At 40.4% G+C, this 72,089-nt stretch overlaps 2 protein-coding genes across 4 annotated transcripts in view; one reads left to right on the plus strand and one right to left on the minus strand.

Annotated features, from left to right (window-relative positions):
• Window positions 1-18,014: 18,014 nt before the first annotated feature.
• On the plus strand, window positions 18,015-50,107 carry tpra1 (transmembrane protein, adipocyte asscociated 1). Of its 2 annotated transcripts, none has more exons than XM_062056152.1 (11): window positions 18,015-18,220; window positions 25,603-25,774; window positions 25,845-25,977; window positions 28,139-28,225; window positions 33,167-33,239; window positions 33,332-33,411; window positions 39,048-39,158; window positions 39,232-39,292; window positions 40,212-40,314; window positions 48,786-48,866; window positions 48,957-50,107. In XM_062056152.1, exons 1-11 carry the CDS (start codon window positions 18,121-18,123, stop codon window positions 49,216-49,218), a joined length of 1,263 nt encoding a protein of 420 aa, XP_061912136.1. In that variant the 5' UTR covers window positions 18,015-18,120; the 3' UTR covers window positions 49,219-50,107. The 2 variants fall into 2 exon arrangements, with proteins under 2 accessions (XP_061912136.1, XP_061912144.1); XM_062056160.1 differs by having other exon boundaries at window positions 18,074-18,210.
• Window positions 50,108-66,674: 16,567 nt separating this feature from the next.
• Window positions 66,675-72,089, minus strand: part of trim107 (tripartite motif containing 107) — a 13,813-nt gene continuing 8,398 nt past the window's right edge. For both annotated transcript variants that reach the window (XM_062028973.1, XM_062028912.1), the window contains exon 2: window positions 66,675-69,040. In XM_062028973.1, the coding sequence (XP_061884957.1) occupies window positions 67,663-69,027 (1,365 nt within the window). In that variant the 5' untranslated portion in view covers window positions 69,028-69,040 and the 3' untranslated portion in view covers window positions 66,675-67,662. The remainder of the gene's footprint in view (window positions 69,041-72,089) is intronic.

Here is a 72,089-nt window from a genome sequence, read left to right on the forward strand (position 1 = left end):
TATAGTAACAATAGGTTAAAGGCCTACTGAAATGAATTTTTTTTATTTAAACGGGAATAGCAGATCCATTCTATGTGTCATACTTGATCATTTCGCGATATTGCCATATTTTTGCTGAAAGGATTTAGTAGAGAAAATCGACGATAAAGTTCGCAACTTTTGCTCGCTAATAAAAAAAAAGCCTTGCCTGTACCGGAAGTAGCGTGACGTCACAGGAGGTAATATTCCTCACAATTTTCCTTTGTTTACAATGGAGCGAGAGAGATTCGGAGCGACAAAGCGACGATTACCCCATTAATTTGAGCGAGGATGAAAGATTCGTAGATGAGGAACGTTACAGTGAAGGACTAGAGAGGCAGTGATGGACGTATCTTTTTTCGCTTTGACCGTAACTTAGGTACAAGCTGGCTCATTGGATTCCACACTCTCTCCTTTTTCTATTGTGGATCACGGATTTCTATTTTAAACCACCTCGGATACTATATCCTCTTGAAAATGAGAGTCGAGCACGCGAAATGGACATATAAAGTGACTTTTATCTCCTCGACAATACATCGGTGACACACTTAGCTACTGAGCTAACATAATAGCATCGTTCTCAAATGAAGATAGAAACAAAAGAAATAAACCCCTGACTGGAAGGATAGACAGAAGACCAACAATACTATTAAACCATGTACATGTAACTACACGGTTAAAAATTCTCAGCCTGGTAAGGCTTAACAATACTGTTGCTAACGACGCTAAGGCTAATTTAGCAACTTAGCAACCGGACCTCCCAGACTATGATAAAAACATTAGCGCTCCACCTACGCCAGCCAGCCCTCATCTTCCCATCAACAGCCGTGCTCACCTGCGTTCCAGCGATCGACGGCGCGACGAAGGACTTCATCCGTGGGTTTGGCGGCAAGCATCGGCGAGGCGTCTGCTAAGTAAGTAGTCCTTGTTGTGTTGCTGTAAGTATTGTACTTAGCCACTAATACACCGATTGATCCCACCTACAGCGTTCTTCTTTGCAGCCTCCATTGTTCATTAAACAAATTGCAAAAGATTCACCAACACAGATGTCCAGAATACTGTGGAATTTTGTCAAAGAAAACAAGAGGTTTTTGTATCGGGTCGATGGAGTCCAACCACTTCCGTGGATTTTGTGACGTCACGCGCATAAATCATATCCAAAGGAGTTTTTCAACCGGAAGTGTGGCGGGAATTTTAAAATTGCACTTTATAAGTTAACCCGGCCGTATTGGCATGTGTTGCAATGTTAAGATTTCATCATTGATATATAAACTATCAGACTGCGTGGTCGGTAGTAGTGGGTTTCAGTAGGCCTTTAAGGTTGGTCAGTGTGCCATGTGTTACCAGTTTACCCTAGGGTTGATTTATGTTTCAAAATTTTACACACAATACCACATGACAGTGTAAAAGTTTTACACTAAACTGTCATGGGGTATTTTTACACTAGCAAATTAATAAAAATTAAATAATTTTCTGGACTATAGATGAGCGGGTCTTTTTTCATACAAACGGTGCACCGGATTATAAGGCGCATTAAAGGGGTCATATGTTTTTTTCCAAATGCAAAAGACTTCCTTGTGGATTATGTAATGGTGGTTCTTTGCTCAAAATGTTGCATAGATGATGTTTTACAGACCATCTTCAAGTCGCTTTATGAGGCGGTATGGCTCGGTTGGTAGAGTGGCTGTGCCTGCAACTTGAGGGTTCCAGGTTCGATTCCCGCTTTCGCCATCCCTGGGCAAGACACTTTACCCACCTGCTCCCAGTGCCACCCACACTGGTTTAAATGTAACTTAGATATTGGGTTTCACTATGTAAAAGCACTTTGAGTCACTAGAGAAAAGCACTATATAAATATACTTCACTTCACAGTTGCTTAAGGATGCGCTGTTTTGTGGGCGGTCTTATTTACGTGCCTCCACTTCGACAGCAGCACTCCGGCTTCCTCCCACCTCCAAAGACATGCACCCGGGGATAAGTTGATTTGCAACACTAAATTGTCAATGTGAGTGTGAATGTTGTCTACCTGTGATGAGGTGGCGACTTGTCCAGGGTGTACCCCGCCTACCGCCCGAACGCAGCTGGGATAGGCCCCAGCACCCCTCACCCCCCCTACCGCGACCCCGAAAGGGACAAGCGGTAGAAAATAGATGAATGGACGTTTTGAAATAAAAAATGTGTATTGTTCAAATGACTTGTAATTATGTTCTTTCCTACCCTCAGAATCTTCTGGTAGTCTTTCATGACAGGAAACATGAAGCTTATCCTTCTTCCATCCTGGCCTCTCTGGTGACGTCATTGAACCATGGCTCACATTCAGCCTTCAGGCGCATGGATTTAAAACGAGCAATGGAAATACGAGGTTTGAAAGCGGGACGCCATATCTTCTGTGTTAGAAGAGAGAGGGCAAGGTGTCCTGGGCGGAGTTCAACTCAGCAGCAGTGGATGTTTTCACAGTCATGTCGTCTGCAAACAAAACCAACTTTGATTCTTTGTAACTTTACAAATGTCGTTTGTGTAAAGATTGAACAATTTTGGTCCCAGTATAGATCCCTGGGGTACGCCAGAAGAGATATACAGCTCTGTAGACGCGTGTTCTCCTATCTTCACGTATTGCTTCCTGTTGGTTAAGTAGCTTCTAACCAGTTCTAGACAAAGCCTCCATATTGTTGTCATGATGTCTAAAAGTGTTAAGTAGCTTCTAACCCAGTTCTAGACCAAGCCTTCATATTGTTGTCATGATTGTCTAAAAGTGTTAAATAGCTTGTCACCCAGTTCTAGACCAAGCCTCCATATTGTTGTCATGATTGTCTAAAAGTGTTAAGTAGCTTCTAACCAGTTCTAGACCAAGCGTCCATATTGTTGTCATGATTGTCTAAAAGTGTTAAGTAGCTTCTAACCAGTTCTAGACAAAGCCTCCACATTGTTTGTCATGATTGTGTAAAAGTGTTAAGTACCTTCTAACCAGTTGTAGACCAAGCCTCCATAATGTTGTCATAATTGTCTGAAAGTGTTAAGTAGCTTCTAACCCAGTTCTAGACCAAGCCTCCATATTGTCATCATAAGTGTCTAAAAGAGTTAAGTAGCTTCTAACCAGTTCTAGACCAAGCCTCCATATTGTTGTCATGATTGTCTAATGGTGTTAAGTAGCTTCTAACCAGTTCTAGACCAAGCCTCCATATTGTCGTCATAATTGTCTAAAAGTGTTAAGTAGCTTCTAACCAGTTCTAGACCAAGCCTCCATATTGTTTTAATGATTGTCTAAAAGTAAGTGGCTTCTGAACCAGTTCTAGACCAAGCCTCCATATTGTCATCATGATTGTGTAAAAGTGTTAAAGGCCTACTGAAATTATTTTTTTAAATTTAAACGGGGATAGCAGATCCATTCTATGTGTCATACATCATATTTCGCGATATTGCCATATTTTTGCTAAGAGGATTTAGTAGAGAACATCGACGATAGTTTGCAACTTTTGGTCGCTGATAACAAAAAGCCTTGCCTGTACCGGAAGTAGTGTGACGTCGCAGGTTGAAGGGCTCCTCACATTTCCCCATTGTTTACACCAGCAGCGAGAGCGATTCGGACCGAGAAAACGACGATTACCCCATTAATTGGAGCGAGGATGAAAGATTTGTGGATGATGAACGTGAGAGTGAAGGACTAGAGTGCAGTGCAGGACGTATCTTTTTTCGCTCTGACCGTAACTTAGGTACAAGGGCTCATTGGATTCCACACTTTCTCCTTTTTCTATTGTGGATCACGGATTTGTATTTTAAACCACCTCGGATATTATATCCTCTTGAAAATTAGAGTCGAGAAGGCGAAATGGACATTCACAGTGACTTTTATCTCCACGACAATACGTCGGTGAAGCACTTTAGCTACGGAGCTAACGTGATAGCATCGTGCTTAAATGCAGATAGAAACAAAATAAATAAGCCCCTGACTGGAAGGATAGACAGCAGATAAACAATACTACTATCAGGAGACACCAAACCAAACACTAGACCTGTAACCACACGGTTAATGCTGTGCCGCCTGTCGAAGCCTAGCAAGGCTGTTGCTAACGACACCATTGAAGCTAACTTAGCTACGGGACCTAGTCAGAGCTATGATAAAAACATTAGCGCTCCACCTACGCCAGCTCTCATCTGCTCATCAACACCCGTGCTCACCTGCGTTCCAGCGATCGACGACGCGACGAAGGACTTCACTCGATCATTGATGCGGTCGGCCGCTAGCGTCGGATAGCGCGTCTGCTATCCAAGTCAAAGTCCTCCTGGTTGTGTTGCTGCAGCCAGCCGCTAATACACCGATCCCACCTACAGCTTTCTTCTTTGCAGTCTCCATTGTTCATTAAACAAATTGCAAAAGATTCACCAACACAGATGTCCAGAATACTGTGGAATTTTGCGATGAAAACAGAGCTGTTTGTATTGTGATACAATGTGTCCTAATACTTCCGTTTCAACCATTGACGTCACGCGCAAACGTCATCATACATAGACGTTTTCAACCGGAAGTTCCCCAGGAAATTTAAAATTGCACTTTATAAGTTAACCCGGCCGTATTGGCATGTATTGCAATGTTAAGATTTCATCATTGATATATAAACTATCAGACTGCGTGGTCGGTAGTAGTGGGTTTCAGTAGGCCTTTAAAGACTTTATAACTGACTTTTCTAAATTTCTGGCTGAAATCCTGCCTAAATATGATCGTGTCCTTATTGTTGGTGATTTTAATATTCACACCTGCTGCCCAGACGAGCCGCTCTCCAGGAGCTTCCTGAATGTCATTGACTCATTTAACTTTGTACAGTCTGTGTCTGGTTCTACACATGAACGCGGGCATACACTAGACCTTGTACTGTCTTATGGTTTTAATGTTGACAATGTCGTTGTTGGTGATGCTGTGTTTTCTGATCACAGTCCTGTTATGTTTAATTTAAGTTTTGAACCTGATGTAAAATTACTTGCCGTGCGTCATGGGCGTGTTATTAGGTCTGACACTGCAGCCGCCTTTTCTCCTTTATTCACTGTGTCCATGCAGAGTAAGTATGTCACACTCTGCAGACACTGAACAATTGATGTGCTCTTTTATTTCCACATGTTCTGAGATTCTGGACAGTATAGCGCCCTTCAGAGCTATATGTCCAAAGTCAAAACAGGAGCCTTGGCTCAATGAAACCACACGCACACCTCGGTGTGAGTGGCGAAGGGCGGAGCGCAAGTGGAAAGGGGATCACTTGGAGGTCTCTTATCAAATTTTAAAAGAAAGCTGACGGAATTATCAAAGTGTGGTTAAAGCTGAGAAAACAAAATATCTGTCAGACTTAATTTCAAATAGTATCAGCAAGCCATGTGTTCTTTTTAAAACTATTAGTTCTGTTCTTAATCTGAATCCAGCCACTTCACTAGAGATGACAAGTGAAACTTGTGAAAAATGTCTCTCCTTTTTTAATGACAAGGTTGCTTCTATTCGGGCAAATCTTTCTCGTTCTCCATTGAGTTTTAATGTGGCCACTCAGTGCTCGGCTGTGTTTTGTCAGGTTGAGCCTGTGTCCATGCCAGAGCTTACAGGAATAGTTGACAAACTAAAACCCTAGTCCTGTCCCACAGACCGAGTCCCCCCTCGCTTTTTTAAAGAAGTCTGGTATTCTATTGACTTGTCTGTTAGGGACATCATCAACAGCAGCTTGATTTCTGGCAGTGTGCCCTCTTTTTGTAAAAGAGCTGTTGTTCAGCCTTTGATAAAAAAAAAAACAGGTCTTAATCCTACAAGTTTGTCAAATTATCGGCCTATTTCTAAATTACCTTTTGTGTCAAAAATTTTGGAGAAATGTGTTTTGGCGCAACTGCAGCCTTTTTTAGATGAAAATAGCACTTTAGATCAATTTCAGTCTGGATACAAAGCTTTGCACAGTACTGAATTTTCACTTTTTTAAAGGTTTTTAATGACTTGCTTTTAAAGGCCTACTGAAATTAATTTTTTAAATTCAAACGGGGATAGCAGATCCATTCTATGTGTCATACTTGATCATTTCGCGATATTGCCATATTTTTGCTGAAAGGATTTAATAGAGAACAACGACGACAAAGATCGCAACTTTCGGTATCTGATAAAAAAAGCCTTGCCCCTACCGGAAGTAGCGTGACGTAGTCAGTTGACAGGCTCCTCACATTTTCCTATTGTTTTCAATGCAGCGAGAGCGATTCGTACCGAGAAAGTGACGATTACCCCATTAATTTGAGCGAGGATGAAAGATTTGTGGATGAGGAACGTTAGAGTTAAGGACTAGAATGCAGTGCAAGACATATCTTTTTTCGCTCTGACCGTGACTTAGGTACAAGCTGGCTCATTGGATTCCACACTCTCTCGTTTTTCTATTGTGGATCACGGATTTGTATTTTAAACCACCTCGGATACTATATCCTCTTGAAAATGAGAGTCGAGAACGCGAAATGGACATTCACAGTGACTTTTATCTCCACGACAATACATCGACGAAACACTTTAGCTACGGAGCTAACGTGATAGCATCGTGCTTAACTGCATATAGAAACAAAATAAATAAATCCCTGACTGGAAGGATAGACAGAAGATCAACAATACTATTAAACCGTGGACATGTAAATACACGGTTAATGCTTTCCAGCCTGGTGAAGGTTAACAATGCTGTTGCTAACGACGCCATTGAAGCTCGCTTAGCAACCGGACCTCACAGAGCTATGCTAAAAACATTAGCTATCCACCTACGCCAGCCAGCCCTCATCTGCTCATCAACACCCGTGCTCACCTGCGTTCCAGCGATCGACGGTGCGACGAAGGACTTCACCCGTTCACAGATGCGGTCGGCGAGACGGAGGAAGTTAAGGTGAGTTCGCCGGCTAACGCGTCTACTATCCATCTCTGTCCTCCTGGCTGTGTTGCTGTAGTCCGCCGCTAATACACCGATCCCACCTACAACTTTCTTCTTTGCAGTCTCCATTGTTCATTAAAGAAATTGCAAAAGATTCACCAACACAGATGTCCAGAATACTGTGGAATTTTGAAATGAAAACAGAGCTTTTTTGTACTGTATTCAATGGGGTACCAATACTTCTATCAACCGTTTACGTCACGCGCATACGTCATCATATCTAGACGTTTTCAACCGGAAGTGTGGCGGGAAATTTAAAATTGCACTTTATAAGTTAACCCGGCCGTATTGGCATATGTTGCAATGTTAAGATTTCATCATTGATATATAAACTATCAGACTGCGTGGTCGGTAGTAGTGGGTTTCAGTAAGCCTTTAATGTCTGATTCTGGCAGCTCTGCTATTTTAGTGCTTTTAGATCTTACAGCTGCCTTTGACACAGTCGACCACACAATTATTTTAGACCGCCTGAGAGACTGTGTGGATGTCAGGGGGACTGCATTAGAGTGGTTCAGATCCTACCTGTCAGAGAGGTCCTTCTCTGTCAGGCTGGGGGACGCCACCTCATCTTCTGCTCTGCTTTACTGTGGTGTTCCCCGGGGATCTATTTTAGGCCCCATCCTGTTTTCCTTATACATTCTCCCTCTTGGAGAGATTTTTAAGAAACATGGAGTGTTCTATCACTTTTATGCAGATGACTGCCAAATTTATATGCCAATTTCAAAAGGCCACAGCCCCCTGACACCCCTTTTTAACTGTCTTTGCGACATCAAGCCTTGGTTAGCCCAGAATTTTTTAATAATGAATGAGGGTAAACGGAAATTTTAGTTTTTGGTTCGGCCCTCTGACTTGGGACCATTGCAAAATGATGTGCGTCCCAAAGTCACCAGCCTTGGCGTCACTATAAACAGCGATTTTGAACTTGACAAACAAGTCAATGGCGTTTTTAAAATTGTGTTTTTATCATCTGTCTTTTAGCTACGGTAAAACCGTTTTTATCTTTTAACCTTTTTGAACAAGTCGTGCATGCTTTTATTTCAAGTCGCCTGGACAACTGCAATGCAATTTATGCTGGCATTAGCCAAAAAGCTCTCTCTCGGTTGCAGTTAGTCCAGAACGCGGCAGCACGACTTTTAACAGGGGCCAGGAAATGCGAGCATATAACCCCAATTCTTGAGTTTGCACTGGCTCCCTGTTCATTTTAGAATTGATTTTAAAACGTGGCTGTTTGTTTTTAAAGCTTCACATGGACTGGCACTTCAGTATATCTCGGACCTCATCCAAATGTACACTCCTGCGCGCTTTGAGGTCCGAGAGCCAGCTCCAGCTCGTGGTGCCCAAGACCAGACTTAAATCCAGGGGAGACTGAGCCTTCTCTGTGGTCGGCCCTAAGCTCAGGAACACTCTGCCCCTCCATGTTCAAACTGCTCCCACAGTGGAGTGTTTTAAGTCTCGTCTTAAGACTGACTTTTATTCTTTGGCTTTTAACACTACGTGAGTTGTGTGGTCCTCTCTCCTCTGTTGTCCTCTGTGTTTTTAAAAAAATATATTTTTATTTACTGTTTTAATTGGTTTTATCCTTTAAAATTGTTTTTAATCATATTTATTTTTATATTGGTTTTATATTTATTTATTTTTTGTTTTTATTCAGTCATTGGTGGAGCTAAGGATAATATTAGAATATTGTTTTTAATATTGTTGTGCAACACTTTTGAAACATTTTTGTTGTTTAAATGTGCTATATAAATAAAGTAGATAGGATTGGATTGGATCGAAGGTCACGGGCCTTGCCGCTTATGTGCAGTGATTTCTCCAGATTCTCTGAACCTTTTGATGATATTACGGAGCGTAGATGGTGAAATCCCTAAATTCCTTGCAATAGGTGGTTGAGAAATGTTGTTCTTAAACAATTTGCTCAGGCATTTCTTGATTAAGTGGTGACCCTCGCTCCATCCTTGTTTGTGAATGACTGAGCATTTCATGGAAGCTGCTTTTATACCCAATCATGGCACCCACCTGTTCCCAATTGGCCTGTTCACCTGTGGGATGTTCCAAGTAAGTGAAAATATATATATATATATATATATATATATATATATATATATATATATATATATATATATATATATATATATATATATATATATATATATATATATATATATATATATATATATATATATATATATATATATATATATATATATATATATATATATATATATATATATATGTATATTTAAAGACACAATTGTGTTGTAGGTGACTAAGTATATCATTATTACCTATTACTTAAAAACACTAAGTTTTTTTCACTAAATTCCGTTTTTTTTGCTCCTTTTTCTTACACTTTTACTGTTTTATTTCAAAAGATGCTATTTTTTGAAAATACACAACTTTAAAAATGTTAGCAGACACATTAGCTGTAGTCGCACAAAGTATCGATGTCGGATCGGTATCGCCGACACCGGACCAAATTTTACTTGGTATCAGATGGGAAAGACAATCAGTGGTATCGCACATCAGACTGTGTGGAGTGTTGCTAATAATTTTATTTTCATACTGTATGTAGCTAAAAAGGGTCAGTAAACACAATTAATTGGCTGTTATCTACCGCCCCCCTGGGCCCTATGCGGACTTTATCAGGGAATTCTCAGAGTTCGTCGCTGATCTAGTGACACACGCCTACAATATAATTATAATGGGGGACTTTAATATCCATGTGAATACCCCATCAGACCCTCCGTGCATGGCGCTCCAGACTATAATTGATAGCTGTGGTCTTGCACAGATAATAAATGAACCCACGCATCGCAACAGTAATACGATAGATCTAGTGCTTGTCAGGGATGTCACTACCTCCAAAGTTATGATACTCCTGTATACTAAAGTAATGTCTGATCGTTACCTTACATAATTCGAAGTTCTGACTCATTGTCAACAAGCTAATAATAATAATAACTGCTTTAGCAGCCGCAACATTAATGTTACCACAACGATGACTCTTGCTGGCCTACTGCCTTCGGTAATGGCGCCATGTCGTTGTGGCTTGTGCAGCCCTTTGAGACACTCGTGATTTAGGGCTATATGGTAAATTATAAATGGGTTATACTTGTATAGTGCTTTTCTACCTTCAAGGTACTCAAAGCTCTTTGACACTATTTCCACATTCACCCATTCACACGCACATTCACACACTGATGGCAGGAGCTGCCATGCAAGGCCCTAACCACCACCCAACAGGAGCAAGGGTGAAGTGTCTTGCTCAAGGACACAACTGACGTGACGAGGTTGGTAGAAGGTGGGAAATGAACCAGGAACCCTCAGGTTGCTGGCACGGCCAATCTCCCAACCACGCCACGCCATCCCCCACGCCATATAAGTAAACATTGATTGATTGATTGAATTTATGCCACATCAATATGGAATGCACTCCCAACAGGTGTAAAAGAAAGTGCATCTCTATCATCCTTCAAAACCTCACTAAAAGAACACCTCCAGTCAACTACAACCCTAGCCTAACCCCCTTCCCCCACCACATCCCACCTCCCCGGATTGTAAATAATCAAATGTAAATAATCAAATGTATATACTTGTTCTTATGCTTTCTGAGCTCACTATGGTCACCGCTCGCTGTACATATCCTTCCAAGTCAGACCTACACTGTTTCAATGTCCATTTCTCAGATTATATAATTGTTGATGACTGAAGTGCTGATAGCAACCCAACATAACCCCCCCCCCCCCACACACACACACACACACACACACACCGTCCCAACCCCCTCCACATCCCACCCCCCGGATTGTAAATAATGTAAATAATTCAATATATATACTCTGATGATTAACTTGTGTGATGACTGTATTATGCTGATAGTATATATTTGTACCATGAATTGATTAACGTGGACCCCGACTTAAACAAATTGAAAAACTTATTCGGGTGTTACCATTTAGTGGTCAATTGTACGGAATATGTACTGTACTGTACAATCTACTAATAAAAGTTTCAATCAATCAATCAAGACCATGTGGGTTTAGTTTGCAGTGATGTAGAATTACACTGACATATTTTTGTTATATTTTTACCATCAAGTTTCTTGAGTAAATAGAAAAGAAACAGCTTTTAACATAATACAAGGCATATATATTGTAATATCTGTGATATTTGCATTAGTGTACTGTGTCTTTAAGGGTTTGGGGAACGCGCATGCGCGGGTGAGTTGGCGGAGAACTTGAGGGTGTGTGAGCGTGAGTTGTGGCTAACAGCAGCTCTTGTATGTGTGTGCGTTACTTTTTTGAACTACAACGAGTTACCGCTTGTTAATAAAGCGATTGAGCAGCGCATCCTTGTCTGTGTGACTCTTTCTCCACTGCGGGGCATTACATTGGTGTCAGAAGTGCTTCGATTTCAACCCGCTGCCGCCCGCATTGTGGAGCGAGGATGTTCGCCGACCGCAGCGCTCCAGTGAAGGTAGAGAGAGGAACTGGAGAGTGTGCGATTGACATGCCGGACGCAGTTTGCGTCGAGCACAGACGCCATGAAGCCAGTGTTTCGCGCCACATGGACAACAGTACCGCCATGACAGAGCGGCGTCATGATGCAGGAGCGCATGCGCCGCCGCCGCCGAATGTAAACAAACATGGCGGCGGCCATGAGTTTGTGTGGGAAGCATTGAGGACGCTGAAGTTTTCCGGGAAAGGAAGCTGGGAAGCTTATAAAATTCAGTTTGAGCTTGTGGCTAATAAAGCAGGCTGGACTGAGGAGGTGAGGGCAATACAGTTGGCTTTGTCACTGACGGAAGAAGCTGCGTCCTGTTTGCTCCTGCTGAACCCGGAAGAGAGACTTGATTACAGTGCGCTGCTTGCTGCACTGCAAAGGCGTTTTGGAGAGTTTGACTTGAGGGACTCTTTACGCTGTGAGTTTAAGCAACGTGTCAGACTACCGGGTGAGTCGCTTCGGTGCTTTGCTCATGGGATTGAGAGGCTGGGTCGGCGTGCGTATATCGGAATGCCGAACGCAATCCAAAACGAACTGATACGTGATCAATTCATCCAAGCACTTAAACCGGATGAACTGCGCTTGCGCATCCAGCTCGCCCACCCCACAGCCCTGGCAGATGCACTCGAACTTGCTATGGAGAGAGAGATCGCCACTGGGGCAGCACTTGAGACATTTTCCCGCCCAGTTTCGGCTGCATCGTTTACGCAGGAAGCTGAACAAAGACCGGCGTGGGTGGAGGAACTTGTATGTGCGCTGCAGACCCGCCCAACACAGTATGAGGAAAAGAAGTACAGACGAGCGTGCACTGCTGTCTGCTGGGGGTGTGGACAACTTGGCCACCTGCTGCGACGCTGTCCAAATAGGAAGGACCAGCAGGGAAACGGGAGAGGGTCTGTGTAGCCCGGACGACACCGACCCCTTTAGCCAGTTACCGGGAGCACCAGCCCTTGAGTGACGAGACTGTTGTGACTGTGGGCTGGACAGAAGTGGGGGACCCATGTCATGTTTTCGTGCAGATTGGGGGCGTGGCCTGCACAGCCCTGGTGGATACTGGATCTTCAGCCACGTTGTTCCAGCTGGAACCGTTTTAGAACCAAGTCTCACCAGATTAAAGACAGTGACAGGGCAAATAGCCCAGATGAAAGGCAGAGCGACGTTTATGTTCGTAATCGGAGGCTTGTCAGCGACATTTTCCGCTTGGGTGGCGGATGTGAGCGACCCATGTATACTTGGTCGAGACTTTTTGAAAGCCACAAGATGTGTAATAGACCTGGGGTCTGCGGTGCTCGTTTTGCCGAGTGGCCAGCGAGTAAAGCTGACCGCTCCCACTGAACGGACTGTGGCTGTGTCCGTCAACACCGCAGTCACCAGTCCGACAACCTGGGAAGAGGCTGTCAGGCCCCCCATAGAGAGGGATGAGGCAATCAGGGAGCTCGCAGCCAAGAGGACACCATCCACCACGCAGCAGCCACCGGTAATGGGGGCAGAGTCCGCTCGCCCTGAAGAATCAAGTCCAAAGTGGGGGGCGACGTCATCCGGGCCGTCCACAACAGTAGCGCTAAACCAACAACGGCAAAATGAGGACCGGACAGTAGCGGTCCGCTCCATCTGGGAAAAGAACTGCGTCAGCCTCGAAGGGGAGCAGCGCGAGCAGCTGTGGCACGTATTGTGGGACTTTAAGGACATTTTCGCCCTCAATGAAAATGAGGTGGGTCTCACCCATCTGGTTGAACACCACATCGACACTGGGGATGCACGGCCAGTCAAGGTGCGCCCCCGTCGCCTTCCCATGATCCGGCAGGAGGCGGCTGATAGAGAGGTCCACGCCATGCTCGAGGCAGGAATCATAGAACCCTCTGACAGTCCGTGGGGGTCTGCCGTGGTCATGGTTCCCAGGAAGAACAGCACAAGACCGCGGTTCTGTGTGGATTACAGGCCGCTGAATAAGGTGACAAAAAAGGATTGTTACCCACTCCCGCGGGTCGATGAGACGTTGGACCTGGTCTCGGGGTCCTCGTGGTTCTCGTCGCTCGACCTGCGCAGTGGATACTGGCAGGTCCCACTCACCCCTGAGTCACGACAGAAGACAGCGTTCTGCACCACCAGGGGCCACTGGCAATTCAAGGTCATGAGCTTTGGGCTCTGCAACGCACCAGGGACATTTGAGTGACTGATGGACACAGTGCTCGCTAACATCCCCAGGCAAGAGTGCTTGGTCTACTTGGACGATGTCCTCGTCCATGGACGGTCCTTTCAGTCAGCCCTTGATTCCTTGAGGCTGGTACTGGAAAGGATTGCAGCAGCTGGACTGAAACTCCACCCAGAGAAGTGCCATTTCATGCGGCGTGAGGTGGAGTTTCTGGGCCACAAGGTGGACGGGAGCGGCATCAGCACACTGGAGGAGAAGATCAGCGCTCTCAGAGACTGGCCAATTCCGAAGGACCAAAAGCAGCTAAAAAGCTTCTTGGGACTTGCCTCATATTATCGGCATTTTGTAAAGGGATTTTCCGGCAGTGGCGCACCGTTGTTTAGCCTCCTTCAGAACGATCAGATGTTCGTGTGGACGCCGGACTGTCACGAGGCATTTTCTGGCTTCAAGAAGGCCCTCATAAATGCTCCTGTCCTCACTACTCCAGACCCCCCTAAACCTTTTGTGTTGGATACGGACGCCAGTAATGTTGGAATGGGCGCGGTGCTGTCGCAGGTGGGCCCAGAATGTGAACGGGTGGTGGCTTACTTCAGCCGCACCTTCAACAAGAGTGAGCGGCGGTACTGTGTGACCAGACATGAACTGTTAGCTGTTGTGTTGGCTGTACGCCATTTCAAGTACTACTTGTGTGGCGTGTCCTTCACCATCAGAACAGACCATGCAGCACTTCAATGGCTGATGTCGTTTCGTGAACCAGAGGGTCAGGTGGCGCGATGGCTGGAGGAGCTGCAGTCTTTCCACTTTAGTGTGTGTCATCGTGCTGGGGCGCAGCACGCCAATGCAGACGCTCTCTCTCGGCGGCCGTGTGCTATTGATGGCTGTAGCTACTGTGACCGGCGAGACGTCAGAGAGAAGGAGCTGCGCGGAGATGAGACCGCTGACGGGCCTTCATGCTGCACCTTGGAGACTGTGGACGCTGCAGAATGGGCGGCCAGGCAAGGGGAAGACAGCGATCTCAAACCAGTGCGGCAATGGGTCCAGAGTGGTAGGAGACCACCCTGGGATGGCGTGTTGGGGCTGTCAGTCGGCACCAAGGGCCTGTGGAGTAAGTTTGCTGTGCTGCGCATCAGGGACGACGTACTGCAGCGTGCGTGGAAGGAGCCGGCCACCGGGGAGGAGAGATGGCAGGTGGTGGTACCGAAGACTCTGAGGGACGCAGTGCTGAAGGCGTGTCATGGGGGCACGGGCTCAGGGCATTTTGGCAGCACAAAGACGCTCCGTCGGTTGCGCCAAGGGTTCTACTGGGGTCAGCACCGGCGGGACGTGGAGGACTTCTGTCGGCGCTGTGATGAGTGCGCAGCCTACAAGGGACCCCAGGACCGGTCACACGCACCGCTACAGCAGCAAGGGGTTGGAGCACCCATGGAGAGAGTAGCTGTGGACATTATGGGCCCTTTTCCCGTAACAGACAGAGGAAACAAGTATGTGCTTTGCGCGATGGATTATTTTACTAAGTGGCCGGAGGCGTACGCACTGCCGAACCAAGAAGCGGAGACAGTGGCTGATGCCTTACTGGAGGGCATGTTCAGTCGCTTTGGAACGGCAGATATCCTCCACAGCGACCAGGGCAGGAATTTTGAATCCAGGGTTTTTGCTGCCCTGTGTGAAAGACTGGACATGCAAAAGACACGCACGACTCCCTTGCATCCGCAAAGTGATGGACTAGTGGAGCGGTTTAACCGCACCATGCAGCAGCAGCTAGCCATCCTCACCGCCAACCATCAGCATGACTGGGACCGGCATATTCCACTAGTGCTGATGGCATACCGTTCCGCGGTTCAAAGTTCCACAAGCTGCACCCCTGCCAAACTGATGTTGGGTCGGGAGATCCGGACACCTGCTGAGTTGGCGTTTGGGAGACCACCAGGCAGTACCGAGGATCGGCCGGGACTGGAGTACGCTCGGAAGTTGCAGGATCGGATGGAAGCGGCACATTCCTTCGCACGAGACCAGTTGGGGAAGGCTGGTTTGAGGCAAAAGAGGAACCATGACGTGCGGAGCAAGGGCCGGGACTTTACGCCTGACGAGCTGGTCTGGGTGTACACACCCAAAAGGAAAAAAGGACGTTGCCCCAAGTTGGACAGTCATTGGGACGGTCCGTGTAGGGTGCTTGAGAGGGTGGGGGAAGTAGTCTACAGAGTTGCAGTGCTCCCTAAGGGCCGAAAAGTTGTCCTGCATAGAGACCGTTAGGCACCCTACAGGGGCAGAGTAGTTCCTCAGTTTGAGACGGCGCCTGCCTCACCAGATGGCAATGGACAGTTAGTGGATCAAGGTTCCCCATATTCCACCATTGTCGTCCCTGTTCAGCCGCTAGCGCCACGTGTTGATGGACCTGAGTCAGAACAGGGCCGGCCACAAAGACAGAGGCGTAGACCGCCGAGGTTCAGGGATTTTCTTGTTGACCCCTCGGGGCGAGGGGCTTCATAAAGGGGGAGGCAGTGTAATATCTGTGATATTTGCATTAGTGTACTGTGTCTTTAAGGGTTTGGGGAACGCGCATGCGCGGGTGAGTTGGCGGAGAACTTGAGGGTGTGTGAGCGTGAGTTGTGGCTAACAGCAGCTCTTGTATGTGTGTGCGTTACTTTTTTTAACTACAACGAGTTACCGCTTGTTAATAAAGCGATTGAGCAGCGCATCCTTGTCTGTGTGACTCCTTCTCCACTGCGGGGCATTACAATATATATATATATATCAGTGGCGTGCGGTGACGTTCATGTCAGGTGAGGCACTGACTTCTTCACAGTCAGATTTACAAACATATGAACCCTAAAGAGTATGTTATTCACAATTTGATTGGCAGCAGTTAACGGGTTATGTTTAAAAGCTCATACCAGCATTCTTCCCTGCTTGGCACTCAGCATCAAGGGTTGGAATTGGGGGTTAAATCACCAAAAATTATTCCCAGGCACGGCGCCGCTGCTGCCCACTGCTCCCCTCACCTCCCAGGGGGTGAACAAGGGGAAGGGTCAAATGCCGAGTACAAATTTCACCACACCTAGTGTGCGTGTGACAATCATTGGTACTTTAACCTAACTTTAACTTTACACTTACAAACTGTAGCACACAATAAAGCACATTTAATTAAAAAAACGTTATTATGGTCTTACCTTTACTTATAAATGCGGGAGCGTTGTGAATGAATGAAATATGAAATCTGCGCTGCATTCTGCAGGTGTACCTAATGTTGTGTCCCTGTTCACGGCTCCTCCGGCGCGCCGCGCGAGCATTGTTGTTTTTGCACTTTTGGCTTCTTGTTAAGTGACTTTTTTTGGGTGGATTCGGTCTTGCACGTGGAGGGTTTGGGTGTGGGCTTTGGTTGGTGTGGCGCTCCCGTCGGGCGATGCATTCTGCGGCGGGAGTGTTAACCGGCACCAGGAGGCGGGGTTATGAGACGAGCCTCACACAGTGTGTCTTGGCAGCAGATTTATGATCGCTCAGCACTAAAAATACGTTACACACATGCAGTTGTTGACAAAATACACTGTACATTATATACCTCAGCTAACTAAACTATGGAAATGTATAATCTAATTCATATAGCAATACGGTCTCACTGCACAGCAAGCCAGCAGTTAGCCGAGTCATTGCGCACAATCCATGTTGAGGGCGAGGCACAACGCAGTGACGTGCCTCAACTGGCTGCTGGTCACCGCACCGTCTCTTCTCAGTATTTGAACGGCAAATGTGAAAATAAAAATAAAAATAATCTAAAACTGGTGAAGTTAAATGGAAAATAACTTTAGTATAATCACTGGATACATATAACAATTTAATGTTTTTTTTTCTTTTTACTTTTTTTTTCTTTCCATGATGGCAGGTGAGGCCGTGCCTCCCCTGCCTCTAGTGACTGCACGCCACTGATATATATATATATATATATATATATATATATATATATATATATATATATATATATATATATATATATATATATATATATATATATATATATATATATATATATATATATATATATATATATATATATATATATATATATATATATATATATATATATATATGTATGTATATATATATATATATATATATATATATATATATATATATATATATATATATATATATATATATATATATATATATATATATATATATATATATATATATATATATATATATATATATATATTTGTGTGTGTGTGTGTGTGTGTGTGTGCGTGTGTGTGTGTGTGTGTGTGTCTGTGTGTGTGCGTGTGTGTTTGTGTCTGTGTCTAATGGAAAAACGGTACAAGTTAATTTCATATTTTGTTATCAAAAACGGGTTATTTGGTCTGACGCATGCGCACTGGAACATACATATGACGTCACCGTATAATCTCGCGAGATGTGCCGACCAGCGAGGCTGCCGAGATATCAGATGACTATCGCTGGTATTTGTCAACGAAACTCGCCAGCGCGCTAACATGTCTCGGAATAATAAACAATTTAGAGACCTTTCTGTTTTTTATGTCACTATGTAAGCCATACGGTGACGGTGTATTCTTACCACACATTTTCACTTTCATTCGGACGAGGGGATACGAGTCTTCTGAGAAGGTAAAACAAGGTATTTTCGCAGGATTAGCGTCACCGCGTTCGCACGGTTTTCACTTTTGTTTTCACACTAAGAAAAAACCGGTGGTTTCTCATCAGAATCGATTCTGATGAGAAATATTAATGTGAATGTCACTAATCGGCTGTCGATGTGCGAAATGCCTGTTTGGAATGCATTAATGCCACTTTATTAAGTACACTGGTAGGCTAGCTAGCAGCTTCGGCTAACCGGTAACATTCTCTGAAAAAAAAGTGATGTTTTAAAACAAAGCGAATGTTTAAGTTAAAGTTAAAGTACCAATGATTGTCACACACAAACTAGGTGTGGTGAAATTTGTCCTCTGCATTTGACCCATCCCCTGTTCACTCCTTGGGAGGTGAGAGGAGCAGTAAGCAGCAGTGGTGGCCGCGCCCGGGAATAATTTTTGGTGATTTAACCCCCAATTCCAACTCTTGATGCTGAGTGCCAAGCAGGGAGGTGATGGCTCCCGTTTTTATAGTCTTTGGGGTTTGAACTCACAACCTACCCATCTCAGGGCGGACACTCTAACCACTAGGCCACATTTTAATAAACTAGAAGAGGCAATTCCTGAAGGAATTGCGTGTGGATGCTCCAATGCTGAAGTTGAAGTGGAATGCTGACGGAATGTAGTATGAATGTAAGAATAATTTGAATCAGGGATGTCCAATAATGGCTTTTTGCCGATATCCGATATTCTGATATTGTCCAATTCTTAATTACAGATACCGATATCAACCGATACTGATATCAACCGATACCGATATATACAGTCGTGGAATTAACACATTGTTATGCCTAATTTGGACAACCAGGTATGGTGAAGATAAGGTCCTTTTTAAAAAAAAATAAGTAAAATAAGATAAATAAATGAACATTTTCTTGAATAAAAAAGAAAGTAAAACAATATAAAAACTGTTACATAGAAACTAGTAATTAATGAAAATGAGTAAAATTAACTGTTAAAGGTTAGTACTATTAGTGGACCAGCAGCACGCACAATCATGTGTGCTTACGGACTGTATCCCTTGCAGACTGTATTGATATATATTGACATATAATGTAGGAACCAGAATATTAATAACAGAAAGAAACAACCCATTTGTGTGAATGAGTGTAGTGGGGGAGGGAGGTTTGTTGGGTTGGTGTACTAATTGTAAGTGTATCTTGTGTTTTTTATGTTGATTTAATAAAAAAAAGATGAAGAAAAAAAAATGATATCGATAATTTTAAAAAACGATACCGATAATTTCCGATATTACATTTTAAAGCATTTAACCGCAGATAATATCGGCAGGCCGATATTATCGGACATCTCTAGTTTGAATGTTGGAATGGTTTGAAAAAAGTGAATTGTGCAACCTGGAAAAATGTCCCATTCACTTCAATGGGAACTTCCTGGAATTGTGGGGATTTTTGGGAAAAGCAGGATTTTTTTGAAAATGATTAGGAGCGTGACTGTCCTGATTGAGCTGAATTGGTTGGTGTTGGTTGGCAAGAAATGTTGACGTGGTAAATGGTATTAGGGAATTTCGGAAAAATCTGGAATTTTTTTTAACTTGGAAAAAGGGTAGTTTAAATTTCCAGAATGGTGGAATGTGTTGAAGAATGTGGAGATTGTGGAACTTTGAAGAATGTCCCATTCATTTCAATGGGAATTTCCCCAAAAATAGGGAAAGCGGGAATTTTTTGGAAAATGGTCAAAAACTTGAATGAGCTGAATTGGTTGGTGTTGGAATTGTTTAAATCGGGCAATAAATTTTGACGTGGTAAATGGTATTAGGGAATTTCGGGAAAATCTGGAAATTTTTGGAAAAGGGGTCGTTTGAATTTCCAGAATGGTGGAATGTGTTGAAGGTGGAATGGGTTGAAGAATGTGGGAATTGTGGAACTTTGAAGAATCTCCCATTCATTTCAATGGGGATTTTTGGGAAAAGCAGGATTTTTTAAAAAATGATTAGGAGATTGAATGTCCTAAATGGGCTGAATTGGTTGGTGTTGGAATTGTTTAAATCGGGCAAGAAATTTGAATTTCCAGAATGGTGGAATGGGTTGAAGAATGTTAGAATTGTTAAACTTTGAAGAATCTCCCATTCATTTCAATGGGAACTTCCTGGAATTTGGGGGATTTTTGGGAAAAGCGGGATTTTAAAAAAAATTATTAGGAGCGTGAATGTCCTGAATAAGCTGAATTGGTTGGTGTTGGAATTGTTTAAATCGGGCAAGAAATGTTGACGTGTTAAATGGTATTAGGTAATTTCGGGAAAATCAGGAAGTTTTTTTAACTTGGAAAAAAGGTAGTTTGAATTTCCAGAATGGTGGAATGTGTTGAAGAATGTGGGGATTGTGGAACTTTGAAGAATGTCCCATTCATTTCAATGGGAATTTACCAAAAAATAGGGGAAGCGGGAATTTTTTTGAAAATGGTCAAAAACTTGAATGGTCCTGAATGAGTTGAAATGGTTGGCTTTGGAATTTTTCAAATCGGTCGAGAAATGTTGAAGTAGTAACATGTTGAATTGAGAAATGTTATTACGGAATTCCTGGAATTTCGGGAAAACCGGGAATTCTTCCAGTTCAAAAAACAACTGTGTTTTACGTCCTGATTAAGAGTAATGTTTTGACGGTGGAAGGGTTGAAATGCGTTGAAGAATGTGGAAGGAGTAGTCTCCAAAAAAAAGGGTGGAAATGGTGGAAGTTTGAAAAATGGCCAATTCGTTTTGAATGGGAAAAATGTCCCGGAAAACCTGGAATTCTGGGAAATCCGGGAATTTTTGGAATTTGTCAAGGGAAAGCCCGCGATTCCCGAATAGGCTGAACAGTTTGAAGTTGGAACGGTTTGAATCGGGTGAACAATGTGGAAGATAGATTGCGCCCAAATCTGGAGAAGAAGAATAAGTTGAATAATAATAAATAGATGAATTTTGGTGTAGAAAACCATGCGTGAATGTTTTGGAGCATTCACACAATTAGCTTCTACTTTTTTTATATATATACTTTGAGCGAGTATACCGGTAGAGCTTACTGTTGTGTTTGTTGACCCCAGTAAATGTTGTATATTAGTATTTTACATAAAAAACGGGTTTACATTAAGATTAAGATTAAAGATTAAAGTACCAATGATTGTCACACACACACTTAGATGTGGTGAAATTTGTCCTCTGCATTTGTCCCATCCCCTTGGGGAGCAGTGGGCAGCAGCGGCGCCGCGCCCGGGAATCATTTTGGTGATTTAACCCCCAACTCCAACCCTTTGTTGCTGAGTGCCAAGCAGGGAGGTTATGGGTCCCATTTTTATAGTCTTTGGTATGACTCGGCTGGGATTTGAACTCCAACCTACCGATCTCAGGGCGGACACTCTAACCACTAGCATAATATATGTACATTTTTTGTATTCATAACACTCTAAGGCAGTGGTTCTCAAACTTTTTCCAAGTACCACCTAAAAAAAAACTTGGTTCTCCATGCACCACAATAATGACCAACATTAAAATACAGTAGCATAGTAGGCCTAAGTATTCATTAAAACAAGTGTGAGGTTTCATTTAATATTTTCTGCCACTGTAACGTGAAACACGGTTTCAATATAGGAAAATAAAACAATGTACTCAAATCAAGGGATTCTGTGGCGTACCATTATTTATAGGCGCAACTCAGTTTGACAATCACTACTCTAAAGCACAGGTGTCAAACCCAAGGGCGGGGGACCAGATCTGGCCCGCTACGTCATTTTATATGGGCCGTGAAAGCCTGGAAACAGCATACGTCAATGAAGTACTTAATCTTAATGCATGCGTATCTTATATATATTTTATATATAATAGTGCAACAAATATATTATCATATAGTCTATTTTTTTTAATTTATTTTGTAAATAATTAAATATCTGCCCAACTTTTTAAAGCAAGTTACCCATCAAATTGTACACTGTAAAAATGACACAGTATTTTACAGTAAACTTCTGGTGACTAAATTGTCAAATTTTTATCTGTAAATTTAGGGTACTTTTTACATCACAATACTGTTAATGGAAAAACAGTACCACTTTTTTACAGAAACATTCTGGCAACGGAGCTGCCGTTTTTCCATTTGCAGTAATACACTGTAAAAACAACAGTCGTAGATTTTAGGGTAATAAAAAATTGGCAGCTTGTTTGTTGGAAATTTACAGTAAAAAACAGTGCCATATACAGTAATATTCTGTAAAGCAGGGGTTCTTTACCTTTTTCACCTCAGGACCCAACTTTTCCACTACAAATATTAACACTGAATTAGTAATCTTACTCTAGATTCTAATGGTATTTAAAAATCATATCTAACCTACGTACAGGTAAACCTTGTCAAATGAAATCAAAACACGTGTTAATCACAAATATTATTATCAAGGCTTTGGTCAGACTGATTACAAAAAATAAAAATTAATCAAACATACTGTAAAAGAAGGCACTCATAAAAACCGATGAGGAATAAATGTACTTACAAATATGTTGTGAAAAAATGTTGTTCTTTTTCTTACTGTATTTTCAGCACTATAAGGCGCACCGGATTATAAGGCGCACCTTCAATGAATGGCATATTTAAAAACTTTGTTCATATATAAAGCACACCGGATTATAAGGCGCACCTTCAATGAATGGCATATTTAAAAACGTTGTTCATATATAAGGCGCACCGGATTATAAGGCACACCTATCTCAACAAAACAGTCAGATAGGTCAGTCAAACTTTATTAATAGATTACAAACCAGCGTTCTGACAACTCTGTTCACTCCCAAAATGAATAAACAGCTGATTTACTCGTGTTACGGTAAATCAAACGCGCAATCACAAAATAGTAACAGTCAAAATAGTGTGGAGCAATAACAATATCAATAACTCAACGTTTCTCAAACGATAATGTCACACAACACAAAATAAACATGTTAAGCTCACTTTATAAAGTTATTCCTCCTTCACGAATCCCTCGAATTCTTCTTCTTCAGTGTCCGAATTAAACAGTTGGGCGAATACGGCATCCAAAATGGCCGACTCCGTCTCGTCGAAGTCGTCATTAATGGAGTCAGTGTCGCTACTGTTGTCCAGCAGTTCAGTGACAATTCCTGCCTTCCTGAAAGCTCGGACCACAGTTGAGACTGAATCAGCCCAGGCATTTACGATCCACTGGCAGATAGTGGCGTATGTCGTCCGGCGCTGTCTCCGTCTTGGTGAACGTGTGTTCGCCTTCTGTCATCCACTGTTCCCACGCAGTTAGCAGTCTAGCTTCAAATGCCCTGTTGACACCAATATCTAGCGGCTGTAGTTCTTTTGTCAATCCACCCGGAATGACGACGAATATTGAATTAAGCGCGTAAGCGTGTCTCTTAATGTGATGTTATGAGCTAGGCTAGGGAATAGAACAACTACACTACCCAGCATGCAACGGGAGTGACGAGCCCTGAGAAGCGTTTTTGTCCGTCGCCAAGACTCGCCATGCCGGCAGTTAGAATGTGGTTATGAGCACGCTGTGAGTAAACGTTGAGAACTCAGCCAACACGCCTCGTCTGCATTATTTATAATTAGACAGACAACACACTTAATAGGAGCCATTTTGGGGTCTTTACATAAACACACAAATGGAAATGAAACGTCATATATCCCAGCATGCACCGCGCGCTTCTTCTGCTACGGGGGAAAAAAGATGGCGGCTGTTTACCGTAGTTGTGAGACCTAAACTTTATGAAAATGAAGTTTGTTGTGGCTCAATATTTGTCCATATATAAGGCGCACCGGATTATAAGGCGCACTGTCAGCTTTTGACAAAATTGGAGGTTTTTAGGTGCGCCTTATAGTGCGGAAAATACTGTAAATGTCAGTCAAATTAATGTGCAAATGAAAATACAGCTTCACCACTGAAGTTATAATTTTTGCACTTAAAAAACTTTTATGACTTTAGCTGCAGACTTCTTCTGTTTGATATTGTCACTACTGCCACAAGTGGTGGAAAAGTGTATTACAACTGAGGACCACATCTGAGAAACAGATATTATTGGCGTCCCTCTGAAATCAGATGCCTTTTACAGCATTCGTAAAAACTGTAATTGAATGCTAAAGCAAATGTGTAATAATTTAATCAGGCAAATCTTTATCTATTTACTAGATTATTCCCTGGTACTGTTCGAGCGGCCCTGTGCGGGCAGCCATAACTGCCATGTGGCCGTCAATAAAAACATGTTTGACATCCCTGCTCTAAGGTGTCATTTCATGTTTGTCTTAAAGCAGAAAAGAAACAACCGTAAGGTACAACATAGTAAAACCATTTGCACTATGGAGGTATGACACTCAAAAATGCAAATTGTAACCATTGGAATCATTTCAGTAGTTTGAAAATATGTTAATTATCTTGTATTCTGCCTTTTTTATGCTGTTTTGCACCTCATTGGCTGGTTCTGAGTCAGGATGATTGCTACAATCTTAATTTACTGGAAGTGAGTGTTGCTTTTTGAAGCAGCAAATGTTTCGACAATGATTATTTTTTACACTGCATTTTTATAGGTTTTTTTTTTTACACAGAATTTTTTTTTTACTCTGAATTTTTATACACTGAATTTTTTTACACCGCATTTTTATAGTTATTTTTTTATACTGAATTGTTTTTCACTGATTTTTTTTTTTTTACACTGAATTGTTTTGCACTGAATTTTTTTTACACCAAATTTTGATAGTTTGTTTTACACTGAATTTTTTTTACACTGAAATATTATACACTGATTTTTTTTACAGTGAATTGTTATACACTGATTTTTTTTTACACTGAATTTAGCTCCAGCACCCCCCGCGACCCAGAAAGGGACAAGCGGTAGAAAATGAATGGATGGATGGAATTTATTTTACACTGAATTGTTATACACTGATTTTTTATACACTGAATTTTTTTACACCGCATTTTTATAGTTATTTTTTGACACTGATTTTTTTTTTACATTGAATTGTTATACACTAATTTTTTTTATTTTGATGCTTTTGTTACACTGAATTTTTATGCGCTGTTTTTATACACTGATTTTTTTTTACATTGCATTTTTATGCACTGTATTTTAAAACACTTCAATTAAATTTTCAAAATAATTTGATGTAACAAAAATTCAGTTCACAAAATTCAGTGTCAAAAAAGCTTCCGTAATAAAGAGACAAATTAAACTCCGTAGTGTGATGTCAGTTACAATGTCCAAAATGCATGGTGTCTAGGGACCGTCCTCAGTGTACTTAGTTTTAATTTAATTTTGGCTCTCTGACAGGTTTCCATAGCATTCATAAGCAGTTTCAAAGTTTCTTTTGTTAATCTTCCTACATGATACAATATCAGTCACAAGGTGTTAGACAATGTTTCTCCCCCTCAGGAGGAAAAAACATGCTAGCCACAGTGACAGCTGTGGTTAGCAATGGCAGCGCCACGTCCTCGCCGCTGGAGAACACCTCTGCATTCCCTACCTGGATTCCCGAATCTGAATCCAACATCAGCAAGCCTCATAGATGTCTCCAAGTTCTGTATGAGGACGTTGGTAACTCTAGGTAATGGCAGCTGAAACTAAAGAAGGGTCATTTCTGACACTGCCAGTGATGATTGTCTTCACCTCTCCAGGGTGCGTTTCTGGGACCTTCTCCTTCTCGTGCCTAATGTGGCTTTCTTGGTTTTCCTGATGTGGAAGCTGCCTTCAGCCAGGGCCAAGATTCGACTCACTTCCAGCCCCATCTTCATCACCTTTTACCTGCTGGTAGGACTCAAAACCACCGTCAATCTGACTTCTATTACGGTTCCTTCAGGATTTTGCTGGCTCTTTTGTCTGTGGCGCAGCCTAAAATTCTTGAATTCACGGCAGCTTTTTGGCAAAGTTGCGACTTAAGTTTTGGCGGGTTATTGACAAAAACAAATACTTTATTGATTAGGGGTGTCAAAAAAATTTTGATTTTCCAATTAATCGTGACTCTTATTTGTAGCGATTCTTAATCGATAAAAAAAATAAGAAACGACATACCCCAATCTAAACTTGTACAAACACATTGCGGTCTGAGCGACTAAGACACTTAATTGTGCACATTAAACCTACAAGCTGTGCTGTCTTAGCACAGAGTGATCGTTCTAAACTCAAATGTGTACGAGACTGAGGGGTTTTTACGGTTCCTTCAAGGACCGCTGAACAGAGTAGAATGCCACAACGTCCGCCAGGAAAAAAAAAGTGTTGCGTACTTTTCGTTTAAATTATGCTATTATATACAATTATAAAACTCAATGAACCAAAAGAAACATGTAAAACAGTGGGTTTTCTATTTATTTTAGTTATTTAAAAAAAACCTGGTCAAAACATTGCGCTGTGCGCTTGCGTACTTTTTGAGCACATGCAACAATACTGCGCTAATGATAACCGTGACAATTTTGGTCACGATAACCTTGATATGAAATTGTCATATCGTTACATCCCTGGTCCACATTTACCCTCCGCACGTTAAGATACTGTTGAGAGCTGTGTACAGCGCTATTTATTGTTGATAAATGATAGATGAGACTTTATCATCACACGTCAACATCTCGTTCAGCATTCCAAGTGATAACATGTTCCTAATTGCGTTACCGCTTATAAATGGCGGTTACATAAATACATAGAAATAGGAAGTAAATGTTTATATACTAAATTACCCAGAAGGCTCGGTGCTAAGCAATAAGAAATGAAATATTGTTACTGTATATTTTTGTGATTTAGGGATAAACACCTTCCACGCCACCCTGAGAAAACTGGTGTTTAAGTTTATATGTAGACTACAGAATTAACTTTTTATACAGATAACCAATCCTAAGTGTAGTTCTGTTATGTACCAATCCTATATATGGAAACACTGGTATCTCTGCCATTTATATAATGTGTAGATGCATTTTTATAGTAAAAATATAAAACTTAAAAAAAAAAAAATTTATTGCTGATTTTATTTATTTATTAGATTCCTTTTACTGAAAATGCACAAGCATTGTTTTAATATTATGTGATAATGCCTTTTATACTGTATTTTTTGTTTTGTTTTATGTACTGTATGTGGTTGTATATCTACTTGGATGTTGGAGTCTGCAATAAAGCTTGATATTTCTGCTTTGGCTACACAAAAAAACAAACATACGTTTTGACCGGACGTGTGCGTTTGACCGTCGCTCAGAGACAAATTTGATTGGGGAAAATGACACAAAGTGGCCAAAATGTGCAGGGAAGTTGCAGGCATCGGACAAAAGTTGCAAGGTCGCGCATATTTTGCGGGGATTGGTTGAAATTTTTGGGAATTGGCTCAAAATCGCAAAATCCTGGAAGAACTGGTATTAGTCCCTGAATGGTCAGTTCCTTTACTTGTTTTTTTATTTCCTTTCCATGAATGTGTCCGAACAACGTTGTACCGTGCAGAGTCTTAATGCACTAAACACAGCATGAATCAGAATCAGAAGAGTTTTTATTGCCATTGTTTGAGAACGGGTTCACAAACTAGGAATTTTACTTGGCGCAATCGTGCAACATATAACACAGAATAGAATAACATGAGCTGTAACTGAGCTATCAGATCTTGTTATTGTTCATGTGTCTGATGGCCGAGGGGAAAAAACTGTTCAGGTGGCGGGAGGTGTGGGTCTGGATGGACCGTAGTCTCTTGCCTGAGGGGAGAGGGGAGAATAGTTTGTGTCCAGGGTGAGAAGAGTCAGCTGTGATCCGACCCACACGCCTCCTGGTCCTGAAGGAGAACAGGTCCTGGAGTGGTGGGAGTTTGCAGCCAATCACCTTCTCAGCAGCACGTACCATGCGCTGCAGTCGATGCAGGATATTTGCCTCTTTATGCCGTAAAAAGTCACATTGTTCCTACTGGATGGTAGAATATTCCCTAACATGTTTGCGTGTTCTTCAGGTATTTGTGGTAGCAGCAGTGGGAATCACCAGGGCCATTGTATCAATGACTGTCAGTGCGTCCAGCTCTGCCACCATCATTGACAAGGTAAGAAATGACAGTTGTTGGTCACACCTACACCACACAATTAGATCCAGTGCTGTTTGCTATACCCAGATGGACAACATGCTAGAAACGACTCTCAGTAAGAAGAACTACTGTGCCACACTATTCCTTTATTGTTGGGCAACACACCATTTGATTCAATTGGATTCTTGGGGGTAACGATTCGATTCAGAATCGATTCTGGATGCAAAATGTTCAATACCTTTTTATTAACATTAGGTGCCAGTTCTTTGATTAATTCCTTCATAAAACCATTATACAGCTCTGATTCATTTCTATATTACTTAAAAGAAATCTGGTTTTGTTTAATACAATTATAGCCAAACATTTAATAAAGTCAAATACAAATAAGGCAACAAGAGAAGTATCCAACACTTCTCTTTTCTAAAGTAAATATGTACAGCAGTCTGAGTGGCTGGGCAGGACAGATTGAAATAAAATAAAATAAAACAAAATACTTTTTTTTTTAAATAAAACAATTTTAAATCGATTTTAAGTGTTTTTAATTCATTAAGAAGAAAGTAAGAATCCAGATTTTTCGAAAATGGATTTCTTTTGACACACCTAATAAAAAGATAGGAGGCGTGCTACTTATCAAATGACCAAGTTGAGGTGATCTACTTCATACATACATATATATACAGTCGCGATCAAGAGTTTACATACACTTGTAAAGAACATAATGTCATGGCTGTCTTGAGTTTCCAATCATTTCTACAACTCTTATTTTTTTGTTATAGAGTGATTGGAGCACATACTTGTTGGTCACAAAAAATATTCATGAAGTTTGGTTCTTTTATGAATTTATTATGGGTCTACTGAAAATGTGAGCAAATCTGCTGGGTCAAAAGTATACATACTGTACAGCAATGTTAGTATTATCTTACATGTCCCTTGGCAAGTTTCACTGCAATAAGGCGCTTTTGGTAGCCATCCACAAGCTTCTGGCAAGCTTCTGCTTGAAATTTTGACCACTCCTCTTCACAAAATGGTGCAGTTCAGCTAAATTTGTTAGTTTTCTGACATGAGCTTGTTTCTCCAGCATTGTCGACACATTTAAGTCAGGACTTTGGGAAGGCCATTCTAAAACATTCATTCTAGCCTGATTTAGCCATTCCTTTACCACTTTTGACGTGTGTTTGGGGTAGTTTTTCTGTTGGAACACCCAACTGCGCCCAAGACCCAACCTCCGAGCTGATGATTTTAGGTTGTCCTGAAAAATTTGGAGGTAATCCTCATTTTTCATTGTCCCATTTAAAGCACCAGTTCCTTTGGCAGCAAAACAGGCCCAGCGCATAATACTACCACCACAGTGCTTAACGGTAGGGATGGTGTTCCTGGGATTAAAGGCCCCACCTTTTCTCCTCCAAACATATTGCTGGGTATTGTGGCCAAACAGCTCAACAACTAATTCACATCTTTTTATTATCATGATTTTTTATTTTTGTTTTGTTCCACTGTCAAGTTTGTTCCATAACGCACACCCTTGATTGAAATGCATCTTTCCATTGTTACTGTTTTAAATGTAGATATTTTTTAAAGACTCAGTTCCTTTTAGGTTATAGTACTTTCTCTTTTTACAAATCTGTTTTGAATCTGTTTTATTTTTGTTTTTTACACAATTTTTTTTCCCAATATTGTTCTTGTACCAGTTCATTAAATTTTGAATGCGTATAATCGTTTTAAAATTGGGTTTGTGGATACCCTGTATCCATTTCATCCATATTACATATGAGGAAATACAATATATATCAATAAAAAATAAGATGAGGCGCTAAGGACTTAATGTTAAAAAATACATATGGCAAGAATCCCTTCTTGCAGAGTTTATACCAGGGGTGCCCATTACATGGATGGCGGAGGGTGTGTCAGTCGATCGCCAACAAGGCATTAAAAAAATAGACCTAAAAATGCTGGATCATCAATCTTCACCAAGACGTGACTTTGGTCACTTGATTGACATTCACGGCACCCGAGGGTCTTGTGAGATGACGCTGGCTGCTGCCAGATCATTATTAAGAAAAAACGACCGACAGGAAGGCGAGAAACACTCTTTCAACAGACTCTCACGCCGTACCTACCGTCAAAACTCTATAAAGACCGACCGCACAGTTCCTGTCTTGACAGTAAAAGCGCTGCTTCATCCTGCCTCCGCTAACAAAATAAGAGTCTCAGAAAACTAGCGCGCACAAGCTAGCAAGCTACGGAGTTTGCCACCAATGTATTTCTTGTAAAGTGCATAAATAGGAGTATGGAAGCTGGACAAATAAGATGGCAAAAAGCAACCACTTTCATGTGGCAAGGCAAGGCAACTTTATTTATATAGCACGTTTACAACAATTTTTAAATTGGAACAAAGTGCTTTACAGGTTAAAAAGCATAGAGCAAAAAACAAAACAAAAAAACCAAGAACATAAACAATGCATAAGCTAAACAAGATAGTGCAAAAGAAATACGGTGAAAGGGTTCGGATAAAAAGTAAAATTGCAAGATAAAAATAATGAAATAATAAAAGTGCGACAAATTGAAAAAAACAAACAAACATAAAAAATAAAGCAAAGTGGTGGGGCGGGGGGACTAGAAATGGTGGCCTAGTGGGCGGGCTCAGCTCAGGTTAAAGGCCAGCGAGAAGAGATGGGTCTTAAGAAGGGTTTTGAAGACCCCCAGGCTCTGGGCCGACCTAATGTGGAGGGGAAGGCTGTTCCAGAGCTTAGGGGCGGCAACGGAGAAGGCTCTGTCCCTTCTGGTCTTTAGCCTGGATCTGGGGACCGCCAGCAGCAGTTGGCAGGTATGTGGTATTGGACAGAAAAGGAGGACTTTTTTTTTCCTCCTTTTGAAAATGTGGAAGTTATCATCACTACTGTCTGATTCCACCCAATGCAAGTCATCAGAATCACACCAACTTATATTCTTGTCTTCATGAAAGAAACATGCTTGTATTATCATTAAACACCTTTAACTTGTTAACATCTCTTCATAAATAAATCAATATACATGATATATATGAATGATCCCCTCCACTTGGTCAATTGAAAAGTAGCTCGCCTGCAGAAAAAGTGTGGTTTATAATGTTCCAATTAAGGCTGCAGCTAACGATTATTTTTCTATCGATTAAGCTATAGATTATTTTTTTCGATTAATCGGTTAATCTATAGATTATTTTTTTCGATTAATCTATAGATTATTTTTCATTTTACCGATTATTTTTTTATTCAAAATGAAGATGAAAAAATAAATGTAGGCCAGTTTTTTCGAAAGGCATGGCTTTTATTTACAAAAAAAAAGAAGTATGGCCACTCAGTCAACATTGACAACAACATGACTAAATATTCTGTAACAATGTAAACATTTAAAACTTTTAATCTTTAACAAAATTAAAAGTAGCTTATTTGCTTTTTAATGTGCAAATATAAAAGTCAACATCCAGTGCAAATCTTAATATTCTGCAATAGTATAAGCATTTCAAAAGTAAAAGTATTGCTTATTTTGCTTTAAAATGTGCAAAAATAAAGATAAACATCCAATACAAAAAAGTGTAAAACGAAATATTCTGTAACAACAGTGTAAACATTTCAACAAAAGTGGAAGTATTGCTTATTTGCTAAAATGTGCAAAAATAAAGATAAACATCCAATACAAAAAAGTGCCAATCTAAATATTCTGGAGCACTGTAAACATTAAGTATTGCTTTTAAAATGTGTAAAATAAACATCCAGTCCAACACAGTACACAATAACCAATTCTACTCATTCCAGTGAGTGACTAACAGTTGTAATGAAGAAAGGTTAGCATGTCTACATGCTCTGCTTCTTTTCTTGTTTACAATATTCCCAGCAGCTGAAAATAGGCGCTCAGAAGGGGTCGATGTGGCTGGAACTGAGAGGTACTTAGCCTTCACCTCAAGCCAGGACTGCGAGTGAGCTGAGCTGCAGTTTAAGTTTCTAGAAGGTCAACGGGCTCATAGTGATGTTACTAGTAGTTGACTGGGAGGTGTTTATTATCATTTGGGGAGAGTCCGCTGCCTGATGCTCACCTGCTAAACACCTATCTGCTCCACGCTGAAGCGCTGACTACATGCGCTCTGAATACGCACTGCTGATTGGCTGATAATGCTTCGTGTGTACCAATCAGATGGTTGTGTGGGTGGGACAATGCTGCGTGCTGAGACAGAGGCAGGAGCGAAGCAGCTTGTTAAGACTTTAGCAGCTAAAGTTAGCTTTAGCTTAGAAACTCGTTCGGTACACCCCCGTACCGAACCGAAAGCCCCGTACCGAAACGGTTCAATACAAAACACGTACCGTTACACCCCTAGCAGATACAAATGACACATTCATGTTTTTGTGTAATGATGACAACGTATGCTCACACGGACGATTGACTAGTTGATGGTTGATGGTTTTCTTTTCAAATGTTCGTTCATAGCCGTTGTGCTGCTATGATAGGCCATTTACGCTCGACACAGTGTGCATTCAACAACATTATTAGGCTGTGTATTGAAATACTTCCACACTTTTGACAACTTTTGGCGTGATTTTTCCCCCTCGCTCGCACCGCTCGCATCGTCTGCTTTGCGCTTCGCCATGACGGTAGTGTGACGTAAATATGCGACGCGTCGACGCACAAGAACGGCGTCAACGTATCTACGTAACCGATGACGTCGACTACGTCGAAACGTCGTTTCAGCCTTAGTTCCAATATTAGTTTGAAGCAGCTGCCACTTAAACTTCTTTTAGGAAATACTCCCCAGATATGAGCCTCACTCAGCATGACCGTGAACAAGAAAAGGCCGAGCGTACATAGTTTACTAGATATCTGCACACTCTGTTCTCACTGCTAACATTGTAACGGCTGGTTATGTAATGTTTTTTCTCTGTTTGTTTCGCCGCGGTGGACTCTCCTAATCTTTGTTTTATCTTTCTTTAGGTCTTATGGGAAATCACCCGCTTCTTCCTGTTGGCAATTGAACTCAGTGTTGTCATTCTTGGACTGGCTTTCGGTTCGTTTGCCCTATAGTTTGTTTTCCTGGTACATATACATCTTTCCAAATGTTTAAAAGCAGTTTTTCCTTCTGTGCTCCCTATGTATTAGGTCACCTGGAGAGTAAATCCAGCATCAAGCGTGTTCTGGCCATCACTGCTGTGCTGGCCCTGGCCTACTCCATCACACAGGTCATTTCACAAGACAGGAAGTGTCAAAAATTTACAGTTGGAGTAGGAGTGATGTGGTCCCCTGACACATGAATGAATGAATGAATGAAATAAGTTTATTTCGGTCATATAATCAACCATCAACCATTTTGTGTGACCAGTTTAACAGTACAGATTAGACATATTTAACAATCATACACATTTACACACAAAAAGAAAAACAAAAGAAAAAGAATGACCGAAAAAGGAATAGGCTGTAGCCAAAGCTTATATTTGCCTATCCTATACATTCACTGAAAATTAGATTACCTGGAACATCAACGTTAAAAAAATCAATGGGATGAAAGTAATTGTTACTATATTTTATAATTTTTAGGTTTTCTTGAACATAAACAAAGAACTACATGTCTTCAACTCATCACTGAGCTTGTTCCACCATTTAACTCCTAAAACTGAAATACATTTATATTCCTTCTTACTTTACCTATTTCAAAAATCAATATCCCCCGTAAATTATAGTTTCCTCCTCTTAATTGAAATAACCTAAGAATACAAGCTGGAAGGCTGTTGTTATTTACTCCAAACATAATTTCCATTGCTTTTAAAAACACAATATGAATCAGAATCAGAATAGTTTTATTGCCATTGTTTGAGAACGGGTTCACAAACTTGGAATTTTTCTTGGTGCAAACGTGCGACATAAAACACATATAACACATATTTGGTAATAAAAAGAGCTGTAACTGAGCTATCAGATCTTTTTATTACCAAATATGTGTTATATGTGTTTTATGTCGCACGTTTGCACCAAGAAAAATTCCTAGTTTGTGAACCCGTTCTCAAACAATGGCAATAAAACTATTCTGATTCTGATTCTGATTCATATTGTGTTTTTAAAAAGCAATGGGAATTATGTTTGGAGTAAATCTGAACATTTTAACACATTAGAACTTATAAATAATGGATTGGTATGTTCATAGTAGCACGCTTTGTGTATTATTCTAATGACCCTTTTTTGAAGTTTAATTATTGGGTCTATGTTTGTTTTATAAACATTTCCCCAAACTTCAACACAATATGTTAAATATGGAAAAATAAAATAATATAACATATGCAGACATGTCTTATTCAGCATGTGTCTTACTTTATAAAGAATAGCAATGGATTTGGATAGTTTTCCCTTTATATATTCAATATGCGGTTTCCAACATAATTTATGATCAATTATTATTCCCAAGAATTTAGTTTCAATATACTCTATCAATTTTCACTAGATTTAATTTTGCTTCACAATTTGTCCTTGCACCACTAAACACCATACATTTAGTTTTCTTATCATTTAATGATAACTTATTGATATCAAACAATTTTTTTAGCTGAATCAACTCAACCTCTATTATTCTCAACACTTCCTTAAAGTCTTCTCCTGAACAATATACATTTGTATCATCTGCAAACATAATACATTTCAATAAAGTATAAATAACTTAGGTCCCAATATCGAGCCCTGTGGAACCCCACAAGTTACTCTTCTTGAAACATGAAACATGACGAATTGGGAGGTTGCGCTATCCAGACAGAGCCTCATTCTAAAAATACAATAGGTTTGTAATGAGATATTACACTATTCTGCTTTGTCACTTATAACACAATAATTATATAGTAGCTGACCTATATTTGATTGATTTTTGCACCTTTATTGCACAAAATAGTTCAAAGTGGCGCAGACACCTTTTCATTTTTCTGTTTGCTATACAGAGGCATCTGCACTCACGGACTTCATTGGTTTTAATAGTTTGTCTATTGAAGCAAATTTCTCCACCAAAAACAATATAAATATAAGTAATGGGTTCCAGTCTTGACAAAAGTCCATATTTTAGTGAAAGATTTGTACACTTAGAACACAACACAAGCACTATACAGTACTGTACATCAAACTAGAATCTGTGCAATTCCGGTAGGAACTGAAATGCTAACGTTAGCATGCAAACATTTAACATGTGTCAGGTACGAAGTTTAATTAGTCAAAGGTGTACTTCTGCGAGAATGGCTGAAAAATTTAACTCGCTAATGTTAGCATGTTAAAGTTAGCAAGCTAACCACATGTGTCAAGTATAAAGTTGTATGACTCGGGTAAACGGTTGTAAAATTTGCTAAAAAAGTTAGCATGTGTCACATACCAAGTTATATGACTGGGGTAAGTGTTGCAAAAATTAGCTACAAAAAAGTTTGCGGGCTATTGTTAGCATGTGTCAGGTACCAAGTTGTGTGACTCGGGTAAGCGGTCGTAAAAGTAGCTAAAAAAGTTAGCATGTGTCACATACCAAATTATATGACTGGGGTAAAACTGTTGCAAAAATTTGCTACAAAAAAGTTTGTGTGCTATTGTTAGCATGCTAACAGTTGGCATGTGTCAGATACCAAGTTTAATTACTCAAAAGTGTACTTCTGCGAGAATGACCGAAAAAGTTAGCTTACTAATGTTAGCATGTTAAAGTTAGCAAGCTAACAGCATGTGTCAAGTATAAAGTTGTATGACTCGGGTAAACGGTTGTAAAATTAGCTAAAAAAGGTAGCATGTGTCACATACCAAGTTATATGACTGGGGTAAACTGTTGCAAAAATTAGCCCCCCAAAAGTTAGCGTGCTATTGTTAGCATGCTGACAGTTAGAATGTGTCACATACCAAGTTATGTGACTGGGGTCATTGATTGCAAAATTAGCTAAAATAGTTAGCATGCTAATGCTAGCACTTGAATAACAAGAGCAAGGAACATTTCCATGAGGGGTTTGTAAATAGAAGTTCTGCTGAATCTTGATTGTTTTTTATTTGAGAATTAAATTTGTAGGAGAGTGACCTGCCAGCAGATTGCAGTTATCTTCATTTTTAATACCATCCAGCACAAAGGCTGAGCAGTTTTTTTTCCCTTTACTGTACTGAAAATAAACCCATCCGTAAACTAAGGTTGTCTCGATACCAATATTTTGGTACCGGTACCAAAATGTATTTCTATACTTTTCGATACTTTTCTAGATAAAGGGGACCACAAAAAATGTCATTATTGTCTTTATTTGAAAAAAAAATCTTAGGGTTCATGAAACATGTTTATTATTGTAATTTAGTCCTTAAATAAAATAGTGAACATACTAGACAACTTGTCTTTTAGTAGTAGGTAAACAAACAAAGACTCCTAATTAGTCTGCTGACGTATGCAGTAACATATTGTCATTTATCTACCTATTATTTTGTCTACATTATGAGGGACAAACTGTAAAAAATTATTATTAATCTACTTGTTCATTTACTGTTAATATCTGCTTATTTTGTCTTTTAACATGTTCTATCTGCACTTCTGTTAAAATGTAATAATCACTTATTCTTCTCTTGTTTGATACTTTACATTAGTTTTGGATGATACCACACATTTAGGTATAGATCCGATAGCAAGTAGTTACAGGATCATACATTGGTCATATTTTCATATTTAAAGTTGTATTTACTGACTTTATGAAACTAATGAGTTTTTAAAAAAAGGAAAAAAGATTTTGTGACAATAAAAAATATCTATGTAATCACAGTAGTATCGACTAGGCACGCTCTTGTACTTGGTATCATTACAGTGGATGTCAGGTGTAGCTCCACACATGGCATTTGTTTACATTGTGACACCGGTGAGCTATTGTATTAAGGCTGAAACGACGCGTCGACGTAGTCGACGTCATCGGTTACGTAAATACATCGACACCGTTTTTGTGCGTCGACGCGTCACATATTTACGTCACACTACCGTCATGGCGAAGCGCAAAGCAGACGATGCGAGCGGTGCGAGCGAGGGGGAAAAATCACGCCAAAAGTTGTCAAAAGTGTGGAAGTATTTCAATACACAGCCTAATAATGTTGTTGAATGCAAACTGTGTCGAGCGTAAATGGCCTATCATAGCAGCACAACGGCTATGAACGAACATTTGAAAAGAAAACCATCAACCATCAACTAGTCAATCGTCCGTGTGAGCATACGTTGTCATCATTACACAAAAACATGAATGTGTCATTTGTATCTGCTAGGGGTGTAACGGTACGTGTTTTGTATTGAACCGTTTCGGTACGGGGCTTTCGGTTCGGTACGGGGGTGTACCGAACGAGTTTCTAAGCTAAAGCTAACTTTAGCTGCTAAAGTCTTAACAAGCTGCTTCGCTCCTGCCTCTGTCTCAGCACGCAGCATTGTCCCACCCACACAACCATCTGATTGGTACACACGAAGCATTATCAGCCAATCAGCAGTGCGTATTCAGAGCGCATGTAGTCAGCGCTTCAGCGTGGAGCAGATAGGTGTTTAGCAGGTGAGCATCAGGCAGCGGACTCTCCCCAAATGATAATAAACACCTCCCAGTCAACTACTAGTAACATCACTATGAGCCCGTTGACCTTCTAGAAACTTAAACTGCAGCTCAGCTCACTCGCAGTCCTGGCTTGAGGTGAAGGCTAATTACCTCTCAGTTCCAGCCACATCGACCCCTTCTGAGCGCCTATTTTCAGCTGCTGGGAATATTGTAAACAAGAAAAGAAGCAGAGCATGTAGACATGCTAACCTTTCTTCATTACAACTGTTAGTCACTCACTGGAATGAGTAGAATTTGTTATTGTGTACTGTGTTGGACTGGATGTTTATTTTGCACATTTTAAAAGCAATACTTAATGTTTACAGTGCTCCAGAATATTTAGATTGGCACTTTTTTGTATTGGATGTTTATCTTTATTTTTGCACATTTTAGCAAATAAGCAATACTTTCACTTTTGTTGAAATGTTTACACTGTTGTTACAGAATATTTCGTTTTACACTTTTTTGTATTGGATGTTTATCTTTATTTTTGCACATTTTAAAGCAAAATAAGCAATACTTTTACTTTTGAAATGCTTATACTATTTTTTTTGTAAATAAAAGCCATGCCTTTCGAAAAAACTGGCCTACATTTATTTTTTCATCTTTATTTTGAATAAAAAAAATAATCGGTAAAAGGAAAAATAATCTATAGATTAATCGAAAAAATAATCTATAGATTAACCGATTAATCGAAAAAATAATCTATAGATTAATCGATAGAAAAATAATCGTTAGCTGCAGCCTTATATTGTATCCTCCTACGGTGTGTAGTGAAGCACGTTTAGCTATTCCTCGTCCTGCAGTGATAATGATACTTGTAAGAAACTCACTTTATTCGTTGCCATGGAGGCTAGGATTAGTGATTTAGAAGTAGCTAAAACACTGACTTCCTGAGGGTGTTTCAGTGTTATAACTTCACCTTTATTGTCAGTTTTTACACCAAAATGCGTCCATTCTCCCTTTTCTGTCCACACACAGTGTCTGCTCCTCTGCTCGTATTACCAGCAATGTCATGACGTGACGACGACGCGTTAAAAAAAAATATGACAAACTGGTACTTTTAAAACATAGTATAGTACCATTTTTGATTCACTAGTCACACGATACTATACTAGTACCGGTATACCGTACAACCCTACCATGAACTTAGAACTGAGGTACGTACCGAAAACTGTTAATTGATGGTACTGTGACACCTCTAATACATGCATTGGACTCTCATGATAAGTAATAGCTGACTTTTATTGACCTAAAAAAAATAATATTCCTCCCAGGGCACCTTAGAGATCCTGTACCCAGACAGCCACCTGTCTGCTGAGGACTTCAACATCTACGGCCATGGAGGACGCCACTTCTGGTTGGCCAGCTCCTGCTTTTTCTTCCTGGTTCGTCAGCAGTTGTAACATGAGGAAAAAAACGGGGGGAACACACAATTATTGCTAACTATGTGGTTTACAGGTGTACTCTCTGATTGTGATCTTGCCTAAAACTCCAGTGAGGGAGAGGATATCTCTGCCATGTAAGTTTGTACACATTTAGGAATAGAAATGAGACATTATTATACTTTAATGTGCATCATATTGATAGCTGTGTTCACTGCATGATAGATAGATATCAACATACACACTAATACACTCATGGTTCAGCTAAGTGACACATTCAGTATACACTTCCCGTATTTTCTGGACTATAGAGTGCAGCGGTATTTAAGCCACACCGACTAAATTAAAAAAAAAAAAAAAAAAAATTCCATATATTACCTGCACCGGACTATAAGCCGCAGATACATAGGTTGCGAAATTAGTTATATACACAGAAACATTTTGAAAATGTTTATTTACAAACCTTCTCAGTGACCTAGTGGTTAGAGTGTCCGCCCTGAGATCGGTAGGTTGTGAGTTCAAACCCTTCATACCAAAGACTATACAAATGGGACCCATTACCTCCCTGCTTGGCACTCAGCATCAAGGGTTAAAATTGGGGGTTAAATCACCAAAAATGATTCCCGGACGCGGCCACCGCTGCTGCTCACTGTTCCCCTCACCTCCCAGGAGGTGATCCAGGGTGATGAGTCAAATGCAGAGAATACTTTCGCCACACCTAGTGTGTGTATGTGACTATCAGTGGTACTTTAACTATTTGTTGAGGTCAAAACATTATGGCTTTTAGCGAAGAAAAATCCATAAATTAGCCGCACTGTTTAAAAGCCACAGTGTTCAAAGTGTAGGTAATAAGTAGCGGCTTATAGTCCGGAATTGATGGTCATATGAAATGGACTTGCACGCTAACAATTTGGCCTTGTTATGTCTTTTTTAGGGTTATGTTGATGTTTTATTAACCTGATGCTACTTCCTGTCAATCTAATTAAGAACTTTTTAGTCAATGTTTTGTTTTTAGGCCTAGAAATGCATTCTTCTTACATGATTTCCTCTTTCCAGCCAAGAGGAGTTTCTATGTGTATGCTGCCATCTTGTCTCTACTGAACTTCATCCAGGGCCTGGGAAGTGCTCTTCTGTGTGCAGACGTCATAGAGGGACTCTGGTCAGTATAATAACAACAACAATAATACTACAAAACCCAAAAGCAGTGAAGTTGTCACGTTGTGTAAATGGTAAATAAAAAGAGAATACAATGATTTCCAAATCCTTTTCAACTTATATTCAATTGAAAAGACTGCAAAGACAAGATATTTAATGTTCCAACTGAGAAACTTAATTTATTTTTTGCAAATAATTTATTAACTTAGAATTTAATGGCAGCAACACATTTCAAAAAAGTTGTCACAGGGGCATTTTTACCACTGTGTTACATGGCCTTTCCTTTTAACAACACTCAGTAAACGTTTGGGAACTGAGGAGACACATTTTTTAAGTGGAATTATTTCCCATTCTTGCTTGATGTACAGCTTGAGTTGTTCAACAGTCCAGGGTCTCTGTTGTGCTATTATAGGCTTCATAATGCGCCACATGTTTTCAATGGGAGACAGGTCTGGACTACAGGCAGGCCAGTCTAGTACCCGCACTCTTTAACTACGAAGCCACACTGTTGTAACACGTGGCTTGGCATTGTATTCTGATTCTGATTGTCTTGCTGAAATAAGCAGGGGCGCCCATGAAAAAGACCTTGCTTGGATGGCAACATATGTTGCTCCAAAACCTGTATGTACCTTTCAGCATTAATGGTGCCTTCACATATGTGTAAGTTACCCATGCTTTGGACACTAATACACCCCCATACCATCACAGATGCTGGCTTTTCAAATTTGCGCCTAGAACAATCCGGATGGTTCTTTTCCTCTTTGGTCCGGAGGACACGACATCCACAGTTTCCAAAAACAATTTGAAATGTGGACTCGTCAGACCACAGAACACTTTTCCACTTTGCATCAGTCCATCTTAGATGAGCTCGGGCCCAGCGAAGCCGGTGCCGTTGATTAGTGGATTTGGCTTTGCATGGTAGAGTTTTAACTTGTGTTCCTGAGCCCATGTGGTGATATCCTTTACACACTGATGTCGCTTTTTGATGCTGTTCCGCCTGAGGGATCGAAGGTCACAGGCTTAGCTGCTTTCATGCAGTGATTTCTCCAGATTCTCTGAACCTTTTGATGATATTACAGACCGTAGATGGTGAAATCCCTAAATTCCTTGCAATAGCTGGTTGAGAAATGTTGTTCTTAAACTGTTTGACAATTTGCTCACGCATTTGTTGACAAAGTGGTGACCCTTGCCCATCCTTGTTTGTGAATGACTGAGCATTTCATGGAAGCTGCTTTTATACACAATCATGGCACCCACCTGTTCCCAATTAGCCTGTTCACCTGTGGGATGTTCCAAATAATTGTTTGATGAGCATTCCTCAACTTTCTCAGTCTTTTTTGCCACCTGTGCCAGCTTTTTTGAAATATGTTGCAGGCATCAAATTCCAAATGAGCTAATATTTGCAAAAAATAACAAAGTTTTCCAGTTGGAGCGTTAAGTATCTTGTCTTTGCAGTCTTCTCTGGTTTTGTAATTTTGGGCCAAATTTTTTTTGTAAATATATTGACCGCTTATGTCTATGAGCTGCTGGTGTACACATTAAAATATGAAATATTTACGCAAAGCGTGGTTAGAAAATAAAAAGTAGAGGCTGATGTATGGGAAATTACAGTGTTTTTTAATGAAATAATATTTGTGAAAATTGAGTACAGTAATGATAAATAAATGGGTTATACTTGTATAGCGCTTTTCTACCTTCAAGGTACTCAAAGCGCTTTGACAGTATTTCCACATTCACCCATTCACACACACATTCACACACTGATGGCGGGAGCTGCCATGCAAGGCGCTAACCAGCAGCCATCAGGAGCAAGGGTGAAGTGTCTTGCCCAAGGACACAACGGACGTGACTAGGATGGTAGAAGGTGGGGATTGAACCCCAGGAACCAGCAACCCTCTGATTGCTGGCACGGCCACTCTACCAACTTCGCCACGCCGTCCCTTAAAGATAAAATGTTCCATCTTTCATTATCACTCCCTTTTTCCAGTCACTTAATGCATTTTTGTCATTGTGCACAATTGGTCGTACAGATACAGGCACCTCACCACATCGCCAAAAGTGCGATAATGCAAAATCAATAAGATCAATAAGTTAGTAGTCGTACATATCGGAGTAATTTCAAATAATATACTCTAGCGGATGATTGCAGCCTGTGTGTGTATATTCTGTCACACCTGCACTATTTTTGGAATTTTGTTTATCGTTTCGTAATCACGACGGATGGATTTTTTTTTAATGCATTCTAAATATTAAATATACTTAAATAAGAGTTTGCTTACGGCGGAGCCAATGCACTTTTCCGCCCATAAAATCCGATAAAAAACCATTCAAAAAGCGGCAACAATATTCCATTTACATTTGGTGACTTGAATATTAACCAAGTATCAGTGATATTGTTATTATAAGTGCTAACGCAGACAAATTATTTATAGCGGCGACGTGATCACTTCCTGTGTGTCACTATGTTTACATTATGGAGTGGTCTGCTGATTCCTTGCTCCCTGTAACTTTATTGTAGATCATAAATCATGCCTCTCACCTGGACATGAGACATCTGAGTAGGTAATCCAATAAGTTGGGACACTTTGACAGTCATTTAGGACCTGTAACTGGTGAGGACGACACGAAAAGTGCTTGTCCTCGTCCTAACCACCCTGTTTCTTTGTGAGGATTTGAGAAATGTTTCAAGTAAATGGGAATATATGAACATCCGAGCATTCGGCATCCTAATGACAGCAGACATTATACAGTAAGTGATATAATATTATGTTTGTTGGCTATCATAAAGTCTGTAATGAGCAGAAATCAGTGATGAAAAAAAAAAAAAGCAAACGTCTTGATGCATTTTTGAAATTAATGCGCCGCGTATGCTTAAAAGGATCAAACGAGATAAATATTAAATGTTATTATAAATGTTACTACATGACATATATACTTACATCATGTATATAGTACATGTTATTATGAATGTTACTACTTGACATATATACTTACATCATGTATATATTACATGTTATTATGAATGTTACTACATGACATACATACTTACATCATGTATGTATTACATGTTATTATAAATGTTACTACATGACATGTATACTTACATCATGTATATATTACATGTTATTATGAATGTTGCTACATTACATATATACTTTACTTACATCATGTATATATTACATGTTATTATGAATCTTACTACATTACATATATACTTACATCATGTATATATTACATGTTATTATAAATGTTACTTCATTACATATATACTTACATCATGTATATATTACATGTTATTATGAATGTTACTATATTACATATATACTTACATCATGTATATATTACATGTTATTATAAATGTTACTACATTACATATATACTTACATCATGTATATAAAACCCTAATGGAAGTGTTTGGATGTTTTTAGGGGCTCTATACACAGAATTGAATGGCTTCTATAGGCTCCATTATAAGCAGACTTTTGATCACATTTATTTAATATTTAGAATGCATTAAAAAAAATGCATCCGTCATCCATCCATCCATCTTCTTCCGCTTATCCGAGGTCGGGTCGCGGGGGCAGCAGCCTAAGCAGGGAAGCCCAGACTTTCCTCTCCCAAGCCACTTCGTCCAGCTCTTCCCGGGGGATCCCGAAGCGTTCCCAGGCCAGCCGGGAGACATAGTCTTCCCAACGTGTCCTGGGTCTGCCCAGTGGCCTCCTACCGGTTGGACGTGCCCTAAACACCTCCCTAGGGAGGCGTTCGGGTGGCATCCTGACCAGATGCCCGAACCACCTCATCTGGCTCCTCTCAATGTGGAGGAGCAGCGGCTTTACTTTGAGCTCCCCCCGGATGACAGAGCTTCTCACCCTATCTCTAAGGGAGAGCCCCGCCACCCGGCGGAGGAAACTCATTTCGGCCGCTTGTACCCGTGACCTTGTCCTTTCGGTCATAACCCAAAGCTCATGACCATAGGTGAGGATAGGAACGTAGTTTGACCGGTAAATTGAAAGCTTTGTCTTCCGGCTCAGCTCCTTCACCACAACGGATCGATACAGCGTCCACATTACTGAAGACGCTGCACCGATCCGCCTGTCGATCTCACGATCCACTCTTCCCTCACTCGTGAACAAGACTCCTAGGTACTTGAACTCCTGTACTTGGGGCAGGGTCTCCTCCCCAACCCGGAGATGGCACTCCACCCTTTTCCGGGCGAGAACCATGGACTCTGACTTGGAGGTGCTGATTCTCATCCCAGTCGCTTCACACTCGGCTGTGAACCGATCCAGTGAGAGCTGAAGATCCTGGCCAGATGAAGCCATCAGGACCACATCATCTGCAAAAAGCAGATACCTAATCCTGCAGCCACCAAACCGGATCCCCTCAACGCCTTGACTGCGCCTAGAAATTCTGTCCACCTCAACGCCTTGACTGCGCCTAGAAATTCTGTCCATAAAAGTTATGAACAGAATCGGTGACAAAGGGCAGCCTTGGCGGAGTTCAACCCTCACTGGAAACGTGTCCGACTTACTGCCGGCAATGCGGACCAAGCTCTGACACTGATCGTACAGGGAGCGGACCGCCACAATCAGACAGTCCGATACCCCATACTCTCTGAGCACTCACCACAGGACTTCCGGAGGGACACGGTCGAATGCCTTCTCCAAGTCCACAAAGCACATGTAGACTGGTTGGGCAAACTCCCATGCACCCTCAAGGACCCTGCCGAGAGTATAGAGCTGGTCCACAGTTCCACAACCAGGACGAAAACCACACTGTTCCTCCTAAATCCGAGGTTCGACTATCCGGCGTAGCCTCCTCTCCAGTACACCTGAATAGCCCTTACCGGGAAGGCTGAGGAGTGTGATCCCACGATAGTTGGAACACACCCTCCAGTTCCCCTTCTTAAAGAGAGGAACCACCACCCCGGTCTGCCAATCCAGAGGTACCGCCCCGATGTCCACGCGATGCTGCAGAGTCTTGTCAACCAAGACAGCCCCACAGCATCCAGAGCTTTAAGGAACTCCGGGCGGATCTCATCCACCCCTGGGGCCTTGCCACCGAGGAGCTTTTTAACTACCTCAGCAACCTCAGCCCCAGAAATAGGAGAGCCCACCACAGATTCCCCAGGCACCAAAGACGTGATGGTGGGATTGAGGAGGTCTTCGAAGTATTCCCTCCACCGATCCACAACATCTGCAGTCAAGGTCAGAAGAACACCATCCTCACCATACACGGTGTTGACAGTGCACTGCTTCCCCTTCCTGAGGCGGCGGATGGTGGTCCAGAATCGCTTCGAAGCCGTCCGGAAGTCGTTTTCCATGGCTTCCCCGAATTGCGGCCACAGCTCCAATCAGCCGCCTCGACAATAGAGGTGCGGAACATGGTCATGTCTCCCTCGTGACATGTTCAAAGCTCTTCCGGAGGTGGGAATTGAAACTCTCTCTGACAGGAAACTCTGCCAGACGTTCCCAGCAGACCCTCACAATGCCTTTGGGCCTGCCAGGTCTGTCCGGCATCCTCCCCCACCATCGCAGCCAACTCACCACCAGGTGGTGATCGGTAGAAAGCTCCGCCCCTCTCTTCACCCGAGTGTCCAAAACATGAGACCGCAAATCCGATGACACAACTACAAAGTCGATCATGGAACTGCGACCTAAGGTGTCCTGGTGCCAAGTGCACATATGGACACCCTTATGTTTGAACATGGTGTTTGTTATGGACAATCTGTGACGAGTACAAAAGTCCAATAACAAAACACCACTCGGGTTCAGATCCGGGCGGCCATTCTTCCCAATCAAGCCTCTCCAGGTTTCACTGTCGTTGCCAACATGAGCGTTGAAGTCCCCTAGTAGGACAAGGGAATCACCCGGGGGAGCACTTTCCAGTACTCCCTCGAGTGTATCCAAAAAGGGTGGGTACTCTGAACTACTGTTTGGTGCGTAAGCACAAACAATAGTCAGGACCCTTCCCCCCCACCCGAAGGGGGAGGGAAGCTACCCTCTCGTCCACTGGGTTGAACTCCAACGTGCAGGCTTTGAGCCGGGGGGCAACAAGAATTGCTATCCCAGCTCGTCGCCTCTCACTGCGTGCAACGCCTGTGTGGAAGAGAGTCCAGCCCCTCTCGAGAGAACTGGTTCCAGAGCCCTTGCTGTGCGTCGAAGTGAGTCCAACTATATCCAGCCGGAACATCTCCACCTCGCACACTAGCTCAGGCTCCTTCCCCCCCAGCGAGGTGAGGTTCCACGTCCCAAGAGCTAGCTTATGTAGCCAAGGATCAGACCGCCAAGTGCCCTATCTTCGGCTGCCGCCCAGCTCACAATGCACCCGACCTCTATGGCCCCTCCCATGAGTGGTGAGGCCATTGGAGGGGTGACCCACGTTGCCTCTTCGGGCTGTGCCCGGCCGGGCCCCATGGGGACAGCCATCGCCGGGCCACCAGGCGCTCGCCATCGTGCCCCAACCCCGGGCCTGGCTCCAGAGGGGGGCCCCGGTGACCCGCGTCCGGGCGAGGGAAATCTGAGTCTTTGTTGTCGCATTCTCGTAGAAGTCTTGTCCCATAGAAGTCATGTCTTTCATAATGATTTTGAACGATAGGCAAAATTCCCCAAAAAAGTGCAGTTCCCCTTTAAAGGGGCTGATTGCAAACTGCCGACAGGGTGCCAACTTTCCAAAGGGTACTAAATGTTACATTCTTGTGTAATTTGCACATGATTTATTTTGTTTATTTCTACAGAAGAATATTTATTGCATTCATTTTCAAAAACATACCTTTTTTTTTTCTTCTATGCTACGTATGTGACCTCACTGTAGGCTTCGTAAGGTCATGTGACCTCCAAACTTGACAACATTGAGGCTAATCCAGCTTTTTATTCCTCTTTCTTTCCAATTCTGGAAATGATCATTCACGCGTTCATTTCATCTGGTATTGACTATTGCAATTCTCTCTTCACTCTTTTCAACAAGTCAACGCTAAAGAGACTTCAGACGGTACAAAATGCAGCTGCCAGACTTTAGACCGGTGCACCCAGACCAGCCCATATCACCCCCATTTGATCCAGTCTTCATTGGCTTCCAGTCAAATTCAGTTGAAGATTTTAGTCCTGACTTTCCTTGTGTTGCATGATGGGGCCCCTCAGTACATCACTGACTTGTTATGCCCCTACTCTTCAGGGTCTTCAGGCCAGGCTCTTCTAAAGATCCCAAAAATGTATTTTAAAACCTGTGGAGACCTGGCATTCCAGGCTATAGCTCCCAGACTCTGGAACAACTTGCACCAGTCCCTCTGTGATCTTGACTGTGTTGACACTTTTAAGAAACATTTGAAAACTTCTCATTTTGGTAAAGCTTTTAGTTAATGCACCTTTTTCCACCATTTTAATCCACTTTGTATCCTTTTTATGATATTGTTGTTTTCATTGAATTGTTGTTTTACTTCACATATGTTTTGTACAGCACTTTGTGATTTTATCTGTGAAAAGAGCTTTATAAATAAAATGTACTTACTTATTTACTTGCTAATGAGAATCGATAAGAGAACCGTTAAAGAACCGAATCGTAAGTGGAATCGGAACCGGAAAAATCGTATCAATTCCCATCCTTAGTTCTGTGAAACCACTAATTTTAACATAAACAAGGCGATTGTGTTGTTGGATTTTTTTTGTTTGAAAAATTTAACTTTGCGCAGCTTTTCCACTATTTACAGCAGCCCTGGGCAAATTAGGCCCGGTGGCCAAATGCGGCCCGTTAAGTTTTTCAATCTGGCAGGCTGGACATTCCCAAATATTTTTTTTAGATCTTTAAGATGGAAAGTGTAGCTGCCATGTTGATGTGCTGTGAAGTTTTAAAATGACCGTAAGTCTTGAACTATACAAAGTATTTCAATGCTTGGAATCTGCGCTTTTGCATGATAAACTAGTTACTATGATAATGTAATTAGTTATTTGGTCATCTAATTAGTTACTATGGTAATCTAAGTCACAGCAGCTCAGACGAGGCACCAAGTAGTGTGGGTGGGGAGCGTTTCCACAGAGTGTTTCCAGAGTGGCCAGCCTGAAATGTGGGTGTCAGAGACAACGCGGAAGGAGATTTTTACAACAAATTTCTAAAGCTTAGTGATATGTCAGATTGTAGGCGGGGTTTTTTTACCCTTCGCGTATATATTTCGCCGTTTGTTACATTTTTGTTGCATTTCGATTGATTGTAAATAATGACGATCGAGAGGGGGTGTGTCGTTCATATGTTGTCAATATTCAGTGTTTTATCCTTCATAGTTAATATTGTAAATCCCACATTGTTTATTTTCATGTACATTCTGGGTGTCTCTTTCAGTAAAAAAAATGTACCATTCCGTTTTTTAAGGCGGTCTGTCATAACGTTTTTAGCATTTTCTAAATTTGGCCGCCCGAGCCTAAATAATTGCCCAGGCCTGATTGACAGTGTTAAACCCGAGGTATTTGTGTCTTTGTGAATCAGCTGCGTGGACGTCACCACCTTCCTGTACTTCTCGGCTTTTGCGCCACTCATCTACGTCACATTCCTCAAAGGATTCTTTGGGTACGTCAGACAAATCCCAGACATTGAAGTTGTTTCCGCCGTTTAATTCTAAACCATTAAAGCCCTGGTGATTTGGTGTACCCCGTGCAGCTCCGAACCCAAGATCCTGTTCTCCTACAAGTCTCAGATGGATGAGCCCGACGAAACCGACGTCAACCTTCCCCCGACCGTCGCCGCCAACCTGGGTCGCAAGGAGCTCACTGACCAGAGCCTGTACTATTCCTCCACCCAGTTCGACGGGTCCAGTGCAGGAACGGCTGGAGCATACCTAGACGACGTGGCTTCCGGACCCTATGGGTCCAGCAGCATTAACAGCATCGAAGCCGACCGCTGGAGACCTATTAACGTCTAATTCCCTTTACCTGGACTGGAAGGTGTGTAAGGATGGTGTTAGAGCAACATAGTTTGACACATGGGACAAGCGAGGCAGGACCTTTTTCTATCACTCAAGTGGAGGTCTGTGAATGGACTGCTTTTATAACCCTTTTTCCCAGCACGCAAGCTGCTGGAGCACGGTCTGCCCTCAATGAGGAAGATTTCTTCATTTCACAAGTCTTAACATTATTTTAGAAATGTCGCATCACTCGAGCATTCCCAGTGTTTCAGTTCAACTCCCGTGTTTATTGTTGTCATGTCCCAATACACCAGGAAAGGTTTTGTGCTATGGACTGGTACATTTTAGATGGTCAACTAGTTGCTGTTGTGTTAAGTATTGTTGTGTAAAATGAAAGTCACCTACAGTCTACCAACACTGAGCAATTCAGTCTCAACTATTTTTCTGCTATTTATTTTGGAGCTTGACATTCCTACTTCTAATGGAAGTATTGATCTGTTTCTAACAACTTACTGATGCCAAACGTGTTGCTTTTATCCCAGCTGGAAGTTCATTTTGCTTAAGATGGGTACTCGTGAGTCTGTAGCAAAAAGTGAGTTTGTTTGGAAGTTATTGGTGTATATTAGAATACAAATCACTGCATTGAACCACATAGTATTCCCAGTGATAACCTTGCAGGTTATGTTTGAATGTATTGATTATGGTGCGGCGACAAAGCATTCTCGATTTGACGTTCTATTTTTAGCCGAACAGTGCTTAATGAGGGGACTGAGAAATGAGCTTTTAGTTTTGGGATACATTTTGACAATTTTTTTATGTGAGGACATCAAATGAAGAATGTTAATTACCTGTCAAATGCTTACATGATATATAAAAAATAAAACTTGATCCGTTTTCCTGGTCTGCATCTGTTGTAGATGGTCTTTTTTCTTAAATAAACTTTACATTTTTTAAATAATTCGAAGTCATTATTAAATTAGAAGAAATACAGAAGAGTCGTATTTAATTAAATTAAATAATGCCATTTGGAAATAAAATATTTTAATTGGACATTAACGTTGTGCTCCGTCAGCGTTACTATGGACTACAATACCCATCGACCCCCTCTGCTCATCTGATACAATAACGTCACTAATATTTGATCCGACCAATCAGCGTCGAGGATACTGCATGGCCACAGCGGCCTTGATTGGACCGTTTTCAACAGCGGTGTCGGGGGGCGAGTCAAACAAATGTCTCATAGGCAGGCGTCAAAAATGAATTAAATCCCCTCAAAAAACATCCAGGTGGGACAAAAAAGGTGCTCGACATGGAGGGAATGGCAGTGCGGCGAGGAAAGTGTCATTCGGACTGGACGAAGAGGAGAAAGTCACCGTTATTGAAGGAGTGAAGGTAACTAACTTATCAGTTTTCTTCATACAGTAGTCGTCTTGTTGTTAGATTTTAATTAAGGGAAAATATTTACTTATTGTGTGATTGCTCCAAAACATTGATTGAAAGTTTTATTAGTAGATTGCACAGTACAGTACACATTCCGTACAATTGACCACTAAATGGTAACACCCGAATAAGTTTTTCAACTTGTTTAAGTCGGGGTCCACATAAATCAATAATTCATGGTTCACACATATGGTTTTTATTCTTAAACTTCTTCTCCTGATTTTGGCGCGTTCTACCTTCCACATTTTTCACTCGATTCAAACTGTTCAGCCTATTCGGGAATTGCGGGCTTTCCCTTGACAAATTGCAAAAAAATCCCAGAATTCCAGGGTTTCCGGGACATTTGTTCCCATTCAAAATGAATTGGCTATTTTTCAAACTTACACCATTTCCACATTTTTCAACCTATTCGAACCATTTCACCTTCAACATATTCCACCACCCTGTAAATTTTAAGTACATTTTTTCAAGTTCAAAAAAATTCCAGGATTTTCCAGAATTCCTGGTTTTCCAAAGCCCTATTTCCACCCTTTTTTATGGCGACTACTCCTTCCTCATTTTTCAATGTTTTTCAACCGTTCCACCGTCAAAACATTCCTCTTAATCAGGACAAAAAACAAAGTTGTTTTTTGAACTGGAAAAATTCCCGGTTTTCCCGGAATTCCGTAATACCATTTCTCAATTCAACAGGTTACTACTTTAACATTTCTCGACCGATTTGAAAAATTCGAACACCAACCAATTCAACTCATTCAGACCATTCAAGTTTTTTACAATTTTCAAAAAAATTCCCGCTTTTCCCGAAATCCCCAAATTTTTTGGGAAATTCCCATTGAAATCAACAGGACATTCTTCAAAGTTCCACAACTCCCACATTTTTCATCTGATTCAAACTGTTCCAACTTCAAAATATTCAGCCTGTTCAGGAATTGTGTGCTCTACTTCAACAATTCTAAAAAAATCCAGGATTTCAGTTCAACTTCAGCATTGGACCATTCACACGCTATTACTTCAGGAATTGCCTCTTCTAGTTGTTTTTTTTGTTTTTTTAAACCGACGTTACGGTTGGCTGTCCTCACTTGAACCTGCTCTTACCCACCCAAACACCCATTGCATATTTGACACCCCTATTACAGAACAACTAGCTTACAATGTAATGAAAGGAAACTGACTACATGTCTCATTGTTAATACATTGTAGACTTTTAAATGGTCATATTTTATAGTCAACACTAATACGTTTATTTCTGGAGAGGCACTTTTCATGGAGGGAACTGCAGCTGATCATACTAGTACAGTACTTCTACAAACTCCAAAAGCAGTGTAGTTGTCACGTTGTGTAAATGGTAAATAAAAACAGAATACAATGATTTGCAAATCCTTTACAACTTATATTCAATTGGAATTTATGTTCCAACCGAGAAACTTTATTTTTTGCAAATATTAGCTCATTTGGAATTTGATGCCTGCAACATGTTTAAAAAAAGCTGGCACAAGTGGCAAAAAAGACTGAGAAAGTTGAGGAATGCTCATCAAAGACTTATTTGGAACATCCCACAGGTGAACAGGCTAATTGGGAACAGGTGGGTGCCATGATTGAGTATAAAAGCAGCTTCCATGAAATGCTCAGTCATTCACAAACAAGGACGGGGCGAGGGTCACCACTTTGTCAACAAATACCTGAGCAAATTGTTTAAGAACAACATTTCTCAACCAGCTATTGCAAGGAATTTAGGGATTTCTCCATCTACGCTCCGTAATATCAAAAGGTTCAGAGAATCTGGAGAAATCACTGCACGTAAGTGATGATATTACGGACCTTGGATCCCTCAGGCGGTACTTTACTGAGTGTTGTTAAAAGGAAAGGCCATGTAACACAGTGGTAAAAATGTCCCTGTGACAACTTTTTTGCAATGTGTTGCTGACATTAAATTCTAAGTTCATGTTTATTTGCAAGAAAAATTTAAGTTTCTCAGGGTGAACATGAAGTATCTTGTCTTTGCAGTCTATTCAATTGAATATTAGTTGAAAAGGATTTACAAATCATTGTATTCTCTTTTTATTTACCATTTACACAACGTGACAACTTCACTGGTTTGGGGTTTTGTAATATTTTGCCTCTCCGGTGTAACCAAGGCAACCAAAGCATTAGAAACATCGTACTTCATACGCATAGGAGTCTTACAACAACTCACGATTCGATTCAACACGAGTCTCGATTCAGTTCGATTCTCGCAATATATCATTTAGAATTAAAGTTATGATACAGGCATGTTAAATGCCCGTGAAAACGTGTAAATACGCTTTTTAAACATCCATTTTGGCGTCACAATATCACTTACGCTTTAAAGGCCTACAGAAATGATTTTTTTTTATTTAAACGGGAATAGCAGATCCATTCTATGTGTCATACTTGATCATTTCGCGATATTGCCATATTTTTGCTGAAAGGATTTAGTAGAGAAAATCTACGATAAAGTTCGCAACTTTTGCTCGCTGATAAAAAAAAGCCTTGCCTGTACCGGAAGTAGCGTGACGTCACAGGAGGTAATATTCCTCACAATTTTCCTTTGTTTACAATGGAGCGAGAGAGATTCGGAGCGACAAAGCGACGATTACCCCATTAATTTGAGCGAGGATAAAAGATTCGTAGATGAGGAACGTTACAGTGAAGGACTAGAGAGGCAGTGATGGACGTATCTTTTTTCGCTTTGACCGTAACTTAGGTACAAGCTGGCTCATTGGATTCCACACTCTCTCCTTTTTCTATTGTGGATCACGGATTTCTATTTTAAACCACCTCGGATACTATATCCTCTTGAAAATGAGAGTCGAGCACATGAAATGGACATTCAAAGTGACTTTTATCTCCACGACAATACATCGGTGACACACTTAGCTACTGAGCTAACGTGATAGCATCGTTCTCAAATGAAGATAGAAACAAAAGAAATAAACCCCTGACTGGAAGGATAGACAGAAGATCAACAATACTATTAAACCATGTACATGTAACTACACGGTTACATCAACAGCCGTGCTCACCTGCGTTCCAGCGATCGACGGCGCAACGAAGGACACCCATCATCGACGAAGCTCTGTAGCATGAGCTAACGTGATAGCATCTGTCTCAAATGCAGATAGAAACAAAATAAATAAATCCCTGACTGGAAGGATAGACAGAAGATCAACAATACTATTAAACCATGTACATGTAACTACACGGTTAATAATTCTCAGCCTGGTAAAGCTTAACAATGCTGTTGCTAATGACGCTAAGGCTAATTTAGCAACTTAGCAACCGGACCTCACAGAACTATGATAAAAACATTAGCGCTCCACCTACGCCAGCCAGCCCTCATCTTCCCATCAACAGCCGTGCTCACCTGCGTTCCAGCGATCGACGGCGCGACGAAGGACTTCATCCGTGGGTTTGGCGGCAAGCATCGGCGAGGCGTCTGCTAAGTAAGTAGTCCTTGTTGTGTTGCTGTAAGTATTGTACTTAGCCGCTAATACACCGATCGATCCCACCTACAACGTTCTTCTTTCAGCCTCCATTGTTCATTAAACAAATTGCAAAAGATTCACCAACACAGATGTCCAGAATACTGTGGAATTTTGTCGAAGAAAACAAGAGGTTTTTGTATCGGGTCCGATGGGGTCCAACCACTTCCGTGGATTTTGTGACGTCACACGCATACGTCATATCCAAAGGAGTTTTTCAACCGGAAGTGTGGCGGGAAATTTAAAATTGCACTTTATAAGTTAACCCGGCCGTATTGGCATGTGTTGCAATGTTAAGATTTCATCATTGATATATAAACTATCAGACTACGTGGTCGGTAGTAGTGGGTTTCAGTAGGCCTTTAATGAAATATATAAAAAAAATACGAGCTCAACAAAATGTAAATCATTTCTGAAATTATTGATACTAGCACAATTGTCCTAAATAATATGATTGGGTTGGTGTTGGAATTTTTGGGATCGGTTGAAAAATGTTGACCTAGTTACAGTTTGAATTGAGAATGAGTATTTTGGAATTCCTGGCATTTCGGGAAAACCGGAAATTTGAACGAAAAAAAAATAGGAGCATTTGTTGTTCCAACTACGAAGAATGTTTTGAAGGTGGAATGGTCAAAAACGCTTGAAAAATGTGTGAATTCCTGGAATTTTTTTGAAATTGGTAGTTTGATTGTCCAAGGTGAGTGGAGTGTGTGCAATGCTTGGGGATTCACACAATAAATTGCCTCATGACAATAAATGGCCTCATGATATTATAACACATTTAAATTATATATGTTTTTATGTACAAAAATCTGTAGAGTAGCTTTTAAATGAAAAAAAACAAAAAACTGCTCAATTGCCAAAATGTTACCGTAAAATGTACAATGTTTTTTTACAGCATATAAATGGAAACTGGAAAAACAATACCGCAGTTTTTACTGTACATTCGATGGTTGTTGTTTTTACAATGTATTACTGTAAATGGAAAAAGGATACCACGGTTTTATTTTTATTTACGGTAAAATTTTGGCGACTGAGCTAATAGTTTTTTTTACCATAAAAATAGTATTTACAAGGCTTAATTTCATGGATAACTTGCTTTAAAATAATGAATCAAGCCGATATTAAAGTACTTATTTTGATTTTAACAAAAAAATAAGTTTGGTGTGTAAAATTAAATCCCGTTTAAAAGTACATATATTATTTTCTGTCAAAATGGAAAGTGAACTACATTTATTAAGAAAAGACAAATTAACTTTAGGCTTTGCGAGCCATATAAAATGATGTGGCGGGCAAGATCTGGCCCCCGGGCCTTGTGTTTGACACCTGTGCTTTGAAGATATCAACTTAACAGCATTTATTCTTTTTTTTGTTCTTTCTATTGAGTTTATCATAACAGGAAGTGTAAATATATTGCTAGGTATCCTGGTATTTCTTTGGCGGGTTTTCGAGATTTAAAACCGCCCAGAGCGTCCACCACAGAAGTAAGGAATACGTTTGGTTGAGCTTACCCACTTGGAAGCAATTTTTTTTGGTACATGGTGTAATAAGTGCGACCAGTAGATGGCAGTCAAACATAATTGATAAGGGTAGGCTGCACCATTTGATGTGCTTCAACATACGAGTATTATTATGGTGTGTGTATAAGGCAGGGGTCACCAACCTTTTTGAAACCAAGAGCTACTTCTTGGGTACTGATTAATGCGAAGGGCTACCAGTTAGATACACACTTAAATAAATTGCCAGAAGTAGCCAATTTGCTCAATTTACCTTTAACACTGTTATTATTAATAATTAATGATATTGATCTTTGTGGAAACACTGATCATCTTAATGATTTCTCACAATAAATATATATAGAAACAGATAAATATCAATATGCAACACTTTATTTTTAGATTTTCTCTAAGTGCACATTTTTCAAATTGAACATTTTCAAATGATCACTTCTAAGACAGTCTTGTGAAATCACAATATCCCATTTTAACTAGCTAGCCACTAAATTTTTTTAACAAATCATGAATTACTTTGCACCATGTTTGTACAAATAATAACTCATGTAAAATACAAAAGTAAACTCTCAATTTTTAAATCATGTCACACTTTGAACTGGACACCAAATCTGTTATCTGTTTCTTTGTCAGTTAGTGGGAAGCCTGGCATTGCATGCTGTTAACTAGTGTGTTGTACTCTGGTGTGTAACTTGACACTGCAACTCTGAGTGAGTCTTGCAGATGTGCATCAGTGAGGCGTGTTCTGTGTTTGTTCTTGATGAAGTTCATGTCAGAAAAGGCTGATTCACAAAGATAAGATTTTTCCTCATTGTTTGCGGAACCTTCTTAATCTTTTGGACATTTTCACAGCAATCTGGCCTTAAGCTTAATTATGATAAATGTAAAATGTTAAGGATCGGAAATCTAAAGAGAACGTCCTTTCGAATGGAATGCAAAGTGCCTGTTTTGTGGACAGATGGACCAGTTAACATACTTGGTGTTGTTGTCCCAGAAAATCTGGAAGATCTAGGCTAAGTAAATTATGATAATCGACTAAGAAAGCTGGACAAAATTATGCAATTATGGAAAGGGAAATCCCTAACCTTGTATGGTAAAATTTATATTGCCAACTTGTTAATTATTCCTCAATTTATTTATTTGTTTTTGTCATTACCAGCTCCATCACAAAACTTTTTTAAGATTTATGAGCGGAGGGTCTTCGATTTTGTCTGGAACGGCAAACCAGAAAAGATTAAAAGAAAGGTTTTGTACAAAGAGTATGAATATGGGGGCCTGAAACTTCTCAACCTTGAAGCTATGTGTCTGTCTTTAAAAGCATCAATTGTTCCAAAGATGTATTTAAACATTGAGTGGTACACAAATGTCCTGTTGGACAAAAAACATGTACTGTAGCAAAAGAAATTGTATCCTTTTTTACAAGTGATCCCCTCCCAGAGAGTCTGCTGGGAAACATGGCGGGGTTCATAAAGGAAACAATCCACTCATAGTGGTGTTTTCAATTTTATGTGCCAGAAAAAAGAGGCGATATTTTGCAGCAGTTAATATGGATGAACTCTAATATTGTAATAGATGGAAAGCCTTTCTTTTGGAAAAATATGTTTGAAAGAGGAATCATTTTTGTCAATGATATTATCAATGAGAATGGTAAAATTATGAAGTATGATGAATTTAGAGCTATGTATGGTGATGCTTGCTCAAGCTTTTCATTTTATCAACTAACTGGAGTAATTGGGAAAAGATGGAAACAAATAATTAATTATGGAACTACTAAATTATTAGTTTGTAAACCTCTAATAAGAAATTCTAGTTGGCAAAAAGGAACTAAAATAAATAGAAAAATATATAATTTTTATTTAATAAAGAAATCTTTGAAGGCTGCCTCATACAACACAAATGGAAAATGGGAGGACTTTTTTGACTGCCCGTTGCCATGGGATGCCATATTCAAACTAATCTATAAAACCACTATCGAAGAGCAAAATCGTTATTTTCAAATTAAAATGATTTATAACTTCTTACCCACAGGGAAAATGTTAAAATGATGGAATATGACAGAGTCAGATGATTGCCGATTTTGTTGTCAGGAACCTGAATCCACCCTGCATTTGTTTTGGTATTGTCATATTGTGTCTTTGTTTTGGGTGGAAGTTGAAAAAATGTGTTTAAGGATTGGTTTGTTCATGAAGCTTGATGTGGTTTCTGTTATTTTAGGAGAGTTCATTGACAATCATGATTTAGTCAATTTAATTATAGTACTCGGTAAAATGTTTATTTTTAAGGCCAAAAACAGATATTCACTTAGTATTACTTTCTTTAAAACATTTATTCAGTATTTTCTAACTTTAGAAAGTTACATGGTTGAAAACGATAATGATGACAAAAAACATTAAAAAAAAGATGAGAAGTCCTCAAAGGCTTATTTTGAAAGTATAATTATGTTTATAGATTATATGATATCTGTTGTTGTGTTCCCTAATTTGAGTGACCTGGACATAATCTGGACTGTACATGAATGCTTATTTTGAAAATGTAATTTTGTTTATAAATTATATGCAATCTGTTGTGTTCCCTAATTTTTTTCTGTGTACATGAATGAAGGTGTGTGTTGCTGAGTCATACTTGGACATTATCTGGACTGGGCCTGGTTTAAAAAACCCTTTAAACAAATCTAATTTCATTGACAACCTGGTCTGTTGAAGATAAGGCCCTTTTTTAAAAAATAAAATAAAAAAAGATACATAAATAAAGAAACATTTTGTTGGATAAAAAAGAAAGTAAAACAATATAAAAATAATTACATAAAAAATAGTAATTAATGAAAATGTTAGTGGACCAGCAGCCTATACAATCATGTGTGCTTCAGGGACTGTGTCCCTTGCAGATGTGTTGTCTATGTTGTGGGAACCAGAATATTGGTAGCAGAAAGAAATAACCCCTTTTTTGTGACTGGGTGTGGATGAGTGTGCATGGGGGGGGGGTTGTTTGGGTTGATGCACTAATTGAAAGTGTATCTTGTGTTTTTTCTATGTAGATTTAATTTAAAAAAAAAAAAAAAAAAAAATTCTTTTACATTTTTTTTTTAGAACAGGCCCGCGGGCGACTCATCTGGTCCTTACGGGCGACCTGGTGCACGCGGGCACCACGTTGGTGACCCCTGGTATAAGGTAAGACATATTACCTGGCGTTTTGTTTCGCAGTATTATGCAAAACCAACTTTTCTTACCTTCTGGTACCTGCTGATCTGTATTTGGTGTCTGCATAAAATCCTGAAAAATTGCACACGTCCGCCTTTGCAGTCCGTGCCGACGCCGTAGTTGATAAGCTTCTTCTTTTTCTCTATCTTCTTGTTATGGGACATTCATATAGGGTAATAATAATATAATTCATATAAAGTACTTCTTACTTATATCTGTCACTAGTCTCGCCATGAAAGGGCTAAAACATACCGGTGTAGTGAGTTGACATTATTCACCCAAGGAACTTCAGTTATTAGATAGTTTCGGTCGGACGTTTTTTTCACGGGACACATTTCCTGTGTTGTTTCCGGATGAGAAGATGCTACTCTGTTACTGATTGAAGTAAAGTCTGAATGTCATTAAAACAGTTAGCGCCATCTTTTGACACTTCTTCCACTCCCGTCCTTGCACGCTACACCGCTACAGCAAAGATGACGGGGAGAAGACGCCGTCGAAGGTGAGCCACGTAAATAAGCCAGCCCACAAAACGGCGCATCCTGAAGAGACTGTCAGAAAGCGACGTGAAGATGATCTGTAAAACATCATCTATGCAACATTTTGACCAAAGAACCACCATTACATGTTATGTAGACCACAAGGAAGTCTTTTACATTTAGAAAAAATAAATAATAATATGACTCCTTAATGTGCCTTATAATCCGGTGCGCCTTATATGAAAAAATATCATTCATCGGCAGTGCGCATTATAACCCGATGCGCCCTATGGTCCGGAAAATACGGTACATTGTGTGCAACCTTGACAAGACATCAGTGGTGCATGTGCGAAATTGCAGCTTGGAGTCTGAAACGCTATTTTAACCCTCTCTCATTCAAGTAACTTGCATCATTTCAGATCTATAATCTCCTGAAAACAATGTGTTGCTCTGATTTAACTGCACTTTAGTTTGAATTTATCAGTCAATTATGTCCAAAATACTTTAGTAAAAGAAGAATCAGGTAACCAATAAAATGTGACCTTTGCCCTAAACGGCTCTTATCCCTCTCATTTCAGTTTTGAGAAGCAGCAGGCCTTGGAGAGAGGGAGAGAGAGAGAGCGAGAGAGAGAGAGAAAATCATCATCATCATCAATTATCGGGGCGTTGATTTAGTGATTGGTGACTCTTTAAAAGACCAACAGGACTCTTTGCAAGATGCAGCAGATTGTGCCCTGGGGAGGGAGCGCATATTTCATGACCATGTAAACCTATTTGCCCGAAGTGAATATTTATTTGAACGCTTTAGGCTACCTCAGCGGTCCCCCCTTTCTTAAACTTACGTTTTGACAATATGTATTTCCCCCGCGGGATTATACAAAATTTCTCTACTGTAATCTGTTTGTTTTCTCCGTGTGTTTGATGTTCGGCTTTTCCGCCGGAATTGTGCCCTTATATGGGGAATTAGGGGCGTTTACCTATGCAAATTACGGAATTAAGGGTGTTTACATATGCATATTGGGGAAATAAGGGCGTGTTTATATGCAAATTATGATAGACACGCACGCGCTAACCATTTGGCATTCAGCAATTTAAGAACAGCAGGTGGGAACAATTTGGCCGTTTAAGAACACGTCATGAATTTGAATGGACTCCTTAGGAAATCACTTAGGAAGAAAGAATAAGAGGAAAAGTTAGGAACTTATTGCTGAATGGGGCCCATTGTGTGTAGATAGAAATGGGCGAATGGACGCATTTTGGTTTAAGAAGTAAAGATAAAGGTGAAGTTATAACACTGAAACACCCTCAGGAAGAGGTGCTTTAAGACATGGCTAGCTAGCTAGCGGCTAAAGTCCAGCTGCAGTCGGCAGTGTTTTAGCTATTTCTAAATCACTAATCCTCACCTCCATGGTGACAAATAAAGTATGTTTCTTACAAGTATCATAATCACTGGAGGACAAGGAATAGCTAAACATGCTTCACTACACACCGTAGAACAGGGGTCTCAAACACGCGGCCAATTGCGGCCCGCGAGACGTTACTTTGCGGCCCCCACCTTAATATGACGAGTTTTATATGAATGGCGCTTGACAGCGTTATGTGCGGAGCTCACAATATTGAGGGCGTGCCGTGATGGCACTGTCTTTAGTGTCCACTACAACCGTTATTGCGCCATCTTTTTCTCAATTCAAACAGCGTGCCGGCCCAGTCGCATGTTGTATGCGGCTTCTGCAGGCACACACAACTGACTGCAAGACATACTTGATCAACAGCCATACAGGTCACACTGAGGGTGGCCGTATAAAAAACTTCAACGCTCTTACAAATATGCACCACACTGTGAACCCACAGCAAACAAGAATGACAAACACATTTCGGGAGAACATCCGCACTGTAACACAACATAAACACAACAGAACAAATACCCAGAATCCTTTGCAGCCCTAACTCGACTTATCTTATCTTTGTGAAAATATTGGACACAGTGTGTTGTCAAGCTTATGAGATGCGATGCAAGTGTAAGCCACTGTGACACTATCGTTCATTTTTTATAAATGTCTAATGATAATGTCAATGAGGGATTTTTAATCACTGCTATGTTGAAATTGTAACTAATATTGATACTGTTGTTGATAATATTCATTTTTGTTTCACTACTTTTGGTTTGTTCTGTGTCGTGTTTGTGTCTCCTCTCAATTGCTCTGTTTATTGCAGTTCTGAGTGTTGCTGGGTTGGGTTTGGTTTTGGAATTGGATTGCATTGTTATGGTATTGCTGTGTATTGTTTTGTTGGATTGATTAATTAAAAAAAAAAAAAAGTTTAAATTATAATATTTTTTTTTTAAAAATCGATTTTTTAAAAATGAGAATCGCTTGTGAATCGCACAACGTGAGAATCGCGATTCGAATTAGAATCAATTTTTTCCTACACCCCTAATATACATATACATACATACATATGTAATGTATGTATATACATACATACATACATACATATGTATGTAATGTATGTATATATATATATTATATATATACATATTTATTATATATATATATATATATATATATATATATATACATATATACATATATATATATATACATATATATACATATGTACATACATATGTATATATATATATATATATATATGTGTATATATATATATATGTGTATATACATACATACATACATACGTATGTATATACATACATACATACGTATGTATGTACGTATGTATGTATGTATGTATGTATGTATATGTATATATATACATACATATATATATACTGTATACATATATATATATATATATATACATATGTATATATATACATATATATATATATATGTATATATATCAATCAATCAATCAATCAATGTTTATTTATATAGCCCTAAATCACAAGTGTCTCAAAGGGCTGTACAAGCCACAACGACATCCTCGGTACAGAGCCCACATACGGGCAAGGAAAACTCACCCCAGTGGGACGTCAATGTGAATGACTATGAGAAACCTTGGAGAGGACCGCATATGTGGGTAACCCCCCCCCCCCCTCTCGGGGAGACCGAAGGCAATGGATGTCGAGTGGGTCTGACATAATATTGTGAAAGTCCAACACATCAGCGAAAGTCCAGTCCATGGTGGGGCCAGCAGGAACCATCCCGAGTGGAGACGGGTCAGCAGCGTAGAGATGTCCCCATCTGATGGACAGGCTAGCGGTCCACCCCGGGTTGGGAGCAGAGTAGAAAAGAAAAGAAAAGAAACGGCAGATCAACTGGTCTAAAAAGGGAGTCTATTTAAAGGCTAGAGTATACAAATGAGTTTTAAGATGAGACTTAAATGCTTCTACTGAGGTAGCATCTCTAACTTTTACCGGGAGGGCATTCCATAATATTGGAGCCCGAATAGAAAACGCTCTATAGCCCGCAGACTTTTTTTGGGCTCTGGGAATCACTAATAAGCCGGAGTTCTTTGAACGCAGATTTCTTGCCGGGACATATGGTACAATACAATCGGCAAGATAGGCAGGAGCTTGACCGTGTAGTATTTTATACGTAAGTAGTAAAACCTTAAAGTCGCATCTTAGGTGCACAGGAAGCCAGTGCAAGTGAGCCAGTATAGGCGTAATATGATCAAACTTTCTTGTTTTTGTCAAAAGTCTAGCAGCCGCATTTTGTACCAACTGTAATCTTTTAATGCTAGACTTAGGGAGGCCCGAAAATAAAACGTTACAGTAATCGAGACGAGACGTAACGAACGCATGGATAATGATCTCAGCGTCGCTTGTGGACAAAATGGAACGAATTTTAGCGATATTACAGAGATGAAAGAAGGCCGTTTTAGTAACACTCTTAATGTGTGACTCAAACCAGAGAGTTGGGTCGAAAATAATACCTAGATTCTTTACCGAGTCGCCTTGTTTAATTGTTTGGTTGTCAAATGTTAAGGTGGTATTATTAAATAGATGTCGGTGTTGAGCAGGACCGATAATCAGCATTTACGTTTTCTTAGCGTTGAGTTGCAAAAAGTTAGCGGACATCCATTGTTTAATTTCATTAAGACACGCCTCCAGCTGACTACAATCCGGCGTGTTGGTCAGCTTTAGGGGCATGTAGAGTTGGGTGTCATCAGCATAACAGTGAAAGCTAACACCGTATTTGCGTACGATGTCACCTAGCGGCAGCATGTAAATACTAAAGAGTGTAGGGCCAAGAACCGAACCCTGGGGAACTCCGCACGTTACCTTAACATAGTCCGAGGTCACATTGTTATGGGAGACACACTGCATCCTGTCAGTAAGATAACAGTTAAACCAAGACAAGGCTAAGTCTGACATCCCAATACGCGTTTTGATACGCTCTAATAAAATATTATGATCAACAGTATCGAAAGCGGCGCTAAGATCAAGAAGCAGCAACATAGATGAAGCATCAGAATCCATCGTTAGCAATAGATCATTAGTCATTTTTGCGAGGGCTGTCTCCGTAGAGTGATTTGCCCTGAAACCGGACTGAAAAGGTTCACAGAGATTGTTAGACGCTAAGTGTTCATTTAGCTGCTGTGCTACAATTTTTTCGAGGATTTTCGAGATAAACGGAAGGTGGGACACCGGCCGGTAGTTTACCAGGAGATCAGGATCGAGGTTAGGTCTTTTGAGTAGAGGATGAATAACCGCTTTTTTGAATGGGAGGGGAACAGTGCCAGAGGAAAGTGATAAGTTTATAATATTTAACACTGATGGACCTAATAATACAAAAAGCTCCTTGATAAGTTTCCCAGGAATTGGGTCAAGTAAACATGTTGTTTGTTTTGTCCCATTTACACATTTTGACAATTCCTCCAATGTTATTTCATCAAAGAGAGAGAAACTATTTTGGAGGGCAATGTCCGTCGTATATACAGTCGTATTTGTGTTAATAGAACCCAGTTGTAGCTGAGATGCATTGTCTTTAATCTCCTTTCTAATGACTTCAATTTTCTTATTAAAGAAATTCATGAAGTCATCTGCTGAGTGGGTGGAGCTACTGGGAGGAGTACCTTGTTGGGTTAGCGATGCTACTGTACTAAACAGAAATTTAGGATCATTTTTGTTGAGGTGGATGAGATTTGAGTAATACTGAGCTTTAGCTGAGGTAAGCATGCGTTTATAAGTTATTAAACTATCACACCATGCTTGATGGAAAACCTCAAGTTTAGTCGCACGCCATTTGCGTTCCAGCTTTCTACATGATAATTTCTGGGCTTTAGTTTCTTCTGTAAACCATGGGGTACGCCTTTTAGGGGCCCTTTTTAGCTTTAGCAGTGCTACACTATCAATGGTGTCACGCAGGGCGTCATTAAAGTTGTTAGTGAGGTTATCAATAGAGCCTACATAATTTGAGAATGGTGCCATTACCGAAGGCAGTAGGTCAGTAAGAGTCGTCGTTGTGGTAGCATTAATGTTGCGGCTGCTATAGTAGTTATTATTATTATTATTAGTTTGTTGACAATGAGTCAGAACTTCGAATTTTATAAGGTAATGATCGGACATTACTTTAGTGTACGGGAGTATCGTAACTTTAGAGGTGGTGACACCCCTGACAAGCACTAGATCTATCGTATTACCGTTGCGATGCGTGGGTTCATTTATTATTTGTGTAAGACCACAGCTATCAATTATAGTCTGGAGCGCCACGCATGGAGGGTCCGATGGGGTATTCATATGGATATTAAAGTCCCCCATTATGATTATATTGTCGGCGTGCGTCACTAGATCAGCAACAAACTCTGAGAATTCACTGATGAAGTCCGAATAGGGCCCAGGGGGGCGGTAGATAACAGCCAGGTGGAGAGGCAGCGGTGTGACAAACCTCAAAGTGAGCACCTCAAACGAGTTATATTTATTATTTAGGTTAGGTGTAAGATTATAGTTTTCATTGTATATTAGTGCGACACCCCCTCCCCTTTTAAGAGGTCGGGCAACATGTGTATTGGTATAGTTAGGAGTTGCCTCATTTAGCACAAAAAAATCGTCTGGTTTGAGCCAGGTCTCGGCGAGACCAACGACGTCAAGTTTGTTGTCTCTAATGACTTCATTAACTAACAACGTTTTGGAAGATAATGATCTTATGTTTAAAAAGCCCATATTATAGGTAGTGGGCTGTTTTGAGGATTGTTTGTTGAAATTATCTGTACTAGCAATATTAATAATGTTGCGTTTATTATGCGTAGTGCACTTTAAATAGTTTCGACCATACCTAGGAATTGATACGACGGGGATATTCAGATTGTTTGCTTGATGCTGCGATAAACTGAACGCATCATAGTTAGCTACCTCAGTACAATGTATGTCTGCCTCTGACACGGTCACAAAAGAAAAAACATTATGTGAGTTGTGTTTTATTCTAAGAGAATTGTTATGTGTGCAGGGATTATCCAGCCTGACGCCGGCTAGTTCTAGTTTAAATGGCTTCTTACCCGGAGACTCCACGTTTCTTTGGTTAGCTTTTCTCTTTGTTGTTAGCCCAGCTCGGCATCCCCGCTTCTGCTTCCACTCGCACCGCTTATGTCGTCTCCATTGGCGGTCACCGCTAGCACTTGACTCCGCTGCTACAAAGGCCGCTCGATGTAGCCCACGAAGTATTCCCATGCTAGCGAGGAGGTCCACCGTACATGCATCTTTCAGTCTATAACGACCCGATCCATCCACATCCAGAATTGTCTGTCGGTCATATGTGATCACAGAGTGTTCACGCTTTGAGCCAGCCATGAAATTGACAGAAATGACGGGTGTTTTTTTTTATATATGTACATACATACATACATACGTAAGTATGTACATACATACGTATGTATGTATGTATGTATGTATATACATACATATGTATATACATACATACGTACGTACGTACGTATGTATGTATATATATACATACATATATATACTGTATGTATATATATATATATATATATATATATATATATATATATATATATATATATATATATATATATATATATATATTAAACGGTACGTGTATTTGTATTGAACTGTTTCAGTACGGGGGTTTCGGTTCGGAGGTGTACCGAACAAGTTTCCACACGACCATATTAAGTAGTCATCTCCGCTTCCTTCTGCCTCTGTCAGTCCTCTACGCAGCACCCAGCATTGTCCCACCCACACAACTATCTGATTGGTTACAAACAGAGCGGTAACAGCCAATCAGCAGTGCGTATTCAGAGCGGTAACAGCCAATTAGCAGTGCGTACTCAGAGCGGTAACAGCCAATCAGCAGTGCGTATTCAGAGCGGTAACAGCCAATCAGCAGTGCGTACTCAGAGCGCATGTATTCAGTGCTTAGCGTTTAGCAGGTAAGCAATAAGCAGCGGACTCTCCTGAAATTATAATAAACACCTCCCAGTCAACTACTACTAACATCAATATGAGCCTGTTGACCTTCTAGAAATATAAAAGGCAGTTCAGCTCGCTCGCAGTCCTGGCTTGAGGTGAAGGCTAATTCGCTTTTAGCGTAACGTTAGCTCATTTTGCGGTGTGTGTGTGTCAACTACAAGCTTCCCGAATGCTGTAATAAATATTACATGATGAGTTGACTTGAAACTGTTTAATGTTGCACTTTTTATATGTAGAAGAAAAGTTTTGTCATTGTATTTCATCTGAGCAACAACTTGAGGCAGTTTAATGTTGATTAACGTGGGCAGAATTATTATAGTGTTCCCAATGTTAAAAGGATAAAGCCATTGTTTACAAAATTGGTAAATTTATATTTTGTTGTTTTCTTACTGTACCGAAAATGAACCGAACCGTGACCTCTAAACCGAGGTACGTACCGAATCAAAATTTTTGTGTATATATATATATATATATTACTGTTTTTTGCTGTAAAATTGTGTTGACTGAGCTGCCAGTTTTTGACTGTAAGATCTAGGGTTGTTTTTAACGGTGTATTACTGTAAATGGAAAGACGGTACATTTGTTTTTACGGTAGAAAAACTGGCAGCTAAGTTGCCAGAATAAAAAAAGAACTTGTACTGTTTTTCCATGAACAATATATTGTTGTAAAAACCAATGTTCATTTAACAGTAAAATTCTGGCAACTAAGCTGCCAGCTTTTTACGTAAAACCCCCAAAAAACATTGGTAATGTTTTTCCATTTACCGTAAAATGTTGTAAAAAACAACAACAAAAAACAAACAAAACACTATTTTACAGTAAAATTTTGTATATACAGCATATATATGAAATCATTCACAACTGCATCCCGGAACTGTGTGTGATTAGTGTTGAAACAGGAAGTGTGTCACAAAAGCCAGCCTTTGGACTCCCAAGCTAAGATTATGAGATGATTGTGATACGTGCTTTGGGGTGCCCTGACATCATCCTGTAGGCCAGGTGTGCAGGTTCAGTCAGGTCCACCTCACAAGCGTGCACCAGCGTCTTCCCAGCACCGGAGCCGATGTTGTAGAAGCTCAGCGTGCGGCTGCTGCAGCTCAGCCTGATCTCCAGCCTGCAGGAGACCGTGGTCCTCATCAGCGGCACATCCCGGCCCCGCTGGAAGGCTGTCAGCAAGTTCTCGAACCACATTAGGCACCAGGAGCCCCGGCTGCTTTCCAGAGCTGAGGGCAGGCCGCTTCGCTCCAGTGTCCTGCCGTTGCACACACCAACGATCCAGGGGGCGCCGTCGAGCTCCACCTCCCAGCAGTGATCGCCTTGGTAAAAGCTCTGGGAGCTGAGCACCTGGAGGAAGCTTGTGAATCTTTGAGGTGACGGCGGGTAGGGCAGCTTGGTAGCGCTGAACGTCACCGTCTTCAAGTCCTCTGAGAGGACAAGGTTAGGGTGAGCTGTCCCCAGGTCGAAGGTCACCTCGGACGGGTTGAAGGTGTTGCGAAGGGAGTGATGAATCACGCCCAGTCTTTCATTGAGCTCCGCCTTCAATTGCTCCAACTTGGGAATGACCCGAGCCGGGCTGAGTTTGGACTCCACGTGGTCCTGATGGTCTCCGGTGAGTCTTCCGATCAGATCCTGGAATTGCGGTTGAAGGTCTTCTGGGAACTCTGCCTGGTCTTCCTCGCTTAGAGACTCTGCTCTGAGCAGGACGCGTCTCAGGTGCTGGGTCAGCTGACCAGCCTGGTGGACTGTCCGCTTCATGCTGGCCTCGCCCGGGGAGAGCTCGTCTTCGATCACCTGCCACACCTGCACTTGGTACTGGTGCAGGACTTCACTCACCTGCTGCAGATGTTTGGATGCTTGCTCTCTCTGCTGCTCGTTAGCAGCCATCAACTCAGCCTCCTTTTCCTTCAGCGCATCCTCCGCTATCTCCAACTGGGCGGCTAACTTCGTGACGTGAGACGGCAGTTTCAACTTGGTCAGTCCAGTCTGAGGTTTGGATTCACTTGTCTCCACGTTGCTGTCCGTACAAATTGGACCGGAGTCAGCCGCACCTTTGGCTGCAGAGGCCTTGTAGGACTGGACAACGCTGCACATTTTAAAACTGGTCACAAGCGCCTGGTTCCCCTGGTAGTCCACCCGGCACTCTGGGCAGCTGTGATGGTCCAGACCTTCTCCCAGCGCTACGATGCATGCACGGCAGTAGATATGACCGCAGGGCAGAGAGGCCGGCTCAGAGTACAGCTGCAGGCAGATAGGACAGCTAAGAACTAAAGCCATGGCCTCAGTAGGATTTGTGTGACTGGTCGACATTTTGACCCACAACCTGCAAAGAAACAACATATTATTCATATTAAGCATTTTCTTTATTAGCCTTCTAAAATTAAATGACTAAAAAAATATATATGTATAATAAATACACACACACACAAGTATATATGTATGTGTATATATGTGCGTGTATATGTATGTGTATATAGATTAGATGTGACCAATCTAAGTCTATGAACAAGAACTGATAAAGTCACCTCAGATGAGAGACCAAACGTCTTCTAAGACAAACCAAACAGTCCAGTTGTGATCGATAACCCGATGAATGACCACATTCATAGATGTGTGTGTGTGTATATATGTATGTATGTATATGTATATATATATATATATATATATATATATATATATATATATATATATATATAGATATATAGATATGTATATATAAGTATATGTGTACATATGTATGTGCATATGTATTATTTATATATAGTGTATATGTTATATTTAGTATATATATAAAACATAGTATATACACACACTATATATACATATATATGCATCCATATATACATAGATTTGTATATATAAATATACACATATGTATATATATATGCAAACATGTATATGTATAAATACATATACCCTGTATATTATATATATATACATCTATATAGTTGTGGCTTGTGCAGCCCTTTGAGACTTTTGTGATTTAGGGCTATATAAATAAACATTGATTGTTCGATTGATTGATTGATCTATATATACACATATATATACATATATATATATATATATATATATATATATATATATATATATATATATATATATATATACACACATACATATATACGTATATGTATACACACATACATATATATGTGTATATATATATATGTATATATATATACACATCCATATATATATACTGTATATGCATATATGTATATATGAGTATATATAAGCATATATATACACATACATATATATATCTATATATATACATATATTTATATATATATACACACACACACACACACATATATATCTCTACATATATATAGGGATGATGTTTGACAAGAAATTATCGAGTTCGAGCCTATTATCGAATCCTCTTATCGAACCGATTCCTTGTCGATTCTCTTATCGAGTCCAGATAGGTTGTTGTATATGGAAAAAAACACAATATTTGGTTTAACAAATCACTTCACATTCTCTACTGCTCGCTACTATAGTATTACCATATCTGAGTTATTGTTCAGAAATGTGGGGAAATAACTACAAATGTGCGCTACAATGGTTAACCGCGTTACAAAAAAGATCAATTAGACTGATACATAATGTTGGATATAGAGAAGGAGGTCTCAAGGTTGGCAAGTATGTAAGAGACTCTATTTAAGCCTGCCTTTTTCGATCACTCGTCGTGGCTTCATTGTTTGCATTTGCAACAGTCACGATGGCATTCTGGTTTTCGAGCGCATGATTCCTGTGCTAAAGTTACCTTAGCTTCTAGTATTCCTGTGCTAAGTAAGTTTTTGCTTTAGCTTCTCGTGCGAACGGCACGCTTTCCTTTTGTTTCGTTCCTGTCTGTTGTAATGTGTATGATTTATGAGAAATAAATCATCTCCTGCCTGCACGCTTTCGTCCGGAGCCGTCAGTTTTGCGTCCCGGGAACGAACCGCAGCACGCTGCGCCCGGTCCGTGACAAATGACTGAGCTACGTGACGTCATTTCTTGTGATGTCACACGGGGCATTTCTTGTCGGGACGAGATTCGTTCCCAGGGATTTCAATAAAGAACCAACTCTTTTTCTTTACTATAGTGGTCTCGATAACGGGTACCGGTTCTCAAAAAGGGATTCGAGTCCGAGGACTCGGTTCTTTTCTTATCGAACAACCGGGAAAACCGGGTTATATATACGTACTGTATACACACATATATATACACACGTATATATACATATATATACACACATGTATATATACACCAGGGTTTCCCACACATTCATTTATTTGTGGCGGCCCGCCACGAAAGAATTACGTCCGCCACAAATAAAATAAATAAAATAAAAAATGTTTTTTTTTAAATTTTTTGTTTTTTTTTGGTCCTCTCCAGCTTCTCAGGCAAATCATATAGTTGATGTAGATGCCCATATCGGCTGTTCAGATTTACTTTACAAAAGAGAAGTGTAGGATACTTCTCTTGTTGCCTTATTTGTAATTGACTTTATTAAATGTATTTATATTAGAAACACAACATCTGTATATAACAAAGGGTGCAAAGTCTGCAGGCAGTAGGAAACACATGGTTAAGTGTAGGGAGTAAAACTGATGGCAGTCTAAAGTTCAAGATTTTTGGAGCTCTTTGTTCAGTGGATCAGATGTTTGATGAAGCTCTGTGTCTATCTACCACCACTACTGTTTTCTGTTTATTTGTTACTGACTGTGGCAAGACACCTCTGCCTCTGTTTCACTTTATGTTGCTGGTAAATAATATGGTTGTAGTAGTAGGCTAAAGTTAAATTATTTAGTATGCACTAATTAAAGGGGCAGAGCTTTGAGACATTTTAGCTTTTATATTTTATAAGATATATTTTTTTGTAAGAACCACAATTAATAAATATATTTCAATTAGAAAGACAACACAAACTAGATTTGGCACAGGATACATTAAGGGAAATAAGAAATACTAGGAAAGAAATTAACAGTTTGGCCACACAAGAAATAAAAAAAAATCGAATGTTCTTGAAACAGAGACACTATGAAAGTGGCTCTAAGTCTATGAAAATATTGGCCTGGAAACTAAAAAAAAAGATAGCGGAAAACACAATTCATAAAATTAGGGATCCAAGAACAAAAGAGATAAAAACTAAACCAAACGAAATTCAGGAAGCCTTCGAACATTTTTATAAAACTTTATACTCTGAGGTCTCCTGTAGGAGCATAACCCAAATTGACAGCTTCCTGAACTCCCTGGATTTACCTATTTTAGATGAAAAACAAAACCAAACAATATCTGCAGAAATAACTGAAAATGAATTAAAAGTTGCAATTAATAGGCTTAAACTAAGTAAATCGCCAGGATGAGACGGTTACACG

The sequence above is a fragment of the Entelurus aequoreus genome, linkage group LG01 (genome assembly GCF_033978785.1).
Source record: "Entelurus aequoreus isolate RoL-2023_Sb linkage group LG01, RoL_Eaeq_v1.1, whole genome shotgun sequence".
In the NCBI taxonomy this organism is placed as follows: domain Eukaryota; kingdom Metazoa; phylum Chordata; class Actinopteri; order Syngnathiformes; family Syngnathidae; genus Entelurus; species Entelurus aequoreus.

What these genes read in the sequence shown, in the direction of transcription:
- tpra1 (XM_062056152.1), top strand. Translation starts at nt 18,121, where the DNA reads ATGTCACTATGTAAGCCATACGGTGACGGTGTATTCTTACCACACATT. An exon ending in TTCTGAGAAGGTAAAACAAG is followed by an intron (nt 18,221 to 25,602) that starts GTATTTTCGCAG and finishes TCTCCCCCTCAG; the next exon opens with GAGGAAAAAACATGCTAGCC. An exon ending in TGGCCTACTCCATCACACAG is followed by an intron (nt 33,412 to 39,047) that starts GTCATTTCACAA and finishes TATTCCTCCCAG; the next exon opens with GGCACCTTAGAGATCCTGTA.